Source organism: Phyllostomus hastatus, unplaced genomic scaffold, assembly GCF_019186645.2.
Source record: "Phyllostomus hastatus isolate PE091 unplaced genomic scaffold, TTU_PhHast_1.1 phas_contig_635, whole genome shotgun sequence".
Classification (NCBI taxonomy): domain Eukaryota; kingdom Metazoa; phylum Chordata; class Mammalia; order Chiroptera; family Phyllostomidae; genus Phyllostomus; species Phyllostomus hastatus.
The window spans coordinates 52,077-124,165 of record NW_025333926.1 but is presented as its reverse complement, the minus strand read 5'-3'; the positions used below and the strand labels follow the sequence as shown (position 1 = coordinate 124,165).

Below are 72,089 nucleotides of genomic sequence, written 5' to 3'. Positions count from 1 at the left end.
TGAGAACAGTGCTCTGTCTCCATGGTAAATGTGCCTCATTTTTTTTCTGCAGCTATCCTTGACCTTCAAGGATGTGTCGGTAGATGTCTCTCAGGAGCAGTGGGAATGTCTGGACCCAGGTCAGCGGAAAATGCACTTGGGTGTGATGTTGGAGAACTACAGCAACCTGGTCTCCTTGGGTGAGGCTGAATGACTTCACAGTTACCACTACACCTACAGAACTTTGTTTTCCTTATTTAATATCTTTCGGGGACCCTACTTTGTTTGGTAGACTTTCAGATTCATGCTCATAATGGACAAATTAGAGGTTATGTAGTGCAGAAAATAAATATTTTGAGAACTATAGCAATTAGGAACTCATTGTCCAAAAATTTGCCTGTTTTTTGAATTAAGGTGCTGGCAGCAAACAAGATTTTGGGGAAATTATCTTCTAGAATATTTTACTTTTCCTTCAGTGTTGTTACATGAGTACAAAGTGAATTGAAAATGGGGAATCTATAAAAATAATATTTATTTTGTGCACAAGTCTTGTGTTTTCTGAGCCACTGGTGGTCACATTTTTGGAGCAAATGAAGGAGCACTGGATATTCACAGAAATAACTCAATATACCCCCCCCCCCAGGTAGGTGGGATTGGAGATGCAGATGTCCCAGGTGAGAAACCCAAAGGTCACAGAGAAAACCAGACCTTCAAGTGTGGTTTGGGAAGCTGTGCTTCAATGGAAAGGATTTTGAAAAGCCCAGATTTAACTCTTCTGCTGTCATAGAGAGCTACCCAATCTCTCACAGTGTCCCATGATCCTACATGCTTTCAAAAGTGTGTTTTTACTCCACTGACCTCTGTTATTCTTTTAGCAGTTTTGGCCAAAGCCCTCCCTCTCTAAAAATCAATAGATACAATTGGTAAAAAAAAAGTGTGGAGTGTATACAATTAAGTTATTTTTGGACTCTAGAGTCACCTAGTTCTGGCTCTTCTTGCTTTGCTTTGGGGACCTGGAAAATCTGCATGTTGCTGAGAAATTGTATGTTAAGCCTTTTTCCTTTTCTTATATTTTCTTGTTCTGGCAAGAATAGAGTTCATGAAGGAAGTGGTTGAAATCCTGGAATTTGACACAGAAATCTCAGGAACCCTGAGTACAGCTCTCATGTTTTCTGACATAATTTTAACCCTCCACAAGCTGCAAGGAAGACCCTACAAAGCTTAGAGTCAGTGATTGTAGCACAGAGTTCCTCCCCAACCAGAGACAATCTACTTTTCTGTTTGACTTCAAAATGTCCCTGTGCTTGTGCAAGTGCACCATAGTTTCTTGATCCATTGATTTACTGATGGGAACTTAGGTAGCTTCCAGCATTGGGCTATTGTAAATTGTGCTGCTATAAACATTGGGGAGCATAGTTTATTTTTGAATTTGTGTGTCAAGGTTCATAGAGTGGAAGAGACTCCTTACCTTTGGGGCAGCTTTATGGTAATTAAATAAGCCAGGCAGTGAAATACAAGTACCGTATAATCTCACCTATAAGAGGAAACTAATAAAAACAAGAAAGCAAAGTATGACCAGAAATATCAACATAAAGAACAAACTGACAGTAATCAGAGGGGAAGTGGCAGGGGATAATGGTGGGAAAGAGGGCACGGGTTTTCAGGAACATGTATAAAGGACACATGGGAAAAATGAAGGTGAGTAAGATCAAAGGGGTACCGGGGGATGGGTTTCTTGAGGAGACTGATGGGGGAAAATGGAGACAACTGTACTCGAACAACAATAAAATAATCTGGAAAGAAAATGTCCTTTTGCTTTCCCACATTCACTCGGTGAGGGGCATAGACCATGCAGAGTCCAGATACAGTTTGTTTGAGAGATTTAGGAGAGTCTGCACCATGAGGGAAGAGGGGTCATTTGTATGGAAAACCAATGGATATGGCTTGGGTGAATTCTTTAGTGGAGTGGATCAAGGCCTCAGGGAATCACTAGGACAGGGATATAGCATTAACCAGGTAGGTTTGGACTCAGATACAGCACCTTCTGGCTCTATTGTGGGGAGGTCTCAGCAGGGAAGAATGTCCTCAGATGACTTCCACGTGGGACAATATTGCCCCTGAAGCCTTATCTCTGAATCCAGACAGTAGAGTGTCTCCCTGAATGCCCCTAGCCACTTTCATTCTTCTGTCCCAAGGCTGAAGGTCAGAGCTTGTGAGTCCCTGTAAGTCTGTGTCAGGCCCTTTAAGAGAAAGACTTGGACTTCGGTGTCTCTCAGTCTCAGTCAGCCATTATTGCTACTGGTTTCCAGGGTGATTCCTTTTATATGATATATCCTCCAAATGTGTTGGTTGACTTTTAGCATTTATTTGCATATTAGGAAAGTAAACTATATGTTTATTATGAGTACATAAGACACTGTGTGAGTCAATTCAAATATAGCATCCTAAGGCAATTACCATTAAATTTAAGTGCACACTTGACTCTTTTTTTCCTTACACTGTTCATGATGGGCATATCTTGTTTCTTTCTGTTCCTTTTTAATGTTCAATGGATACTTGTTGTTTTCAGTTACATACAGTTTTCATTTTATATCTATCCATGGCTGAATTTATATTCTCTGCATGTCAGATATTAACTTTTCTCAACTGGCTCTAGCAAGTGAACTGGTCACGAGTTGAGAGCTTGCTTGGGAACCAAATTTTTTCTGGCTTGATTCCCAGTTGGGGCACATGCCTGGGTTGTGAGCTAGGTCCCCAGCAGTGGGCCATGTGAGGTAAACACACATTGATTTTCTCACCCTCCTCTCCCCTCCATGTAAAAATAAATAAATAAAATCTCACAAAACTGCTTTTGTAAATTGAATGTAATATTTGAAAATATTTCATTCATGCTTTCCTCTTCCTCTGTGGCAACCTGTGCCCGTGTTATGCTCTGCCATGCTGTGCTCTGAAGGGATGCCTGAAGTATTGCCCAGAAAGCAGTCCCAGCCTGCAGGGGAGGGAAGTGCATGGGTTCACAACTTAGGTCACGGAGCCTGCACCTGCCCCACCAAGGGGTACACATGGGTGACCAGCTATCACCTGTACAGTGCCAATGAGTATACAGTGCTTTCTATGGATATAGCAATTGTTAAAACTGACATTCAGATCACTCAGTATGCTGGGTGCTTTGGAAGTGTAGCTTCATGTTCTGGTTTGTCTCCAAAACACATTGTAGATGTGGCACCTGTGGTCATAGATGAAGATTATGGAGCAAGTATTGGTGTTGTATTGTTCAATTTTGGCAAAGGAAAATTTGAAGTTCAAACAATGACCTCATTGCACAGTGCATTTGTGAAGGGGTTTATTATCTAGAAATAGAGGAAGTTCAAGGATTGAACAATGCCAAACAGAGTTCCAAAGGCTTTGGTTCCACTGGAAAGAACTGAATGTATGCAAGAACAGAAAATGACAAAACATACATTTTTCTTAAAAATAAGAAACCTTTGGTTAGTGTTTTGGTGCTTAATCAAGCCTTTGCTTCCAGAAATACTTAGCTCTGGTCTTCTGCCAAAGATGAAGACATAGGTAGACACAATGTGCCTCCTCACACAACCAAAAGAAGGACAAACATTTAAAAACAAAACAACCAGAGCTGACAGGAAATCAAACTGTATGGAAGTCCAACAACCAAGGAGTCAAAGAAGAAACATTCATCCAGACTGGCTGGAGGGGCGGAGTCTGGCAGCCAGTGGGGAGAGAACTTGCAGCAAGGTGGTGACTATTGGATTGGGGCATGCGAGGCAGTGGCTGGTGGATCCAGCGAGGCAGCAGATTGTGGAATGGGGTGCACAAGGCTGCAGCTAGCCGACAAGGCAGCAGATGGCAGACCAGGCAGTCTCACATTCTTGAAGAGATAAACCAGGTGAAACAAAGGGGTAGCAGGACATACCTGACAACCCAGGGTCTCAGATCAAGGAAAAAAAGCCTCAAACCACTGATTGAAAACACCTATGGGGGTTGAAGCAGCAGGTGGAGAAATGCTCAGCCTCACATGAAAGTTCAATGGAGAGACCCACAGGGTCCTAGAACTTATATAAAACCACCCACACAGGAATCAGCACCAGAAGGACCCACTTTGCTTGTGGAAAGCGGGGAAGTAATTGAAATCTGGCAGAGATTGGAGCAAGTGTCACTGTTTCCTCTTGGAACATTTCCCCACATATAGCATCACAACCCAGCTATGTGGGTTACCCAGACCAGAGTAACACCTAAGGCTCTGCCTTGAACAATGTAACAGGTGCATTGAGACCAAAAAAAAAAAAAAAAAAGGCCCAACCAAAATAACAGATCAAATCCCCAGAAAAGACACAACTAAATGACAAAGAGATAGCCAACCTATCAGATGCACAGTTCAAAACACTGCTAATCAGGATGATCACAAATTAGATGAAAAAATGAAGGCTACACTAAGTGAAATAAAGGAAAATGTACAGGGAACCAACAGTGACAGGAAGGAAACTTGGACTCAAATCAACAGCGTGGTCGAGAAGAAAGAAACTTCCAATTACAAAAGAATGAAGAAAGAATTCAAAAAATGAGAATAGGCTTAGGAACATGCAGGGCATCTCTAAACATTCCAACATCTTAATTATAGGGATATCAGAAGGACAAGAGGAAAAGCAACAAGTGGTAAGGGTATTTGAACAAATAATGGAGAACATAACCAATCTGGCAAAGGAAATAGACTTCCAGGAATTCCAAGAAGCTCAGACAGTCCCAAAGAAGTTGGACCCAAGGGGGAACACAGCAAGGCACATCATAATTACATTAGCCAAGATTAAAATGAAGAAGAGAATCCAAGAAGCAACAAGAGATGAACAGGCGGTTACCTACAGAGGGGTTCTGATATGACTGTCACCTGATTTCTCAAAAGAGAATTTCCAGGCAAAAAGGTGCTGGAAAGAAGTACTACACATCACAAAAGGCAAGGACCTATATCCAAGATTGCTCTATCCAACAAAGCTTTCACTTAGCATGGAAAGACAGATGAAGTGATTTTCAGATAAGGTCAAGTAAAAAGGAGTTCATCATCACCAAACGTGATTATATGAACTGTTAAAGGGATTTATCTAAGAAAACAAATATGAAAAATATTAGCAGCAAAATGACAACAAACTCACAATTAATAACAACCACACTTAAAACAAAGGCAAAAGTAAACTAAGCTAATGACTAGAACAGGAAAAGAAACACAGAAATGGAGATCACATTGAGTGTTATCAACAGTGGAGTGGGAGGGGGAGAGGGGGAAAACGGTACAGAGAATAAGTAGCATAGATGCTAGACAGAAAATCGACAGCGGGTGGGTAAGAATAGTCTGGGAAAAGTAAAAGCGAAAGAACTTATAGATATGACCCATGGACATGAACTGAAAGGGGGGAAATGTGGGTTGGAAGGGATATGCATGGTGGAGGAATGTGAAGGGGGGGAATGGGACAACTGTGATAGCATAATCAATAAAATGTATTTAAAAATACTTAGTTCTCTTATTGACCTAAAAAAGGGGACATTTTGGGGTCATTCTTCATTTGATTATCGTATAAATATGAATGGTACCCTAACACAGATTATTTTTTCAGTCAACTGTCCATAAGTAACTGATTCCCCCCACAACACTATTATTTAAGTTATGAAGTGCTCCCCCTTGAACAGCTCATTTTTCAGTTTGCTTTATAAATGGTAACCAAAGCCAGCAGAAAACTATACCTGAACACGAAAAATAGAATGAAAGAAAGAGAGAAAGAACTTTGAAAAAAAAGAGAAAAATAAATGATAAGCAAAGCCTTTTATACAAAAGATTTCAATATTTTCACAGAGTATTACATAAACTAAACTCAAAGATAATAAGTTAAAGTCAAAAAAAAAGAAACAGATTTATAGTGTCTCTTTCTGATATTATTTATTTTAAATTTTTATAACAAACCATGTAAATACAGAATCTACTTTCTTAACTATCTCTAATGGTACAGTTAAGTCATATTAAGTACACTTGCTTTAATTGTGAATCTGAAATTCTGGAAACTTCCATCTGGCAGAAATGTGCACAATATCCATTAAACAACCACTTTCTCATTTTCTGTAAAACCAAGGCCCAGGTAACTACATTTTCTTTTCTCTGAGCTGGACTTCATTAGAACTCACCTAAGTGGAATGCTGTAGCCTGTGTCTTTGTGACTCATGTGCTTCACTCAGAACATGTTCTAGTTTGACTTTGTGGTATCAGGTGAGAAAGTAGTTTCCTCTTTCCCAGCAGAGCACTATTCCATTGTATATATGTACTACATTTTAATAACTATTTAACAGTTTTTATTTGTTCATTTTTATTTTTTTAAATATTTTATTTATTTATTTTTAGAGAGGGAAGGGAGGGAGATAGAGAGAGAGAGAAACATCAATGTGCGGTTGCTGGGGGTTATGGCCTGCACCCAGGAATGTACCCTGGCTGGGAATTGAACCTGGGACACTTTGGTTCCCAGCCCGCGCTCAATCCACTGAGCTACACCAGCCAGGCTTTATTTGTTCATTTTTAGAGAGGGTGAAGGGAGGAAGAAAAAGAGGGAAATACCAATTTGTGATTGTCCCTCACCTGCCCCCTACTGGGAACCTGGCCCGCAACCTAGGCACAAGCCTTTACATGGCATTGAACCAGCAACTGTTTTGTTCATAGGCCAGCACTCCATCCACTGAGCCACAGAAGCTGGTTCTCTATATACAACATTTTTAATATATTTATCCATAGATCTGGGGGTTGTTTCCACCTATTAGGCTTTTGTAAACAATGCTACAATTGACACAGTTATGCAAATGTCTCTTGCAAACCTTAAACTAAATATTTTTGGGGGAGGTATAACCCCTGATGTCAGGTGTCTATAATACACCTGAACCAACTGAGCACTGGGTCAGACAGATTAAATTTTCTTAATTCTATGAGGTTAGGTTTTTCATTCCTTGATATATTAGTTCTTTACTATGAAATAAGATATCATTTTATATAATTCAGTTTACTTATCTATTCACCTGTTGACAGATCTCTTCATTGTTTAGAATTTGTGGAATTGATGGATGAAGCTTCTAAAAACAGTTCCTTGTAGGCTTTTGTGTAGATAAAATCTTTAGCTCCTCGGTTCAATACTATGGAGCCCACTTTGTGGATTATATAATAACTGTATGTTTAGTTGTGTGAGGACTTCCAAACTCTTCCCAAGTGGCTGTAGCATGTTGCATTTTCATCAACAAGGAGTGAGAGTTCTGTTTGCTGCACACCCACAGCAGCATTGCTCTTCTCAGCGTTCTGGATTCTGACCTCTCCAGCAGGGGTTTTGTGTTGCTTGAATGTGCACTTCCTTTAATTTTCCTCCTTTTAATGCCCATTTCCAAAAAGACATAAATGTGGAGGGACTTCTGGACACCAACTTTTTATCCATCTGTTTAAAAATATTTACCTATTTCTAGAGAGGGCTAAGGGAGGAAGACAGAAAAACATCAATACATAAGAGGCACACTGATCAGTTGCCTCTCACACACCACCAAATGGGGATTTGGTGCACAACCCACGCCTGTGCCTTATCAAGAATCAAACTGCTGAACTTTTGGTTCAAAGGCAGGTGCTCAGTCCACTGAGCCACACAAGGCAGGGCTCACAAATATTTTTTTCTCAGCTCAGGGTTTCTCTTTTCAATTTATGATAATGATTGCTTTTCTGTTTGTTTACTTTTCCTCACTGTTTCATTTTAGACATGGTGTTTAAATGTTAATACTATGAATTGTGAGACAAAGGTGGTTAACAATTCACCTTGACAAGTATACAGTGGCCCTAGCAGGTGTGCCCCAGTACATTCAGCAACAGCCTCCAAGCCAAAGGGTTGCCAGTTGGATTCCCAATCTAGGGCACATGCCTGGGTTGTGATCCAGGCCCCCAGGAGGGGGTGTGCAAGAGGCAACCACACATTCATGTTCTCTCCCTCTCTTTCTCTCTCCCTTCCCCTCTCTCAGCATAAATAAATTCAATCTTAATTAAAAGTGTACAGTGTATATCATTAAGTCGTTTTAATCGTTCAATAACATGAAAGTTATTCTTGCAGTCTTTTTTTTTTTCATTTTTTCAGTAAGCACATCATGAGTCATGGCTAGAAGGAGACATGTTGATATATAATTTTTTTCACATTAAACAAGGTCCTTTCAGAAGGTTTCCAGGCATACAGTATGAAAACTAAAGACATTAACTGAAGGAGATACAAGAAAATCTATACATAGGACAATGACACCTCACTGGGTTCCAAAGTAGGAACCTTGGGACCTCACACACTCTTCCCAGGTGCTATTAGCTGCCCTGTCATATTTTCCTGAATGTCATCAAAAGTTTGAAATCTCATCCCTTTCAAAGATGATTTTAGTTTTGGGAAAACTAGGAGTTTGAAGGCACCAAACGTGTGCTATAGGGAAGCTGAGTGACCTGGTTGATTTAACGTTTCACCAAAACACTCTGCCTGAGACATGATGAACGACTAATGCACTCTCATGCTGAAGCTACCATTCACCAGTTGTCCATAGTGACAGCCTTCTGAGCCATTGGAGTAGATTCCATGGAGACATGTTCAAACATATTGGAATATTTTGTGCATATTTATTACTGTACTCTCCAAGTCATTTTTAATGTGAAGCTGCAAAGTACACATGATGATTCACCGGGGTCTAGTGCCCCCACTGGTAGTACAGTGAAGTCATCTTTCTCACATGCACATTCCAGTCCAGTCTCCTTGGCTGCCAGGATACATCAATGAGGTGCACACCTTTCTTGTTATGTTATATTAACAATAGTTGGACTTTTCCTGGAACACCTTTATTGTCACTAGAATAAAACCCTTTTTCATTCTGTTCTTCACCTTCACTATTGTAAATAAGGCTACAGTGGATATAAAGGTGTATATACCAATTGAAATGAGTGTATTCATATTCTTTGGATTACTCCCACAGATTGAATTGCTGTGTCCTGTGGTACTCATTTCTAAATATTTGAGGAATGTCCATGTTGTTTTCTTCAGGGGCTGCACCAATTTATTTATAATCTCACCAACACTGCACAAGCGTTCTCCTTTCTCCTCATCATTGCCAGTAGTCATTGTTGATTTATTGATCATTGAAATGGTGATAGGTGTGTTGTGGTATTTCATTATAGCATCAATTTGCATGTATCTGATAATAAATAGTACTAACCAACTTTTCATATGTCTGTTGGCCATCTTTATGTCCTCTTTATAGAAATATTTCTTCAGGTCCTCTGCCCATTTTTCTTTGTATTGTATGTTATATTTTTTTCATTTTTAACTTTATTTTATTTTATTTTATTTTTTACTTTATTTATTTATTTTTAGAGATAGAAAGGAGGGAGAAAGAGAGAGATAGAGAAACATCAATGTACAGTTGCTGGGGGACGTGGCCTGCAACCCAGGCATGTGCCTTGACTGGGAATCGAACCTGTGATGCTTTGGTTCGCAGTCTGCACTCAAACCACTGAGCTATGCCAGCCAGGGCTAATTTATTTATTTTTAGAAATGAGAATGAAGAGAGAAAGAGAAAGAGAAACCTCAGTGAGTGGTTGTTTCTCGTACACCTCCAACTGAGAATCTGACCCACACCCCAGGCATGTACCCTGACTGACAGTCGAACTGGTGATCTTTTGGTGCAGAGGACAGCTTTCAATCCTTTTAACACACAAGCCAGTGTTCCCCATTTTTCCATCAAATTGTTTTTTGGGTTTTGTGTAAGTTCCTTGTATACTTTGAATATTTAACATTATTTCTGGATATCTTCCCCTATCCAATAGATTGGTTTGTTTGTTTTCTTGATGATTTATTTTGCTATGCAGAAATTTATTTCATAAATTTCTTGAATTGTAGTCTTGTTTTTTTTTCCTGTTTGCTCTGCCTACCATATTATATCTAAAATATTTTTGTAAGAGTCATGACAGAGTTTATCATCTGTTTTCTTCTAGTGCGTTCATGGTTTCAGGTCTTATATTTTAGCTTTTAATCCATTTTGAGTTAATTTTGGTACATGTCATAAGGAAGTGGTCTTCTTTTAATGTTTTGTGTGTATTGGTTCAGTTTCTCTCAGACCATTTATGAAAGAATCTGTCTAATCTTGTGTATTCCTGATTTTTTCTTATAGATTAATGAAATATATTTGTCCATTTTAAAAATTGGGTTACCTCTTTTTATCATGATGCTTTATAAAAGTCCTTCATATAACCTAGATATTAACTACTTCTCAGATATATTTTGCAGAAATTCCCTTCCTTCTACAGGATGTGATTTTAACCTACAGATTGTTAGCTTTAATGTGCAGGAGCTTTTATATTTGGTGTAATGCTGTTTAATTATTTCTGCTTCTTTAGATTTACTTTGAGTGTTATAACAAAAAAACCCAAATGTCATGTAGTCTCTCTCCTTAGTGAGTGATGACCAGATAACATTAGCACTGGCCTGAGTAGCTCAGTTTGTTGATTGTCATTGCTCAAAGCCAAGGTCCCAGGTTTACTTCTGGGAAAAGGAGCGTGTCTGGGTTGTGGCCCTGGTGCCTGTTTGGGGACATAAAGAGGCAACCACTGATTTTTTCCATATTTTGATGTACTTTTAAATTTGAGTGTTGTGTTTTTACCTTCTCATTTTCTGTTAGGCTATTTTTACATTTACTTTCTTTCCGTTTTTATTTTTGTCAGTCACAGAGATGGTGATATTAAGTAGTTGTCATATTTTCCTAAGATTCTATTTTCAGGTTGTTATTTTCAATTCTTAATCAAGTAATTAATATGGTTCAATATAGGTATTGCCAGTTTGTGTAGATATATTTTAGTTTTCTGATTTGATGCTAGTTTTTTGTTTCCTGTCTTGATATATTGGTTGAGGTTGAGAGTTCTAAACCATTAGACTTTATGATCTTACATTATCTAGGTTAAGAACAAATAAATAACACTCACCCGTAGTTCAAACTCTAACTTCTGTAAACACTGGGGCTCTGTGTTTGTTTTTCTGTCTGTGTGAGTTTCAAGTTTAATATACAGTCTATTTATTTTTCAAATCTCAGGGTATCTTTTTATGCTTGATATTGGTCTTCATTCCATTGGTTTCTCTGGTGTTTCAACTATTACCCTACTTTGCAGTGTGCACTTTAATGTATTCATCATGTGCTGTTATGGTGTGAGCACTGTGCATCCTGCAAAATAGGAACAAATATTATGAAGATGCTTGAAGACAGTGAGATCATTGACCACACTGGACCCTGTATGTGTCTAGAAACCAAAAGGGAATGGGGAGTTTTCTTATCCTATGTCCATTGTGTGCCATGAGATGTGAGCACAGTGCTTGCCAAGTGTAAGGAACTGCTGTTCCTCTTTTATGTGCCTTCTCCTCATTGTACCATACTTGGTCTTGCTGGAAATATTTAATTTTTTGAATTACTCACAGGCGTAATTTACTGAAAACTCCCTTGTAACTTCAATGTATATCGACCTGCATTTCACATCTGTGAACCTTCACTTTGTGTCTTCCAGCTGTGTCACCTGGAGAAAACCAGGACTTCTTGCAAAGGTCAGGAATAGAAGACTTATTCTTTGAACCAACACTGGTAAGATATGAGAGGTGTGTCTTTGATACTGATAAGGAAGTGTGTGACAAGAAAGAAAGGATTTTTAAATGGAGAGAACTAACATTCAAAAATGATTCACGAAAAATCATTGTTATTTAAAGATGAAAAACATTACAAATTTCAAAAAACTTACACTTCAAATCATTTTCCTTTGCAGATCAATGGATTTCCAAATAGTAGACTGAAAACAATATTTTAACTGTGTGGATTCTTCTAAAGCATAGGTGGCAAACACAAGTCCTGCAGGCTGAACCTGGCCTCTGCCTTCTTTAATCCAGCCCTGAACCTTGTTCCTACAAGGCAGCAGCACCAACCTCCTTGCCCCTAGTTAAGGAATAGTTATATTTACACAATTTTAAAAATACATACATCCCCGTAACGCAAATGTGGGTATGATATGGCCCTAGGTTTAAATGAGTGTGACACCTCTATTCTAAGGACAATCTCAAAAATCAAGGAAACTTCATATTTGGGATGTGGTTAATCATTTGAATTGTTTAAAGTGCAGTTTGGGAATAAATTTTCAGTGAATGATTTGTACAATGTAGTCATTTAGAATGCATGTATAAAGCTTGAATGTGACCAATTTACAATCACTTTTCTCAGTAAATATACTCTTTTAGAAATAATGTGTTATTTTATTCCACTGTAAAATATGTTTATAAACTTGGAAGTGATTTTTAATACAACAAATGTGGTTTAATAGGTATCATAGAAAGATTATTTTGGAATAAGTGCATGTGGTTAATGAAGTTATGGGTGTCACTAAAGGCCTTTCTGTGTTCAATGATTCCCAGAGTACCTGTGATGAGGACAGAAGTAATGAGTGCAATAAATTTTGGAAGAATTTTACCCACACATCATATCCTAATGTCCATCTAAAGTGCCAACTTCCAGATAACCACTGTAAAGGGGGAAAAGTCGTTGATCAAATGTCAAATCACAATACTCATCGGGTATTTTCTACTAAGGAGAAGACAAAAAGAGAAGTAAAAATATCAAATGTTTAAATCAATCTTCAAATAGCACTGAAAAAAACAATATTCCTGTCATAGACAAAGATTACAAATATTTACCATGCCCAAAATTCTTCAACCAAATACCTAATCTAAATACAGTTAACAAAATGTGCACCAGAAAACAGCATGCATGTGGGGATTCAGGTAAAACAGGTCATTGTTTTTCAGGTGTAAATCTACATAAAAATATTTATCCTGGACAAAAGGCTGATATGTCTAAAGAATGCAGCAAAGAATTTTGGATTATCTCAACCCTTGCTCATCATCACAGAATTTACACTGGACAGAAGCCTGATAAATATGGAGGATGTGCTAAAGTTTTTAGCCAGTCCTCAAATTTTAATGAATATCAGCAAATTTGTATAGGAGAGAAATTTTTCAAATGCAGTGAAGGTGGCAGTGTCTTTACCAAGTTGCATAATATTGCTCATCATGACAGATTTCATACTGGTGAAAAGCCTTATATGTGTCAAGAATGTGGGAAAGCCTTTAGGTGGTCCTCACAACTTAAACAACATCAGCCAATTCATACTGGAGAGAAGCCATACAAATGTACACAATGTGGCAAAACATTTACACAGTCTTCAAACCTTTCTTCCCACCAGAGAGTTCATACTGGAAAGAGGCCTTATGACTGTACCCAATGTGGCAAATCCTTTAACCATACCTCAACTCTTACTCAAAATCAGAAAAGTCATAGTGAAGAAAAGCCTTATGAATGTACTCAATGTGGCAAAACCTTTAGCCGGACTGCACACCTGACTCGACATAAAAAACAAAATCATACTAGAGAGAAGCCTTATGAATGTACTGAATGTGGCAAAGACTTTAGCTAGACTTCATCCCTTACTCAACATCAGAAAATTCATAATGTGGGGAAGCCTTGTGAATGTACAGAATGTAGCAAAACCTTTAAATGGACCCCAAATCTTATTCAGCATGAGAAAATTCATACAGGAGAGAAGCCTAATAAATGTACTCAATGTGGCAAAGCCTTTAGGCTCCAGTCAGCACTTACTCGACATCAGAAAATTCATTCTAGATAGAAGCCTTATATATGTGAAATGTGTGGTAAAGCCTTTAACCTGCTCTGTAACCTTTCTCAGCATCAGAAAATTCATGTAGGAAAACAACCTTGTAAGTATTGAGCATGTGATAAAGCATTTTTACAGTCCTCACACATTACTCACCATCAAATAATTCACACCAAAGGAATGCCTTAAACATGCACCTTATGTGGTAAAGTCTTTAACCAGTCACCAATGCTCATTTATCACAAAACATATTTATACTGTAGCACAGCCTTTTAAATGTGCATGATGGGATAAAGTCTTTAGCCACTTCTAACCCTTACTGAACTACAGAGAATTCATGCTGGACACAAGGCTTATACATGTGGACTAGGTGGCAAAACATTTTGACATCAGGTCATTCATACGGGAGAAAACACAGATAAATGTACTGTATATAACAAGTGCTTTAGGCATCAGAGCTGCCTTACCCAATATGAGAGACATCCATCTGCAGAAAAACTATAGAAATGTAGAGACTGTGGAAAGATTTTAACCTATATCCAAAACGTACCCAACATTTTAAAGCACTGTTTTCAACATTCCTTTCTTATATGGCATATGAGAATTCACACTATAAAAAGATTTGAAAGGGAAATTGTAGGAAATCATATAGGTAGACCCACTGTGTCATTATACATCAGGGAAATGCACAGTGGGGTTCATTTCTATGTTCATAAAGAATGCATGACTTTTGTGAAATTACACCATTCCCATAATCCCAAAGAATTTATATGTGAAAGTGGCCTCAAAGGTGTAAAAATTCAGGAATTTATGTGTTTGAAAAAGAGGCTCCAAATATCATAACTCACAGTAGAGAGTTAAAGATAGGTTTCAGGTATTGCTCTACATGAGAATATTACTATAGAAAATCATCCAAAGTTTAAAAACACCAATCATTACTTTTCAGTGTCCTTCAAAATGTCAAGGAGATACATGACTAGATCTGTATAATTACTCAGAATATAAACTATTGTAAATTTACGGCATTTGAAATATTTTTAGAAAGAAATATTAAATTGATTCCAGTCTCTTATCTGTTGATGCTACTATGTTTTTATTCCTGGTGTGTGTGTGAAATCAGTGGGTTGATTGTTGTTTCCTTCACAACCTGTGAACTCTTGTATATTAGGTGAGCTTCACTCATGATTACATTTGTATATAAGACTGAGGACACTGTAATGCACAATGTATTTAAAAAATCTAAATGAAATTGCTGGTTTTAGGTTACTCAGAATTTTATTTTATGTTACCATGGAAGTGATGCTATTTTCCATTGTAGTAATACATAGAAATATTATAAATTTTAACTACTTTTCTAAACCTCCCTCTGAAGAAAATGTCAATTTATTAAAATCCTGATATATCTACATAGTAGTCATAGGCAAATGCATTGATGTGGTTAAAATGAAAAAGCCATCAGTGCTATTTGAGGGAATTTGGACAGTTCATTCCTCAGTGCATAACATTGTTGCACATCCATGTTTTCTCAACATTTACCCTCCAGATAGAAAACCAAAGAAAAGTGCACTATGAGACCATAATGTACAAGAACAGTAACACTCCCCAAATGTTTCCAATGTGTGTGTTGAGAAATGGTAACACAATTGTACTGTGATTTTTAGATGATGTGTGAATGTATATTTTCATTAATAAAGGTGAATGTACTAGAACATGATTATGTCTTTAACATTACTCAAGTTTACAGATAATAATAGATTATTGGGTAATGTAGTGCAAATGTGGCATTAGGAGTTTCTATGGTGTCCTTAGACATTAAAAAAAAATTCCTATCATTGATATATTCTATTTTACCTAATGGACCATTCTAATAATTACAATGAGTAATATGTGTTTTTTTTAAGACTTCAGCAAAGCTGTTTTATAATATTGCTGTGGTAGCATTTTTTTTTCTGTAACTAGGAGCCTTGAACTGCCACAACCTTCCCCTGCAATTTCACATTCCAGTAGACAGCATCTCACAGAGTCACAGTTAAATGTCCCTTCTTGACCTGACTTACTGGCAGCTGCACTGAGCAACACTCTTCCTTCCACCTCAGGCCTTTCACCAGGCATAACCATTAGATAAGATCTCTGCACACTTTAACAAGATCTTGTTTTCTTTTTCTTTTTTATTTTTTTGGTTCATGTTGAACAATCTAAACTTAGCTCAAGAACCCCTAAGTCCTCTTCACATGAACCCTAATGAAATCACATGCCCTGGGGTCTCCTGCAGTCTGCCAGAATTTGGCCTCATCCTCACATGTAGCTACTATAGACCTGGTGTGTATGTCCCCCAGGGTCTGTGGGAAATAAAATTGTCTGTTTCAATTTGTTCTGTGGTCTTTTACATAACTGCTACTCACTATCCAGACCTAGGGTGCACTGCTTAACAAATGCTAATTTTATTTTTTCAATTTATTTATTTATTTATTTACTTATTTATAGAGAAGAGAAAAGGGAGAGAGTAAGAGAGGGAGAGAATCATCAATGTATGTTTGTTTCACACATGTTTCCACTGGGAACCTGGCCCACAAACCAGGCATGTACCCCTGACTGGGAGATGAATGGGCCACCCTTTGAATTTCAGACCATGCTCCACCCACAGAGCTACACTTGTAGGGCAAATGCTAATTTTTAAAAGTGTAGGCAACTATTCTTGAACAACCCTAAAATATTTTTTAAAGTGCAAACATGTTTAATTTCACAGTTCTGATTAATATTTTAATTACTTCCCTAAAGTTTATTTTTTATAGATTCATGATACAAGCGACATATCTTCACTGTTTTGTAGTTACCATTTCACAGGTGACAGGAATCAAAGACGTTCGATCTGGATTTAATTTTATAATCTAGGTGTGTAGTAGTGACATCTACTTGCTTACTGAATATTCATGATCTCCTTCCTTTACTGAAAAAAGAAAGTGTTCACTTTTTATTTATTTTTTACTTTTTATTTTATTGCATTTCAACTACAGTTGTCTACATTTATCCCCCACCTCCCTCCACTGATTCCACCCTCCTTCGCTTTTGCCCATGTGTCTTTTATATAGTTGTTCCTGAAAACCCTTCTACCTTTCCTTCTCATTATCTCCTCTCAAGTCCCCTCTGGATACTGTCAGATGTTCTTAATTTCAGTGTCTCTCAGTTCTGTTCTTTCCATTAGGACAAGATTTTTCATCTTGATTTTGTCCACCTCCCTGTGTTCCTTGCTCTATATAGGTTAGGGTTGCTATGTTGCTTGGTCTCTTTAGGGTGACCTTATGTAGTGAGTGTCCTATAGGATCCACTAGCACAGGCTTTCTTTTTACCGGAGCTGGGGGCTCCTGCTGTGTCCTCCTTTCCATTGTGGGCAGTATACACTGCCATTGAAATTAAGCCTTGGTTTCTTTTGTACTTGAATGGGATGGGTTTACACCTGAGCCAGTCTAATGTGAGGACTAGCCACAACAACGCACCTCCAACACTAAGTGCTGTGGCACATCACCTGTCCAGGGGAAGGTCCCTCAAAGCTGGACTTACTTCAGTGTGACTCTGTTTACTGGTGAGGCTGCTTCTTCAGTTTGTTACTTGTGAAGGTTGATGGTGGTGCTTTGGCATGAAATGAAGCTGTCTGCAAGGTGGCCTAGCTTTGGGACATCCACCTGTGCTTCCACGTCTGCCCTTCTAGGTGACATGTTATGAGATACAAAAGGATCTTCACATGGCTGCTACTTTAGATTGTCTTAGAGGTACCCAGGAGAAGTCGAGTTGATGAAAATGGCCTGCTTTCAAATGTCCTAAGGACAAAGACCACATGCAGGTGTTACAGAATATGCAGAAATCAGATGGCCTGTTTTATAGATATTAGAAAAGTCTGAAACAGAATCAGCACAGGCCAGATATATGCAAAAGCTACTGGAAACAGCATGGGGGTGCCTCCAGTTCTGGTGGGGCAAGATATCAGGAAATTCCCAGAACAAAGCTAACAGCTGTAGTGAGGTGGTAAGATACTCAGGTATGGTGTCGGTCCTACTGAGACTTGTGGTGGTGGTGGGTGTTCTTGCAGAAAAACAACAATTACCCTTGACCGCACATCTGTCTGGGAGAAAGTTGCCCCTCCAGTTCTCATTGTGATGCAAGATCATTAATTTCCTGTCTGCATGTCCAACTGCTGCCATGATGCTGAAACTCAGAGTGACTGAGTCCTTGTAATTCCATTCTAATGCCCTTTAAGGGGAACATGGGGACTCCAGGTACCTGCTGTGTCCCTCCAGCAAACCCTCACTGGTTTCCACAGCCAGAGGTTATGGGGACTTGTCTTCTCCCCAGTGCCAATGGGGACAGGGGATTCTGATGTCATGCTGGGAACCATCAGTCTTTAGTGGGAACTTCTGGAGCCAAATTATCTTTCCCAGTTTTTAACCACCATACAAACTTTTCAACGTGGGACCTATAATTTTCATATCTTTGCCCCTTCTACCCATTTCTATGTGCCTTTGTGTATGCATACTTTTAGGAGTTCTGTTGAGCCAGATCAGGTGGTTTCAGAATGATGGTTTCTGTACTTTAGTTGTGATTCTGATGTGTTCAGGGATCATTTGAGTATAGGGTTTTACCTTTTTCTGTAATCTTGATCCCAACCCCCCTAGGCTTTTTTTTTATATTTAGATTACATGTATATGATATCTGATCATGATTATTCATTTTTTCCTACCTCTGCTTTATTTCACTTAGCAGAATATTCTCATAGTTCATGCATGTTGGGTACAAAAGGGCAACATTTTTTAGTCTGGAATCACTGAATAATAAATATTCCATTACTAATTCATTTCATATATGAAAATACTATTTTCTATTCATTTGCTACAGCTTTAGCATACTTCTCATGGATTGACTTTTATGTAGAATGCTCCCAATGAACATTGGTATGCAGCTTTCTCTTATAGGTAGTAATTCTATTTTTTGGATATATTTCCTGACTGGGATGTCTTCGATGAAATGGTTTTTTTTTCTTTCTCTAGTTATCTTTGTTTGGGCCTTTTACACTGATTCTCTAGTGCATTCACCAAATTGCACATTCCCCTCCAATGGTGTGCTAGAATTCCCATTCCCTATCATCTCACTAACACTCATCTCTACTGTTTTTTGAGGACACTAGTTCGTAAAGATTGTAAGGTAGTATCTTCATGTGATTCAAATCTGAATTTTGTGCAAGAAAAGAGCTGGAAATTTGGACCATGGTAGGAAAAGCAATTTTTAAAACATTTTATTTATTTTTTAGATAGAGAAGGGGGGGAGAGAGAGAGAGAGAGAGAGAGAGAAAGAGAGAGATATCAATGTGCCATTCCTGGGGGTCATGACCTGCAACCCAGCCATGTACCCTGACTGGGAATCGAACCTGTGACACTTCGGTTCACAGCCCACGCTCAGTCCACTGAGCTACACCAGCCAGGGCCACCCCAAACTTTTTTTGTATTAATTTTCACTTGCAAGTCATCATAGTTGTAGAAATGGAAAATATCTTAGTGCTTATTTGTGTGTTGAAACTGATGAGCCAATACACTAAAGTGTTGAGACTCTGTAACATTAAAAAAGCTTTTTGTGGAGAACAGGGTGGGCATCCAGAGAGGGTGAATCATATGGCTTTCAGAGAATAAAGAATGATGAGAGTTTTGAGGTCTTAGGTGATGTCTAGGCTGAATCTGGAGTGCAGTGCCCTATCACAGGTTCAAAACTCGCATGGTATCAAACAAGGCAAACCCTCAAGATGCATTTCCAGTTTTCCAGACTGACAGAAGAAGGAGAAGATGGAGCAAGACTTAAATATATCAATTGTTACATTTTCAAATAGATTCAGATTTTCCATAAGACTCTGAATGTTTACCTAAACTGCTGATTTCTTGGTTGGGAAATACCCTGATTTTCATTCTTCACATACTTTGTTACAACTCTTTTTTGGGGGATCCCCATATTGGTTTCATTTATGGGCATAGTTTTGAAAATGCTGTAAACTACTATTTGTATACATCTCATAGGATAATTTTATGTAAGCTAATGCTTTTATGTTTATTAGGCAAGAATCATTAAGGAACAATTTGCCTCAATGTGAACATTTATGAAGTGTATAAAAGTGTTGATTTCAAAGTTACATAGGACCTGGCTAGTGTAGTTCAGCAAATTGAGTTCTGGCCTGGGAATCAAAGAGCCGACAGTTCTAATCCCAATCAGGGCACGTGTGTGGGTTGCGTGCCACACCCCCAGAACAGGATGCACCAGGCACATCGACACATTGATGTTTCTATCCCTATCTTTCTCCCTCAGTTGCCATCTAGTAATAAATAAATAAAATCTTGTCAAAAATTATCTTAAAGCAGATTTAGATAGGAAGTATTATGTGTCATGGTTCATGTAGAACTGTATTAATTATTTTTAATTTAATACATTTTTCAGATCTTTTCATCTTTTGAAATGAAAATATACATACAAGAAAGACACAAAGTATCTGTTCCATAAATGTTAACAAGGCCTCTGGTTCACTGAAAGAACCAGAATATCACAGGTTGTCAAAATAAGTCCATTTCTGTGTGAGCTGACTGTGGCCAGGTACTTTAGAATCAAATGTAGGTGTGTGGAGATCAGGTAGCTTACAGTAAGGTAAAGGTAAACAGAATGAATAAGAAAAGAGATCCCAAGATTGTGGGTGGGTTTTTCAACAAGGAGACAATCTCCATTGTCCCGTGCCTGCACTGTGGGGCCATTTCTACCTGACTGGTCTTCATATTCGGAGCCAGCACATTTAGGAGAGAAACTGAGGTCTGCAGTGGAGTTACCATGTCAACTAACACCTGATGTCCTCCATCTATAATTTGTTCCCATCACAAAATAATAAATACAACTATTTTATACGTGATTTTAATTTCCCATTACATTTAACACCATATTTCAACAGTTGCGATTTCAAAAACGAAGGAATGATTTGCAGGCAGGACTTCAAGAATGGAATTGGGAGTCACTCCTGAGTCCTAAACTGAACATTACAAAATAATTTGAGTGTGCACTTGAAGTTAAAACTGAATTTAAAACTGGTGCACTTTAAATGGAAGGAATGGCCCTAAGGACATTTAAAGTAAGAATCCAATTAACTTAAATGACACCTGTGAAATCCCTTAATATCACACAATCTATGATGGCTGGGAAACTACACTTGTTCTTCCTGGGAGGACTGAGAAGCACAAGGACCCTGGGAAGCAGGTAAAAAGTCAGATATGCATTGCTAAAAATGGTGGGTGTAGGTAATAAACTCACTGTAACCTGATTAACTTATAATAATCATTGAAACTGTAAAAATGTACAAGAAGAAAGAGGCTGGGAAAAGCTGCTTATTTCAGTAGGAAAGCATGCTTTCTAGTAGAGGTGAGCAGGTACAATAAGGGAAAAGGAAACAGAAGGGCTAGGTATTTATTCTCAGAACAACTGGACTCAAGAAAATAATTGTTCTTTCCTCTGGCCCAGAGAAATAAGTCCCTGAACTACATTCTGCCCAGGAAAGCTGCACGTTTGTTATGGTCTAGAGTCCTATGGGTACCAACTTTTTCCTTTGAGTTGTAAAATTATTGAGATATGATTATTGTGTTTCGCCATAACATGTTATGTGAGGAGGACCCTACCAAGGGTTTTGAATCAGAGGAGTCTCATTGCAGATTTATATTCTTTTGAATATAAATGGATTCATTTCTGTTCATCAGGGGACTCTAATCGTGCATAGGAAGGTCTTTTACAAATATTTTCCGTATCTCTGGAATTCATGTAAAATATATCAAGAATTGCTTGGGGGCTTAAATATTTCTCTTGCTATAGTAGTATGTGCACATTTAAAAGATATGTGTTGTTCTGTTGGAGAGGCAGAGTGTTCTTATGAAGAAACAACTCAGTTTCCCTGCTCTTCTGGAGAGAATCATTTCTAGTGTGTTTTTCATCCTCTTTGACCGCTATAGTCAGACTAATATGACCACACTCACCATCTCACTAAAATTGAACACTCCTGGTCACTAATTGGTGGATTTTCCACTACAGCCAGCAGTTCTCTGGAACTCCAGTAGGTTCAGTAACATATTGAATTGAGAGTCATACCGTACTAAACTGCAGTAAATATAAACATAAGAGAATGGTTACCAATATAACGTTTCAAAAATCATCTGAAATTTATGGGAGTGTCATAATCTTAATACTTGACAGAAACCTCACAAATATTCTAATTATGTTGAAGCCATATAAAATAGTTCCAAGTCAAAGGGAGTGGTCATGTGAAGACCATAACCAAGGAGAAATATGCAGAAAAGAGTCCTGGTCCCTACTCAGTGACATCTTCAGGGCTCCTCCACTCACGTCTCTGGTATTATCAGGCTTTTATTTAGGTGCTGCCCACAGCCAGACTTTGCTCCACTCAGACTCCCATCCCTAGGCACTTTGATAAAGTTCACTGCGCCATTCATGAGACTCAGGAAGTTGTTACAGATCCCAGAACTTCTTTCAAATCTTCCTCTGTCTGGTGTTTCTCGTTTGATACTGATCCTCTGAGTTCACATTCCTGTGCAGATGCAGGCCGAGGGTCGCTACTGTGGTTGAACTACTAGCTGCCCAGCCTCTGGCAATGGTGAGTGCAGAATATAAGTGAGAGGTCCCCAAACCCTGACCGGTCTTCTGCTGGTGGGCTCAGGGCCCATTTTCACAGAATCACTGAGGCCCTCGTGCCTGAGTTTTCTCCATCATTCTTTTGAGAATTTTCTGCTAAGAGACATTGCCTTGGAAGCCAGCCCATCCCTCAGTATTTAATATCACAAGTAAAGTACAGCAAACAAACTGTGTGCCTCACTGTTCGTGGGCCATGGAGTCAGAATTTCTCCCAGGGTGCAGGTGTGCCAAAGCTGACTTTGATATCCTCAGACTTTAATAACACACACTTCACACAGAGACCTTTGTTCAGAGAAGTAGTGAAAACAATTGCAGGGGCAGCAAGCAAGATTATGGAAGCAAAGTGGGGCTTGGATTGCACAGGGCACCGCTTGCTTTTTACACCTAAACTGCTCCCCTTCTGGTTGTTATATAGATCACCTGCAGAGATCTTAGAAGTGACATCAGCTGTGCTCCCTGACAGATTTACTAAACTCTGGGCGGGTCATCCTTGTTGAATGAGGGTGGCCCAGGTGATGCTCAGGTGAAGCCATTGATTAGCAGGAGGGCTCTGGAATGCATCTGTGAGAGGGGAGAGCAGGCTTTGTTCAAGGAAGATAATGAAATGTTCTGTTGGGTGGGGCATTCAGGATAGCAGCCCATGTTCTTGCTGTAGCAGTTTGTGGATTTCTGTGGGAGCAGCCAGCACATGAAGAGAGAAAAGTAACCTCAGTGTGGTCTCCCTGTGGCATCTTATTGTCCTGCCTCCTTGTGACAAAGGAGAGAAGAGGGTGGACCTTTCAGCATTTCCAAGTCCTTCTGCCAGTGATTGTGGTGAGACTAAGTAAAAGGGCTGTGCCTTTGAAAACACATTCTCAAAATGCAAATTTGACCCCTCAGCATATGGTCTCCTGAGAAAAGAACCCAGAGTATAAGGAGGATCAGCACCAGGAGGGCATGGCAGCTTCTCAGGTAAAAGATGTGCCCTGAGTCAGAGTTTGTACCCCTGATTCCTCCTATTGTGATTAGAGTCAGAACCAGCAACCATTATTTTATTTTGTTTGATGTTCTTGGGTAGTGAAGTTAGTTTAAACTACTTGTTTCTGTTTCATTTTATGATTCTCAAGGGCAATAGTGTATGTACAATAGTTTCCTGTTTGTCCCAGGGCCATCTGTGCATTCTCTTTATCTAGACTACCCCAGATGAAGAACTCCTGCCTTTAACCAATAATCTTCAAACACTGAACTACTCTCCTCTGTGACAGGTCAACCTTGAACAGCAGTTGTGTGCAATATCTTTGTTGGGATGGGATCAGAGCCTCCGGTATTGGTGAAGCAGGGATATATATGGTTAAGTTCATATGGCTGAAGCATTACCTCTGTGCATCAGAGTTAAGAAAATGTAGATTTTCCAAGGACAATCACTCTGAATGTTTTGAAAAAGAACAGTCAGTAGAAGAGGCATTGTCACTCACTTGATAAGAAAGACTTTCTGTTTAAATATACAATTAGTGTACTGAATATGAGAGGTACCTGAGGATTGACATTGAAAAACTGGATGTTTACTCATGATTATGATCATATAAGTACTTTGTTATTTATGTATTTCACCACTGATGTTTCACCAATGACATATCCTTCTGCATGCCTCAGTCAGTGAATATTCATTGTTAAAATCCACCTGATAGATAATAGACTGAGGTGCTCTTTTATTGTAGAGTTAATAGTTTTCCTTTATCATTAATGAAACTGTAGCAGGAAATTACTGAGAGATATGAAAAAATATCCCACTTCAAACAGACACTTTCATTGTCTTTTTAACTTCTGTTTGCTTTGGAAATCAAGGCCCTACAATTATTTCATGGAGATTAGTGTTTGTTTCTTTTTTGACATGGAGGATGTAACCAGTGAGGCTGTGTTACTGCACACTTTTCTCATATAGCACACTCATGTCGCTGACACACTCTACATTATCACTTTTCATATTTTCAGGTGATTTTAAAAGAATCATATAATAAATGTGTAAATAATTGTAGTTCAATTCTTACGATCTAGGTCTCCACAAATGATACAGAAACATTTTCAAAGAAATAAAACACTAATAAACAATAGCTCTAACTTCTTTTCTGTTATTATGTTTGTATTTCGTTTTTTTTTACTTTTTTTTAAATTTTAATTGTTGTTCCAGTACAGTTTTCAGTCTTAAACATTCCTCCAGAATAGTAGGAAGAAACAATAATTGAAAACATGAGGAGAGGCTGAGTGACCTCTGGGACAACTTTAAACCTTCCAACATTCTAATCATAGGGGTACCAGAAGGGGTAGAGGAAGCTATGAAATGAAAAACTGATTTGAAAAATAATGAAGGGAAACCTACCATGTCTGGTGAAGGTAATAGGCGAAACAAGTAAAGGAAGCTCTTAGAGTCCCAAAGAAGTTGCACCCAAGGAGGAACACGTCAAGACAGATCACAATTCCATTACACACAAAAAAAGACAAGGAGATAATCTTAAACCCAGCAACACAAAAGGAGTGTGACCTACAAAGGGATTGCTATGACATTAGCAGCTGATTGTCAAAAGAAACCCTGCAGGCAACAAGGGGCTGGAAACAAGTATCCAAAGTCATGTAAGGAAGGCACCTACATCCAAGATTAATTTAACCAGAAAAGCTATCATTTAAAATGGAAGGACAAATCAAGTGCTTCCCAGATAAGTTCAAGTTAAAGGAGTTCATCATCACCAAGCCCTTCTATGAAATGCTCAAGGTACTTAATCTAAGAAAAAGAACATGGTCAAAAATATGAATAGTGAAGTGACAATAAATTCACACTATTAACAACTGAACCTATAAAGCAAAACCAGAAGCAACACACACTAAGCACACAATGAGAAGAGGAACAAATTCACTGAAATGGAGATCCTATGGAGGGTGAAGAGCAGGGTGAGGTCCAGGGAGAATGGGGGAGAAGGTACAGGGAAGAAGAAGAAGCATAAATGGTGGGTACAAAATAGAAGAATTTAAAATAGTATAAGAAATGGAGAAGTAATAGAACTTATTAGTATGACCCATGGTCATGAACTTATTCAGGCAATTGTAGAGCAGGGGCTTCACAGGATGGAGGGGAAAAGGGGAGTGAAATGGAACAATTGTAACAGAATAATCAATCAAACATACTTAAACAGGTGAGCTTCTGCAAAATGAGGACACACAGGCCTCACTCACAACTCTTAAATCAAAATCTGCATTTTAACAAAACTACATCATTTTTTGCCTGAATGAAACCTAAAGAAGTTTCTTACACTTTCAACTCACCATGCCCTTTGTAGCTGAGAAGTATACACAGCTGATTCTGAATGATACAAATACAATACTCAATAATCCATATGTCTGTGTGTGTCCCTTCATTTTAAAGTTTATTTTCCTGAATGGCAATGTCTTTGCAGTGGATTTGTAGACATGTATTATCCTCACTTGTTGATGTTACAAAACACATTAGAGAGTGTTAGAGAGTCAAAGTGGCCATCCTGAATGATGCAGGATATCTCCTAGGTCAAAAGCACTTCTATAACTTTTCATGTTAGATGACACTGAGAACTGTGCTGTGTCTCCTTCATAAATTTGTCTCTTCTTTTCCCCCAGGAATCTTTGTCCTTCAAAGACGTATCAGTAGATTTCTCTCAGGAGGAGTGGGAATGCCTAGACCCAGCTGAGCTGAAATTGTACTCAGATGTGATGTTGGAGAATTACAGCAACCTGGTCTCCCTGGGTGAGTCTGACTTCCTTCACATTGCCTGCTCCACCCACAGGATTTTTTTGCATATAACATCTTTTGGGGACTTGACATTGTATGGTAGACTTTCAGGTTCATAATCACAAGGGAGAACTTGGAGGTTATATCCTGTAGAAAATAAAGGCTTCAAGAACTATGGTCCTTAGAAACCAGTTGAAGAAATGTATGTATTATTAGAACAATTAAGGTGTTTCAGGAAATAGGACTTTGCAAAATAATCTTCTAGAATATTTTACTTTTCCTGCAGTGTTCTTACCTAACCACAAAATGGATTAGAACTTGGGAATCTTTAAAAAATAATAATATTTATTTTGTACACAGGTCTGGTTGTTTCGAAGCCAGTCCTGATCACATTTTTGGAACAAATGCAGGAGAGCTGGGATGTTTCCAGAGAAAAGTCCATATCCGCCCCCCCAGGTATGTGAGAGTGCAGATGCAGATGTCACAAGTGAGTAACACAAAGGTCTCAGAGGACATCAGACCTTCCAGTGTGGTTTTGGAAGCTGTGCTTCAGTGGAAAGAATTTTGAAAACCCAGGCTTATTTCTGTTGCTGTCATATAGGGCCAGCTGGTCTCCAACAGTATTCTATGCTCCTACATGCTTTCAGAATTATGTTTTGACTCCAATGACCTCTGTTATACTACTAGTAGTTTCCACCGAAGCCCTCCCTCTCTAAAAATAAATAGATGCAATCTTTAAAAAGAGTGCAGTGTATCCAATGAAGCTATTTTTGGATTGTGATGGTAACCATGGTCAGACTCCTCTTGCATTCTTTTGGGGACCTGAGATAATCTGTGCATGTTGCTTAGAAATTGTACACTAAGCCTTCTTCTCTTTTTTTTAAGACTTGTTTTTGTGCCAAGAACAGGGTTCATGAAGGAAGTGGTTGAGATCCTGCAGTTTGTCACAGAAATCCCAGGAAGCCTGGGAACATGTGTCATGTTTTCAGACTTATATTTTTTAACCCTCTTGGGGATTCAAACAAGTCCCTACAAAGTTTATTCTAGTGATTTTCTTGTATGATAATGCACCTCCCCAACCTGAGAAAATCTACTTTTCCGTTTCACTAAAAAATGTCCTTGTGCTTGTGCACCTGTACTGTAGTTTGCAGATCCATTCATTTCCTGTTGGGCACTTAAGTTTCTTCCAGCATGTGGCAATTGTAAATTCTGCTGCCAGGAACAATGGTGTGCATAGGTTCTTTAGAATAGGTGTGTCAGGTTTCTTAGGGTAAAAGGATCTCCTAACATTTGGGACAGCCTGAATGGATCTGCAGAACACTATGGTAATGAAATAAGCCAGGCAGTGAAAGACAAGTACCATATGATCTCACCTATAAGAAAAAAAATTAAAAATGAACAAGCAAGCCAACTGTAACCAGAAACATGGACATAAAGAACAAACTGACAGTAACCAGAGGGGAGATGGAAGGGATAATGGGGGTAGAGGGCAATGATTTTCAGGAAGATGTATGAAGGGCACATGAAAAAAAACTAAAGGGTGGGGATCAATGTGGAGAAGTAGGGATGGCAATGTTTGGCGAGTGATGGGGAAAATGGAGACAACTCTACTTGAACATCACTAAAATATGGAAAGAAAATGTCATTTTGCTTTTCCACAGCCCCTGAGTGAGTGGTACAGAGCATGGAGAGGGCAGATTCAGCCTCCTTGAGAGACTTAGGAGAGTCTGCACCATGAGGCAAGAGGGCCCATTTGTATGGAAAACCTACTGCATATGGTTTGGGTGAATTCTCAAGTGGATTGGGCAAGGCCTCAGGGAATCACAAGGACTGAGGGAATCACTATAACATTAGCCAGGTTGGAGTGGACTCAGATATAGCACCTTCTAGCTCTGTTGTGGGGAGGGCTCGAGAGGGAAGAATGGCCTCAGATGGCTTCTTTGTGGGAGAATGTCCTTACCTCCAGCATAAGCCCTGAATCCAGACAGTTGAGACTCTCCCTTAATGTTCATAGAACCTTTCAATCTGCTCTCCCAAGGCTGAAGGTCAGAGCTTGTGTGTTCATGTAAGTCTGTGTCAGGCCCTTTAAGAGAAAGACCTGGACTCCCGCATCTCTCAGTCTCAGTCAGTCATTATCATTACTGCCTTTTCAGGGTGATTCCTTATATATGACAAACTCTCCAAACTTTAACTTTTTAGGGATTTTTACATATTAGGAAAGTAAATGATAATGGAAGTAAATGAAAGTAACTGAAGATGTTGTAGGACTCGATTGAAATACGAATGAGACATATGGCAATTGACATTACATTGAAGTGCCCATTTGTCTGTTTTTTTTTCCTTACACTGTTCATGAAGTATCTTGATTTTTTCTGTGGTTGTTTAATGGTCAACCTCTGTTTGGTCTTTTGAGTTACAGAAATAGTCTTCCTTTTATATCTGTCCATGGCTGGATTCCGTGTTGGGGCACAAGCATGGGTTGTGAGCTAGGTCCCCAGTACAGGGTGCATGTGAGGCCACCTCACAGTGGGGATTCTCAACCTCCTCTCCCCTCTGTCTAAAAATAAATAAATAAAATCTTTCTAAAAAGCTGTTACAAGTTGAATGTAATTTTTGAACTGATTTGATTCATGCCTTCTTGTTTCATAGTGGCAACCCGTGCCCACATTCTGCTCTGGCATGCCATGGCCTGAAGAGGTACACACCATCTCCTCCAGCAAGCAGTAGTGTCTTGCAGAGGATGGCGGTTCAGGGATACCTTTCCTTCTGCTCTGGGAGCACGGCCACCCCTGGGACCAGCAGGTGGCTGTGATCTGTATAGTACCAATGCTCACACACTGCCACCTATGGTGAAAGCCCTTTTGAAAACCGACATTCAGGTCACTCTTGCTGCTGGGTGCTAGGGTAGAGTAGCTCCATGTTCTGGTTTGGCTGAAAAACACTTCCTAGATGTAGCAGCTAGTGTCATAGATGAAGATTATGGAGGAAATACTGGTGTTGTACTGTTCAATTTTGGCAAAGGAGACTTTGAAGTTAAAAGGGTGAACGCATTGCACAGTGCATTTGTGAAAAGGATTATTATCCAGAAATAGAGGAAGTTCAAGATTTGGAAGACATGGAATGGGGTCCTGGAGGTTTTGGGTGCACTGGAAAGTATTGAAATACATGCTGATAACAGAAAGTGACAAAACATACTTTTTTCTTAAAAATCAGAAGCTTTTTTTTTAGTGCCTTGGTGCTTAATCAAGCTTTAGCTTCCTAAATACTTAGTCGTCTTATAACCAAGGCAAGGGTACATTTTGTGTATTTCTGCATTTGATTGTTGTATAAATCTGCATGGTATCTTAATACACATTACTTTTTTAGTCAAATGTGTATCAGTTACTGACTCCCCAGAATATTCTATTATTTAATTTAGTAAATGCTTACCCTTCAACAGCTTAATTTTCAGTTAGCTTTACAAATGATAAGCAAAGCATTTTATACACTGGATTTTATTTTTTCACAGATTCTTACATAAACTGGACTAAAAGTTAATAAAAAGTCAAAGTTAAAAAGCAAAAGATTTATAGTTGTCTCTTTTAGATATTTTTTTATTTTAAATTTTGATAAGAAATTATGTAAATAAAGATCTACCTTCTAAACTTTCTCTAGTTGTACAGTTAAGTCACACGAAGATTATCTGGTTAATTGTGCATCTGAATTCTGGAAACTTTCATCTCACAGAAATGTGGCAATATCCTTTAAACAATCACTTCCTCATTTTTCTGTAAAACCAAGGCTCAGGTAACTACCTATTGTTTTCTCTGAGTTGCACTCCATTATAACTCACCTAAGTGATAGACTGTGTCATGTGTCTTTGTGACTCAAGTGCTTCACTTAGCACATGTTCCAGTCTGACTTTGTGGTACCAGGTGAGAACATATTTTCTATTTCCAGGCAGAGCAGTATTCCATTGTGTATATGTACTGCATTTGTATAACTTGTTGAAATATTTTGTTGATTTCTAGAGAGAGGGAAAGAGAAAAAGAAAAAGAGGGAAACACTGGTGTGTATTTGCTTCTTGTGCAACACCTCTTGGGGACCTGGCCCGAAACCCTGGCATGAGCCCTGACTTGACATTGAAGCAGGAACTCTTTTGTTCACAGGCCAGCACTCCATCCACTGAGCCACAACAGCTGGCACTGAATATACTACAATTTTTAATGTATTTATCCATTGACCTGGTGGTTGTTTCCACCTACCAGGCTTTTGTATTTAATGCTACCATTGACACATATATGCAAATGTCTCTTTCGAATCCTCAATTGAATATTTTGGGGTGACATATACCTTGTGACATTTGTGTATGTATGCTCTAACATGCACATGATGCTCTAACAAACTGAGCAGTGGGTGAGATGGAATAAATTCTCTTAATTCTATTAATTTACATTTCTTTCATGCCTTGATATATCATTTTTAGTGCTAAATAATATTTCATTGTATATATTTCAGTTTCTTTTTCTATTCACCTGTTCACATATATCTTCATTGATTTGAATTTTTGGAATTTATGAATGATACTTCTAAAAATAGTGCCATGTAGGCTTTAGTGTAGATAACATTTTTAGCTCTTTGGTTAAATACTATAGAGCACATTTTTTGGATTATGTAATAAGTGTTTGCTTAGTTGTGTGAGGATGTCTAAACCCTTCCCAAGTGACTGTAGCATTTTGTATTTTTACCAGTAAGGAATGAGAGCTCCATTTGCTCCACATGCACAGCAGCATTTGCTTTTCTCAGTGTTCTGGATTCTGACCTTTCCAGCAGGTGTTTTGCTGTTGCTTGAATGTGCACTTTCTTCAATTTTCCTTCTTTTAATATCCATTTCCTAAAAGACACAAGATGTTGAGAGTCTTTTAGACACCGTCTTTTTATCTATATATTTTTTTAAAAATATTTTATTTATCTATTTCTAGAGAGAGGTAAGGGAGAAAGGGAGAGAAACATCAATGCCTAAAAAACACATTGATCAGTTGCCTCTCACACACCACCAAATGGGGATCTGGAGCAAAACCCAGGCCTGTGCCCTTACCAAGAATCAGACTGCTGACATTTTGGTTCAAAGGCAGGGGCTCAGTCCACTGAACCACACTACACAGGGCTTCCAAATATTTTTTCTCAGCTTATGAGTTGTCCTTTTCCCTCATGATGATGCTTGCTTTTTTTTTCTTAATGCTTCATTTGAGACATCAGTTTAAATGTTAATACTATGAAATTAAGAAACAAAGTTGGTTTACAATTTGCCTTAAAATGTATGTGGTCTCCTGAGCTTCCGTGCCTCAGTGTATTGACCCCCAGCCTGCAAACAAAAGGGTCGCCAGTTGCATTTCCAGTCTGGGGCAATTGCCTGGGTTGCAAACCAGGCCCTCAGTAGGGGGTGGGCAAGAGGCAACCACACATGGATGTTTCTCTCCCTCTCTTTCTCTCTCCCTTCCCCTCTATAAAAATAAATAGAATCTTTACAAAAAATGTATGCAGTGCATACAATTAAATTTTTGTAATTGTTCAGTAACATGGAACTTATATTTGCAGTCCGTTTTTTTTTCATAATTTCCATAAACACATCATGACTCATCGCTTGAAGGTGACATGTTGAGAGATAATTTTTTTGGTGTAACAAAGTCTGTTCAGCACGTATGCAGAAGTGCAATATGAAAACTGAACCTGGCCCACACTGTAGGCATGTGCTCTTACTGGGAATCCAACTAGCGATCCTTTGGTTCAGAGGCGCCAGCAATCGATCCATTGAGCACACAAGCCAGTGCTCCCTGTTTTTCCATCAGATTGTTTTGTTTTTTTGTTTTGAGTCGTGTAAGTTCCTTGTATCCTTTGAATATTTAGCATTATTTGTGGGTATCTTCCACTATTCACTAGATTGTTTTGTTTTCTTGATGATTTCCATTGTTCTGCAAAAACTTATTTTATTGTAGTCTTGTTTAGTTTTTTTTTCTCCTGTCTGCTCTACCTACCATGTTATATCTAAAAGAATATTTTTTAAGAGTCATGACAGAGTTTGTCAGCTGTCCTTTCTTCTAGTGTTTTCATGGTTTCAGGTCTTAAATTTAGGTTTTAATCCACTTGAAGTTTATTTTGGTACATGTCATAACAAAGTGGTCTACTTATAATGTTTTGTGTGTATTGGTTCAGTTTCTCTCAGACCATTTATGATAGAATCTGTCTGATCTCATTGTATATTCCTGATTTTTTTAATAAATTAGTTAATGACATATATTTGTTCATTTTAAAAATTGGGTTACTTGTTTTATCATGATGTTTTGTAAAAGTCCTTCATATAACCTGGGTATTAACTACTTATCAGGTACACTTTGCAGAAATTTTCTTCCTTCTACAGGATGTGATTTTATCCTACTGGTTGTTTGCTTTAATGTGCAGGAGTTTTTATATTTGGTGTAATGCTATTTGTTTACTTTTGCTGGTTTACATTTCCTTTGGGTGTTATAATAAAAAAAAATGCCCTACAAATCTCTTTTTTTAGTGAATTAAGAGCTATTAGCTTTTGCCCTTGCCTTAGTGGCTCAGTTTGTGGAGCAACATCCCTTAAAGCTAGGGTCTCTGGTTTACTTCTGGGAAAAGGAATATGCCTGGGTTGTGGGCCTGTTACCTGGCTGGGGACATAAACAGGCAACTGCTTGATGTTTCTATATTTTAATGTATTTTTCAATTTGAATATTCTGTTTTTCAGCTTCCCATTCTATGTTTGGCTTACTTTTACATTTTCTCTGTTTTGATTTTTATTTTGGTCATTTACAGGTTTGCTACTATTAAGTAGTTGTCATATTTTTCTATGTTTCTATATTCAGGTGGGTATTTTCACTTCTTTATCCAGTAGGTATTACATTTCAATACACCTAGTGCCAATTTTGTAGATATATTTTAATTTTCTGATTTGAATTGGTTTTCTGTTTCCTGTCTTGATATATTTGTTGAATTTCAGAACTGTAAACAACTAGGCTTTATGAACTTCCTTTCTCCAGGTTAAGAGAAAAAAAAATAACATTCACCCCTAATTTAAACTCTAATTTTGATAAACACAAGTGGTGTGTGTTTGTTTTTGAGTGTGTGTGAGGAGCAAGTTTAATATAGTGTCAGTTTATTTCTCAAAGCCCAGGGTATATTTTTATGCTTGATATTGATCTTCAGTCCATGGGTTTCTGTGGTATTTCAAGTATCACCATTCCTTTTCAGTGTGCACTTTAATGTATTCACCATGTGCTGTTATGGTGTGAGCACTGTGTGTCCTGCCAAACAGAAACACATATTTTGAAGATGCTTGAAAACTGTGAGATCATTGAACACACTGGACCCTCTATGTGTCTAGAAAAGAACTGGGAATGTGGAGTTTTCTTATCCTATTTCCACTGTGTGCCAGGGAATGTGAGCTCAGTGGTTCCTGAGTATAAGCAACTGTTGTTCCTTTTCTATGTGAATTTTTCTCATTGTACCATACTTGGTCTTGCTGCAAACATTTCAAAGTTTTTTTTTGAAGTACTCAACACTGTGATTTATTTAAAAATTCCTTGTAAGTTCAATGTACATTGACCTGTGTTTCACACCTGTGAAACTTTATTTTGTGTCTTTCAGCTGTGTCATCTGCAGACAACCAGGACTTCTTGCAAAGGTCAGGAAGAGAAGATTTATTCTTTGAAGCAACACTGGTAAGATATGAGAGGTGTGCCTTTGATACTGATAAAGGAGTGTGTGACAAGATAGAAAAGATGTTTAAATGGAGAGACCTAAGTTTGAAAAATTATTCATGAAAAATCCTTGTTATCTAAAGATGTGAGAAATATTACAAATTTGGGAAAACTTCCAATTTAAATCAGTTACATTTGCAGATCAATGTGTTTCCAAATAAGAAGACTTAAAATAATGTTTTAAGTGTATGTATTCTTGTAAAGAGCAAGTGGCAAACACAGGACCTCCAGGCCAAATGTGGCCCTCCACCTTCTGTTATCCAGCCCAGCACTGTGTTTATACCCGGTGGCAGTATCGATCTCCTTCCCCTAGTGAAGGAATGGTTACATTTACCCAATCCTAAAATCACATGTGGCCCACTGAAGGCAACCTGGAGGCTGATGTGACCCCTGGGAAAATGAGTTTGACACCCCTGTCCTAAAGTCAGTGTGCAAAATCTAGGAAATCTAATAATTTGTGGTGTGTGTAATCATTTGAATTGTTTAAAATGTAGAGTGAGAATAAATTTTCAGTCAATAATTTTTATAATGTGGTCATTTAAAATGCATGCATAAAGCTTAAATGGGATCAATTTGATAATGCCTGTACTAAGGAAATATGCTTCTTTTAGAAATAACATTTTTCATTTAATTGTACAATATTTTAATGAACTTGTGAGTGATTTTTAATACAACAAACATGGCTTAATAGGGATTGCAGAATGCTTATTTGGGAATAAGTGCACAGGTTTAATGAAGTTACAGATGTCACAAAAGGCCTTTCTGTGTTCAATGTTCACTAGAGTACATGGGACTCAGACAGAAGTAGTCAATGCAATGCAAATTGGAAGAATTCTATCCACGAGTCAAATCCTAAAGTACATCAGAAGACTCAGCTTCCAGATAGCCATTATGAAGGTGGTAAAGTCTTTGACCAAAATGTCAAATCACAATACTCATCAGGATTTTCCTATTGTGAAGCTGAAAACCAAGCAAAGTAAATATATCACATGTTTAAAGGAATCTTCAAGTAGCACTGAAGAAACAAATATTGCTGTTGGGGAGAAAGTTTACAAATATTTACCATGCATGAAAGTCTTCAATCAAATACCTAATCTAAATACACTTAACAAAATAGGTACCAGAGAAGAACACAAGTGTAAAGACTGTGGTAAAACAGGTCATTGTTTTTCAGGTGTAAATCTACATAAAAGTATTTATCCTGGACAAAAGGCTGATATGTGTAAAGAATGTGGCAATGCATTTAGGATTACCTCAACCCTTACTCATCATCACAGATTTCACACTGGACATGGGCCTGGTAAATATAGAGAATGTGGTAAAGCTTTTAGCCAGTCTTCAGATTTCAATGAATATCAGAAAATTTATACAGGAAAGAAAAATTTCCAATGTAGTGAAGGAGACAGTGCCTTTACAGAGTCCTGTAATCTTGCACAAGATCACAGAATTCATACTGGAGAAAAGCATTATGAGTGTAGAGAATGTGGAAAAGCCTTTAGGTGGTCCTCAACCTTTACTTGTCATCAGAGAGTTCATACTGCAGGGAAAGCTTATAAATGTATACAATATGACAAAGCATTTACACAGTCTTCAAGCCTTACTTGCCACGAAAGAATTCATACTGGAAAGAAGCCTTATAAATGTACACATTGTGAAAAAGAATTTACACACTCTTCAAGCCTTATTTCACATCAGAAAATTCATACTGGAGAGAAGCCTTATGAATGTACAGAATGTGGTAAAGCATTTAGGCACCTGACAACACTTACTAATCATCAGAAAATCCATACTGGAGAGAAGCCTTATGAATGTACAGGATGTGGTAAAGCCTTTAGGCACCTGACAACACTTACTAATCATCAGAAAATTCATACTGGAGAGAAGCGTTATGAATGTACACAATGTGGGAAAGCCTTTAGACACCAGGGAACACTTACTCAACATCAGAAAATTCATACTGGAGAGAAGCCCTATGAATGTACACAATGTGGGAAAGCCTTTAGGCACCTGAAAACACTTACTAATCATCAGAAAATTCATACTGGAGAGAAGCCTTATGAATGTACACAATGTGGGAAAGCCTTTAGACACCAGGGAACACTTACTCAACATCAGAAAATTCATACTGGAGAGAAGCCCTATGAATGTACACAATGTGGCAAAGCCTTTAGACACCTGAAAACACTTACTAATCATCAGAAAATTCATACTGGAGAGAAGCCCTATGAATGTACACAATGTGGGAAAACCTTTAGGCAATGGATAACACTTACTAATCATCAAAAAACTCACACTGCAGAGAAGGCTTATGAATGTATACAGTGTGGCAAATCATGTACTTGCTCCTTAACCCTTATTTTACATCGGAGTGGTCATTCCCATGAAAAGGTTTATGTATGTAAAATATGTGGTAAAGCCTTTCGCCAGTCCTGTAAGCTTTCTCGGCATCAGAAACTTCATATGGGAGAGAAGCCTTGTAAGTGTTGAATATGTAATAAACCACTTTATAGTCCTCAAACCTTACTCAACATCAAATAATTCATACAGAGGTAATTCCTTACTTATATACCTAATGTGACAAAAAACTTTAAACAGTCCTCAATGCTCATTCATCATAAAATATATTTATACTGTAGTGAAGCCTTTTAAATGTACATAATGGCATAAAGCTTTTAGCCACTTCCAACCCTTACTTATCTTCAGAGAATTCATACTGGACACAAGGCTTATAAATGTGGACTCTGTGGCAACACTTTATGACATCAGGTCACTCATAGTGGAAAGAAACCATATAAAAGCAGTGTATATAACAAGTCTTTTTGTGACCAGAGCTGCATTACCCAGATTGGGAGATATCCATCTGGAGAAAAACTGTACAAATGTAGAAATTATGGGAAGATTTTAGCCTATAATGGAAGCATACTCAACAAATTAAAGGTTTTTTCAACATTCTCTTCATAAGTACATATGAGATTTCACACCATATAAAAAAATATAAAAAAACATTGAAAGGGAAATTGTAGAAAATCATATACGTGGACCTACAGCCTCATCATGTATTGAAATGCATAGTGGGGTGGGATTCTACATTCATAAAATTTGAAAGGCTTTTGTGAATTTATACAGTCCCCATAATCTCAAAGAACTTATAGCTGGAAGTGGCTTGAAAGGTGTAAAAATTCAGGAAAGTATGTAAATGAAAAATGACTTTCAAAATAACATAATTTGGAGTAGAGATTTAATTATAGCTTCCAGGTATTACTCTAAATCAGAATACTTATTATAGAGAATCACAGAAAGTTTAAAAATATCAATCAGTACTTTTCAGTGTGCCTCAAAATGTCAAGAGGACCGATGTCCAGTTAGGTATAATTACTCAGAATATAAATTATTGTATATTGACAGCATTTGAAATATTTTGACAAGGATATATGAAATTGATTCCAAGTCTCCCTAGCAGTTGATGCTACTGTTTTTATTCCCTGGTGTGTGTGTGAAAGTCAGTGGGTTGATGTGTTGGTTCCTTTAACAACCCTGTGAACTTGTGTATATTAGCTGAGCATCACTCACAATTACATTCTGTAGAAGATTGAGCACAATATAATGTGCAATGTATCAAAAATCTAAATAAAGTTGCTGTTTTAAGGTTACTCAGGATGTTTTTGTATGTTACAATGTAAGTCATGCTATTTTGTGTGATGGTAAGCACAGAAATGTTAAAAAATTTTAAATACTTTTCTACACCCTCCCTTTTAAGAAAATGTCAATTTATTAAAATCCTGATGTATCTTCATGATAGTAGTCATAGTTAAATATTAGTTGATATTGTTGGAATAAAAAGTCATCCATGATATGTGAGGTAATATGAACAGTTCATCTGTCAGTGCAGAACATTGTTGTATGTCCACATTTGCTGAACACTTAGCCTCCAGGTAGAAAACCAAAGAAAACTGTTGCATGAGATGATAATTTACAAGAACAATAACACTCCCCAAATGTGTCCAGTGTGTGTGTTTAGAAAAGGTAACACAATTGTACTATGATTTTTTTAATTTAGATCCTGTTTGAACTTATATTTTTATTAATAAAGGTGAATATGCTGGCACATTTTAATGTCTCTAACATTACTCAGGTTTACAGATAACAATGTGTTGTTCCATAATGTAGTGCAGTTACGGCATTAGCAGTTTGTTTTCTTGGTGGCTTTGACATTAAATAATGTGGAAAAATTCCCCCATATTGATAAATTCCATTGTACCTAGTGGAACATTCTTGTAATAAGTGTAGATGATAAGGTTTTTTTGAAGAGTTCAGCTATGCTACATTATAATATTGCTGTTGTGGCATTTATTTTCTGTAACTAGTATCCTTGAACCACCACAACCTTCCCCTGCAATTTCACATACCAGGCAGCATCTCACAGAGTCACAGTTAAATGTCCCTTCTTGACCTCACTTACTGGCAGCTGCTCTGAGCAACAGTCTTCCTTCCACCTCAGGCCTTTCACCAGCCATAACCATTAGATAAGACCCTCTGCACAGACGTTTACCAAGATCTTGTCATTTTGGTTCATTTTGAACAATCTACACTTATTTCAAGAACCCCAAAGTCCTCTGCACATGAACCCTAATGAAATCACATGTCCTGGGGTCTCCTACAGTCTCCCAGCATCTGGCCTCATCCTCACATGTAGCTGCTGCAGGCCTGCTGTGTACATGCCCCCGAATCTGTGGGGAAAAAAGATGTGGTTCAATTCATCTTGCTGTCCTGTATAGAACTGCTGCTCACTATCCAGAACTAGGGTGCACTGCTTAAAAAAAAAGCTAATTTTTTAAAAAAAATATTGTATTTATTTATTATAAAGAGAAGGGAATGGAGGCAGTAAGAGAGGGAAACATCAATATGTGGTTGCCTTCCACATGGTCCCTCAGGGGACCTGGCCCACAACCCAGGCATGTGCCCTGACTGGGAGTTGAACTGGCCACCCTTTGGTTCTGAGCCCATGATCCACCCACTGAGGTACACAAGCAAGGCAAATCCTAATTTTTAAAAGTGGAGACAACTGTTCTTCAGCAACACCAAAATATTTTTTTAAACTGCAAACAACTGTAATTTCAGAGTTTGAATTAATATTTTTTAATTATGTCAATAAAGTTTATTTTTATTGATTCAATTTAACAAGCAATATATCTTGATTATTCTATACTGTTATTATTTGACAGGTGACAGTATTCAAAGACATTGGATCTGGACTTGATTTTAGAATCTAGGTGTGTAATAGTGACATTTAACTGCTTACTGAATATTTATGATCTTTCTTTACTGAAAAATGAAAGTGTTTATTTATTTATTTATTTATTTATTACTTTTGATTTTATTGTTGTTCAACTACAGTTGTCTACATTTACCCCCCACCTCCTTCCACTGATTCCACCCTCCTTCGCTTTTATCCATGTGTCCTTTATACTTGTTCCTGAAAAACCCTTCTACCTTTCCTTCTCATTATCCCCTCCCAAGTCCCCTCTGGTTACTGTCAGATAGCTCTTAATTTCAATGTTTCTCAGTTCTGTTCTTTCAGTTAGGGCAATATTTTTCATCTTGATTTTGGCCATCTCCCTGTGTTTGTTTCTGTATATAGGGTAGAGGTACTATGTTTCTTGGCCTTTAAGATGGACTTACATAGTTAGTGTCCTATAGAATCCACTGGCACAGGCTCCCTGTTCACCCGAGCTGGGGCTCCTGTTGTGCCCTCCTTACCAGTGTGGGCAGTGTACACCCTGCTTTTGTAATTTAGCCTTGAGTTCTTTTGTACTTGAATGGGATGGGTTTACACCTGGGACAGTCTACTATGGGGAGAAGCCACAACAATAGAGTCCAACCCCGAGTGCTGGGGCACATCACCTGTTCAGGGGTCGATCCCTCAAAGCTGGACCTACTTCAGTGTGATTCTGGTTACCAGTAAGACTGCTATTCCAGTTTGTTACTTGAGGTTGTTGGTGGTGCTTTGGCATGAAATGAAGCTGTCTGCCCCATGTCCTAGTTTGGGGATATCCACCTGTGCTGCCACTTCTGCCCTGCTAGGTGACTTGCTATGAGATACAAAAAGATCTTCGGATGGCTGCTACTTTAGTTTGTCTTAGAGGTGCCCAGGAGAAGTCAAACTGAGAAACTGGCCTGCTGGGGTTGACATCAGGCCAGGAGTCACATTTCAGGTGTTAAGGAATATGCAGTAGTCAGGTCACCTGTTTGATGGATATTAGAAAAACTCTGACACAGGATCAGCACAGGCCACATGTGTGGAAAATCTTCTAGAAAATTCTTTGGCGGGCCTGTGGTTTTGGTGGGGCAAGATATCAGGGAATCACCAGAGCAGAGCTAACAGCTGTAGTCAGGTGGTAGGACTTGCGGGTATGGTGCTGGTCCTAGTGAGTCTGGTGGTGGTGTGGGGTGTTCTTGCAGAAAGGGAACAATTACCTATGACAGCACATCTGTCAGAGAAAGTTGCCTCTCCAGCTCACACCATGATGCCAAACATTTCATGTGCTCTCTGCATGTCCAACTGCTGCCATGATGCTGAAACTCAGAGTGACTGGTTCCTTGTAATTCCATTCTCATGCCCTTTAAGGGGAACACAGGTGACTCCAGGTACCTGCCATGTCCCTCCAGCAACCCCTCACTGGTTACTACAGCCAGAGGTTCTGGGGACTTGTCTTCCCACCAGTGGTTAAGGGGGGCAGGGGGTTTCAGGTGTCATGCTGGGAACCATCATTCTTTAGGTGAAACTTTTACAGTCAAGTTGTGCCTCCTAGTATTGAACCATTACACAAAATTGGGAATGTGAGATGTACAATTTTTATATTTTTGTCCTTTCTACTCATTTCGATGTTCCTTTTCCTGTGCTTTTTTTTTTGGTGGAACTCCTGTATATCCACATCAGGTGGTTTCTGAACGATGGTTGTTTTGAATCTTAGTTGTAATTCTGATGTGCTCATGGAGCATTTGAGTATAGGGTTTAACTTTTCTGTAATCTTGATCACAACCCCTAGGCTTTCTTATTTTAGATTACATGTATATGATACCTGACAGCGATTATTCATTTTTTCCTACCTCTGCTTTATTTCTCTTAGGAGAATGTTCTCTTAGTTCATGTGTGTGGGTACAGAGGGCAATACTTTTTAGTCTGGAATCACTGAATAATAAATATCCCATTATTATTCCTTTTATATGAAATATTAATTTCTATTTATGTGTTGTTAAACATTTTGATTCTTCTCATGAATTGGCTTTTGTAAAGAATGCTCCAATGAACATTGGTATGCAGGTTTCTCTTATAGGTAGTGATTCTAATTTTTGGATGTATTTGCTTACTGGGATGTCTTGATCAAATGGTTTTCCTTTGTAAACTACTATGTGAGAGCTTTGCACTGATTCCCTAGTGGATTCACCAGTTTACATTTCCCACCAATGGTGTACTAGGATTCCCGTTTCCATCATCTCACCAACACTTGTCTCTGCTGTTTTTTGGACACTAGTTCTTAGAATTCAAAGGGTGGTATCTTAATGTGGTTTGGATTTGAATTTATATGGAAGAGAAGAGCTGGGAAATTGAGACCATGGTAGGGAAAAGCATTTTGTTTTTAAAATATTTTCATAACTTTTTATGTTCTCAATGCTACATTGTGTTTTACAGTTTTAGACATTCCTTTCATTTAATTATTTTTAGGGGCTCTTGTTCTGGATATTTTGCCAGAGAAGTATATGGCCTATTGTTTAGCATTTATTCATGTTCTGAATCAAAAATTGTCCTGATATTCATGTTCACATATCAGAAATATATGTATTGTTTTCTTCCTCAATGTTAAAGATTAGCAGTGTGGTTACTGTCAATTAGTATTCATGTGGGGCGTTATGGTGGAAAAAACACCCATTTGTTTTCAAAACTAAGGTAACTGAAAAATCATGAGTGAATTTTTTAATACATTTTATTTACTTTATTTTTTACAGAGGGAAAGGGAGGGAGAAAGAGTGAGAGAGAGAGAGACATCAATGTGCAGTTGCTTGGGGTCCATGGCCTGCAACCCAGGTATATGACCCTGTACTGGGAATCAAACCTGCAGATGCTTTGGTTCGCAGCCCATGCTCAATCCACTGAGCTATGCCAGCCTAGGGACATGAGTGAATTTATTATAGGGTTTTTGTAACTAGCTACTCTAAAATTAAATTGAAGTGCATGTGACCACTATTTCATTACTAAAGATTTCTTTTTCTTTAGTATTTCTGGAAATTGGAAGTCTATCATTTGGAAATTTCTTAACTGTGTTCAGCATACCTTTACATTTGTGTGAATTTTAGTTTTCAACATAAACTATTTATTTGGAAACTTAAATGTTAGGAAACCTAGAGATATTTACATCTGATCAATAGTCTGTTTTCCACATGTTTTCAAGGCATGAAAGCCAATAGGAGCCAGTAATACAAAAGAAATCTACCAAACTGTGGAAATTTTGTGAAAATGTGAAAAGCCACAGAGAAAGTACAAGTCACACTGTGTGAAAAGTCAGCTAATGTTGTGTATCTCAGGAACAAGGATGCATTCTAATTGTGCATTATCTTTAGTGTTTATTCCAGTAGTCTTATATTTTAGAAAAAACTATGTTACCATTTTTGTACTTTAACCAAAGCATCAATATCCAGTGCTCTCTGGGAAGCAATCAGTATGAATAAAGCTCTTACTTCATTAAATAGGGATCATTCTTATCCATTGCTACTGGAAAACACAGAAACTCAATATAAAATTTCTAATGGTGAACATAAGCATCAGAGAAGGCAGGGGATTATATAAAAATCGAAGTTCATACTCATTAGATTCAGGGTGCGCAGCTCTAGAAAGACCACTTCAGGTTTATAGAAAGTATGCTCTACTAAGGGACCACTAGAGGCAGCACTGGGCTTTTCTTGGAAAGAGAAGGATAAGTTCCTATTGAGAGATTGTATGGTAGATACAACACAGAAGAAATGGTGATTTTATTAAGTAAATGCAAATAGCTTGTACTTGAAAGATTGTCCATAAACATGCCTCATTCTTAGAAATTGTCAATGTAAAAGTTGTCAGGGAGAATGATAAAAAACAAACAAACAAATGCTGGAATAGTATTTGTAACTGTATGATTCACACTGCATTTGTGCCCTAATTCTTCCACTTCTTATTGGAAATGTATCTTATGTTTCCTGTTTTAATGATGAAATTTAACCATCACTTATAACCCTGCATAGATAATGTTTATTTTACCAACACAGTTTTTATTTCATACTTATTCATTTGTATGATTGATTGATTTTTGTAGGTAGAGGAAGTGACAGAGAAAAGGAAACATTTTTTGCTGTTCCACTTATTATTTTCTAAATACTAGATTGTTGTTCTATTACACTTGTCCAGTATTTCCCTCATTGATTTACTCCAACAGCCCCCTCCACAATCCCCACATTCAATCCCCACCCTATTTCCTTGGATCTCTCATACATGGTCCTTAATTAGTTGCTTCCCCTTCTTTTCACCCTTATCCCCCTCCCCCTCTCCTTGGGTTCCTCTCAATCTTTCCCTTGTTCCCATGTCTCTGACATGGTTCCATTTTGATTGTTAGTTTTTTGTTGTTGTTGTTGTTCATTACATTTCTCTTCTAGGTTAGATCATATGATATTTGTGTTTCAGTGGTTGGCTTATTTCAGTTAGCATGTTACAGATAATAAAATTCACATTTTGAACTTGAAGCACTTATGAAAATTATTCTGGTGAACAGAACACAATGGAAACATATACCTTGTTTAGATAAACTAGAAATTTCATACATTTGGCACCCAAACCTTTTAGCATTAATTTGAACTTGCAGTGGTGGAAGTGGAAGAAATGCAAAGATATCTAGTGTTTGGTCTGTGTATTGAAATTGATTATCCCATACCCTAAAGTGTCAACAGACTCCCTGTAACATAAAAAAAAACATTTTAGGGAGATTAGGAGAGACATCCAGAGATAGTTCATGAAATGGCTTCAGAGAATAAAGAGTGATGAGCGTTTTGAGGTCTTAGGGTGTGTCCAGGTTGGGCCTGGGCTGCAGTGCCCTGCTGAAGGTATGATGCTTCACCTGGTATCACACTAGGAAACCCTCAGGCTGCATTTCTAGTTTTTTCCTTACCGAGAAAAGAGGGAGAATATGGAGCAAGACTTTAAAAGATATGAATAGTCATGTGTTTACAAATGCACTCAGACTTTTTCAAAAGATTCTGAATGTTTAGTCCTCAAACAGCTGATTTCTTGATTAGGAAAGACCCTTTGATTTTCATCTGTCAGATACTTTATTAGATCTCTGTTTTACTCATCAATCTCTGTTTTTGTTGAGGGATGACCCATATAGGGTACTATTGCAGGACATAGTTGTTGAAAATGGTTGTAAATCTACTATTTGTATACATTTGCATAAGATAGTTTTATAGCAAGTTTAAGGGAAATTGATGCTTTGTCATGTTTTCTGTATTAGATAAGAATCATTAAAGCAACAATTTTACTGCAATGAGAAAATTTCTGAAAGAATCTAAGAATGTATTTCAAACTTATTTAGGCCCTGATTGGTGTAGTTCATCAGATTGAGTGCTGGCCTGGGATTTCAAGGTTTGTCATTTCGAATCCTAATCATCATGGTGCATGTGATAATTGAGGGCCAGGCCCCCAGTACAAGATGCACCAGATGCATAGACACTTTGATATTTCTATGCCTCTCTTTATCCCTCACTTGCCATCTGATAATAAATAAATAAAATCTTTTCAAAAATTATCTTAAAGCAAATTTGGATAGGAAGAAATATGTGCCATGGTTCATGTAGAACTATATTAAATTTTTTAATTTAATCATATTTTTCATAGCCTTTCTGTCTTTTGAAATGAAAAATATACATACAACAAAAGACACAAATTAACTGCTTCTATAAATGTGAAGAAAATAGAGTTGCTTTAGGTCTTTGGTTCACTGAAGGAGCCAGAATGTCACAGGATGTCAATAGAAGTCAATTTGTGTGTGAGTTGACTGTGGTCAGGTATTTGGAAATCATATGTAAGTGTGTGGAGTTCAAGCAGCATACAGTAAGGTAAAAGTAAATAGAGTTAATAAGAAAAGTGATCCCAAGATTGTGTGTGGGTTTTTAAACACAGAGACAATCTCCATTGTCCTATATCTGGACTGTGGGGCCATTTCTACCTGACTGGTCTTCATATTCAGAGCCAGCACATTCAGCAGAGAAAGTGAGATCTGCAGAGGAGTTATGATGTCAACTGATACCTGATGTCCTTTATATTTTGTTCCCATCACAAAATAATAAACGTGATTCTTTTATTGGTGATTTTAATTTCCCACTGCATTTAACACCATATTTCAATAGACCTCATTTCAAAAATGAAGGAGTAATTTGCAGGCTGGAATTCAAGAATAGAATTGTGAGTCATCCCTGAGTCCTTAACTAAATGTCACAAAATAATTTGAGTGTGCACTTGCAATTAAAACTGAAAACCCTGGTGCTCTTTAAAGTAAGGGCATGGACCTAAGGTGCTTTGAAGTAAGAGTCCAGGTAACTTAAAGGAGCCTGGTGAAATTCCTTAATATCACACAATGTACTAGGGCTGGGAAATTACACTTTTTCTTCTAGGGAGGACTGAGAAGCACAAGGACACTAGAATGCATGTAAAAAGTCAGACATGTATTGCTAAAAGTGGTAGGTATAGGAAATAAGAATGGAAGTGCTCTTCTCCCATACACAGTTCTGCCTTCATACATATACTCTTGTGTTGTTTACACTTGTAGAAAGTTGTATCATATAACTCACTGTCACCTGATTAACTTATAATAATCGTTGAAACTGTAAAACTACATAAGAAAGAAGCTGAGGAAAGCTGTTTATTTCAGTAGGAAGGCAAATATTCTACTAGAGGTAAGCAGGTACAATATGGTAAAAGAAAACAGAAGGGCTAGATATTTATTCTTAGGACAACTGGAATCAAGAAAAGAAACATTCCTTCTTCTGGCCCTGAGAAATAAGTCCCTGAACAACATTCTGTCCAGGAAAACTGCACATTTGTTATGGAGCAAAGTCCTATGGGAACCAACTTTTTCTACTTAGTGGTAAACATATTGAGGTGTTATTGTTGTGTTTCCCCAGAACATGTTATGTGAGGAGGACTCTTTCAAGGGCTTTGAATCAGAGGAGTCTAATTGTAGGTTTATAATCATTAGAATATAAACGAATTTATTTCTGTTCATCAGAGGACTCTAATCATGCATAGGAAGGTATTATAAAAAACCTTTCCATATCTCCAGAATTCATGTAAAATTCATCAATAATTGCTTGGGGGCTAAAAATATTTCTCTTGCTATAGTAGTATGTGCACATTTAAAAGATGTGTATTGTTCTGTTGGAGAGGCAGAGTGTTCTTATGAAGAAACAACTCAGTTTTCCTCCTCTTCTGGAGAGAAGCATTTCTAGTGTGTTTTCCATCCTCTATGACCCCTTTAGTCAGACTAATATGACCACACTCACCATCCCACCAAAATTGGACACTCCTGGTCACCAAATTGATGGATTTTCCAGTACAACCAGCAGTTCTCTGGAACTTCAGTGGGTTCAGTAACTTATTAAGAGTCATACTGTACTAAACTACAGTAAATATAAACATAAGAGAAAGGTTACAAATATAATGTGTCAAAAATCATCTGAAATTTATGGGAGTGTCATAATCTTAGTACTTGACAGAAACCTCACAAATATTCTAAGTATGTTGAAGCCATATAAAATAGTTCCAAGTCAAAGGGAGTGGTCAAGTGAAGACCATAACCAAGGAGAAATATGCAGAAAAGAGTCCTGGTCCCTACTCAGCGACACTTTCAGGGCTCCTCCACTCACCTCTCTGGTATTATCAGGCTCCTATTCAGGTGCTGCCCACAGCCAGACTTGCTCCACCTAGACTTCCACCCCTGGGTGCTTTGATAAAATTCACCGCACCATTCATGAGATGCAGGAAGTTGTTACAGATCCCAGAACTTCTTGCAAATCTTCCTCTGTCTGGTGTTTCTCATACTGATACTCTGAGTTCACATTCCTGTGCAGATGCAGCCTGAGGTTCACTACTGTGGTTGAACTATTAGCTGCCCAGCCTCTGGCAATGGTGAGTGCAGAATATAAGTGAAGGGTCCCCAAACCCTGACCAGTCTTCTGCTGGTGGGCTGAGGGCCCGTTTTCACAGAATCACTGAGGCCCTCTTGTCCGAGGTTTCTCCACCGTTCTTTTGTGAATTTTCTGCTGAGAGACATTGCCTGAGTAGCCAGCCCATCCCTCAGTATTTAAAGTCACAAGTCAGGTACAGCAAACAGATTGTGTACCTCACTGTTCACGGGCCATGCAGCCGGGATTGCTTCCCAGGGTGCAGGTGTGCTGAAGCTGACTTTGATATCCTCTAAGTTTATTAACATGAACTTCACACAGAGACCTTTGTTCAGAGAAGTAGTGAAAACAATTGCAGGGGCAGCAAGCAAGATTATGGAAGCAAAGGGGGGCTTGGATCACAAAAGGTTCCGCTTGCTTTTTACAGCTAAACTGTTCCCCTTCTGGTTGTTATTAGATCACCTGTGGAGACCTTAGAAGTGACATCAGCTGTGCTCCCTGACAGATTTACTAAACGTCTCTGGGTGGGTCATTCTTGCTGAATGAGGGTGGCCCAGGTGATGCTCAGGTGAAGCCATTGATTGTTGGGGTTTGCCCTGCCTGGTCTTAGGGAACTGTAACAGCCCATGGCTAAGGCTGAGTAAGATGTCTCTGAACCAGGAGACACTAAGGAGACAAAATGTATTTCCCTGGCTTGAACACTGCTTGTTCTAATGCCTGGCTTCCTTTGTATGATCTGTAGTCAATGACGGGTAACAATTCTCTAAGAAAAAGTATGAACCTAAGACAGATGCAGTCACATGGGAATGCCCTAAGGGAAGGGACTCAGGGGGCTGTGGAAATGAAGGGGTGATTGACATCAACCCCTACCCCTTGTCTTTGTCAAATCCTGAGTCCTTGAGAAGTCCAAGTGTCCTGTCTGCCTTTGTCTCCTCTGCTGGACTCAGGCCTGCAGAAATAACAAGGGAGGTGCAGTCCAGACCAGAGTTGGAGGAACCCCGGGGTAATCAAGCCTGAAACATACAATATGCAAAATACTGTGAGACCTGCTTGCTGGAGGATGCTCTTTAATTAGAATATGAAGGCACAGGCAGGAAATGAAACTAAGCTTTTAGGTCCTGTAGTCTATTTAAATGATAATACCCCAAAATCTCAGCCCACAATCCTGGGGGGTGGGGGGAATCTGCCAGCCCTTTTGAAAGCTAACTACTTGTTCCATATTCCCTGCCAGACTGTAAGGCAAAAACTGTATCTGTATTCTTAATAAAAGCCTGCTTGGGTGGGAAAATGGGGTGCTCTCCCCTAGAGATAGAGGCCGTTTCATCCCTACTCCTCCACAGGACTTGTCATCCATGTGTATGCTTTCTCATGTTTTGAGCATCTGCAGGAGTGATGGATACTGTGGACCTGTATCCACCACAATTGATTAGCAGGAGGGCTCTGGGATATATCTGTGACAGGGGAGAGCAGGCCTTGTTCAGGGAAGATAATGGAATGCTCTGTTGGGGGTGGGGTTCGGGAGAGCTGCCCATGCTCTTGCTCTAGTGTTACAGGGTGCAGCCAAGAGGGGGGACCCCAAATGGGCATTTGAAATGGGGTCCAGAACTTAAGGTGTCCAGGAGATTACCCCCGCCCAGGGTGTGGGTTTGGAGAAGGAGCAAATGGAGCAAGGCCATTGAGAGGTGTTTTGCATAGCAACAGCCTTGCAGCTACCCTCTGGCATGGTCATTTAACGTATCTATAGCCTTTGGCTGGTCGCTTAGATATGTTAAATAGCTGTGATCATCTCTGAGCCTGGGGGAATGGAAGTAACTTCCCCACCAACATGTGACTTGGGGCAGCTCCCCCAAGCTACAGCGCCTGCGTGGGAGCTTGGAGAAGATTGGCTCCAGGACATGGGGCCACACCTGCCCAGACTCATGATGGCAGCCCAGTAAAGCTGGAAGGATACGAGTTCTGGCATGTGAAGCCGAGTGTGGGAGGAGTCGGAAATGAGGCTGCAGAGGAAGATTGGCCGCGGGGATTTAAAACCCAGACTTGGCGGCCATTAGAAAAGAGAACCACGCAGCTTTGTCAGAGTGGGGGCTCTCCCCTTCCCTCAGCCCTGAGGAGGAGAACCATGCGGCCTTGATGGAGTGGAGACTCCTGCATCCCAGAGAGAACCGTGCTGCTTTAGGAGGGAGAACCATGTGGCTTTGGACAGAGTGAGGACTCTCCCTTCCCGCAGCCCTGAGAGAGAACCACGCAGCTTTGTCAGAGTGGGGACTCTCCCCTTCCCTCAGCCCTGAGGAGGAGAACCACGCGGCATTGACAGAGTGGAGACTCCCGCAGCCCTAAAAGGGAGAACCACGAAGCCTGGGCAGAGCGGGGACCCCCGCAGCTTTAGAAGGGGAACCACCACCTGGTTTTAGCAGAGATCCTGGTGAGTCAGCCGAGGGTGCCGGGAACCCAGGGAGGTCTCCCAGTCGAGAAGGAGGACTAAGAACCAGAGGACTGTCTGAGCCATGGACTTCGTTTTCCTTCCCTGAAATACGGTACTCTGGACTGGGCAAAGGGGGGAAGGAAGGAAGGACTGTGTCTGTTTGTGGGTGTTTTGGGGGACTTTGGGGTTTTTTGATAAAGACATTAGGTCACTACATGAAGTTTGTATAGCATTAAATAAACATTTCCTTTCCTTTTCACAAATCTCTGGCATTGAGAGATGTCTTTCCTCGGGCGGCGGACATGACGGACCTGGGGGCCTTTTAAAAAATAGTATATTGTCCCAGGCCCCCCTTTGTTCTGTTCTGTAACACTAGCAGTTTGTGGACCTCTGTGGAAGGAGAGAGCACATGAAGACAGAAAAACAAACTCAGTGTGGTCTCCCTGTAACAGTTTTTGCCCTGCTTCTTTGTGATACAGGAGAGGAGAGGGTGGGCCTTTCGTCATGTCTAGGCCCTTCTGCCAGTGACTGAGGCACATTTAGACAAAAGGGCTGTGCCTTTGAAGACACATTCTCAAAATGCTAACTTGACCCCTCAGCATATGGTGGCTGGGAAAATGAACCCACAGAAGGAGGAGTAGGAGCAGGGCCAGGAGAGTATGGCAGCTTCTCAGGTAAAAGATGTGTCCTGGCTCAGAGTCCATGCTTGCATTTCTTCCTAATATGATTTGATTAAAAATCAGAAACCTTTCCTTCTTTTCTTTGATGTTGTTTGATAGTGAGATTGCATTTTTTGTACTTATTTCATCTTATATTTATGATTGTCAAGGGCAGTATTTTCTGCTCAGTCATTTTCTCCTTTGTCCCAGGTCCTTCTGTACATTCTCTTTATCTAGGCTTCCCCAAGTCAAGAATTCCTGTCTATAATCAATAATTGTCAAACAGTGAACTCATCTCCTCTGTGACAGGTCAACCTTGGACCACAGTCATGTGCAATATATTTTCTGGGTTGATCGCAGATGCTCAGGTATTGCTGGAGCAGGGATATATAAGGTTAAGTTCATATAGCTGAAGCATCACCTCTGTACATCAGAGGTAAGAAAATGCAGATTTTCCAGTGAGAATCACTGTGAATGTTCTGAAAAACAACAGTCAGTAGAATAGACTTTGTCACTCAATTGATAAGAAAGTCTTGCTGTTTAAATATACAATTAGTGTACTGAATATGAGAGGTACCTGTGGATTGACATTGAAAAACTGAATGTTTACTTATGATTATGTTCATATAATGACTTTCTTATTTATGTATTTCACCAGTAGTGTTTCACCATTAAGGACATGTCCTTCTGCATGCCTCAGTCACTGAATATCCATTGTTCCAATCCACCTGATAGTCACTTGGCTGAGGTGCTCTCTTCAGTGTAGAGTTAATAGTTTTTTCCTTTATCATTAACAAGAGTCTAGCAGGGAATTATTGAGGGATGTGAAAAAACTATCCCATTTCATCTGGACACTTTTTTTTGTCTTTTTAACTTCTGTTTGCTTTGGAAAATGAAGGCCCTACATTTATTTCATAGAGATCATTGGCTTTTGACATGGAGAATTTAATCAGTGGGGCTTTGTTCCTGTAAATTTTTGTTATATTGCACACTCATGTCACAGACATACTCTACATTATCACCTTCTGTATTTTCAGGTAACTTTACCAGAATCATGTTGTAAACATATGTTTAATTCAGATAAATTCTAAGATCCAGCTCTGCGCTAATGATACAAAAATATTTTCAAAGAAATAAAGCATTAAAAAACCATAGCTTTAACTCTTTTTCTATTGTTATGTGTGTATTTGTGTTTATTGTGTTTATAAACACACATGGTATCCTTGAATTACAGATTCACCGTATTTACAGAGGAACAAAATACCTTGATTTATGTTGAATCAGAAATTGTATGTTCTATTTATTTCATTTCTACCTAGTTTCCAGTATGTTTGATTGTGTGAGTAAAATGTTAATAAGTGAGTTATGTTGTATTTTTACTCTTTTAAGATGTTTTCATTTTTCTCAGTTACAAACAGAGCAGTGAACATCCATGAAGTCTGTATGTGTATTTGGCTATGTTTCCTTGAAAATCGTAGCTTAAGCTTTGAGTAAAACAAAAAGGTTATCTTTTACTGCATGTTTCAGAAAATACTCTCATATCAAGAATAATCTTGTTCTCAAAGTAACTCTACTAAATTTTCAAATAAAGTTCTAGCTGCTATATTTCTTACATCTTGAGAAATGCAAATTTTATACAATTCATTCAACTGCAAATCATGTGTGACTTATTTTCTGTGCCTTCCTCTTTGTGCCATTGAGAAGTATGGAACATGGCACAGAGACCATGGCTTCATTAGTAAAGAATGATCTTGTCACTGCCAGCCAAAATGAAGGTATAGGTAGACATCCTTGGCTTTCTTGCACAAACAAAAGGATCACAACCAATTTGAAAAGAACAAAACAGCAGAAGTGGCAGATTGACTGGTTTGGAAATTGGACAACCAAGGAATTGAAGAAGAAACATTCATCCAGACTGATAGGAGGGACAGAGATACGCAGAGAGGGTGTAGATTATGTGCAGAAAGGTGTTGGCTGGAATAACAGATGTGTGAGGCAGCAGCTGGCTGACTGGGGTTGTGAAGCCGCAGTTGGTAGACCAGGTGGTATTACTTCATATCCACTTAAGCCAGGAGAACAATGGGGAAAGAAGAAAGACAATGCAATCTAGGGTTCCAGCACAGGAAACTGAAGCCACAAAAGCTCTGGCTATATAAACCTTTGGTGGTTTCAGGAGTGGGAGAAACTCAGAGTCTCACAGAAGACTGTGTTGCATGGCCCCATGCAATTTGAGGAGGTACACAAGCCCACTGACCACAGAATCATCACCAGAAAGGGCAATTTGCTCTAAGGTATTGGGATAATTGAGTAAAAGGGGGGTGGGAGATGAGCAAGCAGGTCTGTTCCCTCTCTGAAGCCTTTCACACAAACAGCACCACAACCCAGCAAAGTGGATTTTCCTGCCCTGGAAAATAACTAAGGCTCTATCCCTTGGAATGTAACAGGTAAAACCAGACAAGGAAACAGGGTCCAGATGAAAGAACAGATTAACATTCCAGCAAAAGTTGCCTGGCTGCTGTCGGTCAGTGGATGAAGTGCCAACCTGTCAACCACAAAGTTGCCAATTCAATTCCCAGTCAGACCATATGCCTGGTTTGCTGACCAGGTCCACAGTATGGAGCATGCTAGAGGCAACCACACGTTGATGTTTCTCTTATTATCTTTCTCCCTCCCAACCCACTCTGTAAAAGTAAATAAACTTTTTTTTTAAATGAACTGAGCTTTGTAGAGGTAGCCATCAAAACAGATTCAGATTTGACAACACTGTAAATCAATAAATTCATAGAAATGGATGAGGAAAGTTAGAAAATAAAAAAAAAAGTTCAGGCTCTGCAAGGTCAACTACAGAATCATATACAGGGACCAACCATGACAAGGAATGAAACAGGGAGTCAAATTAATAACTTGAACTAGAAGGAATATATAAACATTCAACCAGAATAAAATGAAGAAACATGAATTTTAATAAATGAAGATAGGCTGAGTTAGCTCTGGGACAACTTTAAACCTGTCCACATCCTAATTTAGGGGTGCCAGAAGGAGAAGAGTAAGAGCACAAAATGTAAAACTCGTTTGAAGAAAAATGAAGGGAAACTTACTAATCTGGTGGAGGAATAGACATGCAAGTAAAGGAAGCTCACAGAGTGTCAAAGAAGTTGGACCCAAGAAGGAACACACCAAGACACATTAAATTTCATTATGCAACTTAAAAGGTAAGGAGATAATCGTAAAACCAACAACACAAAATCAGTTACCTACAAATGGATTCCCAGAACACTAGCAGATTATTTCTCAAAAGAAACCTTGTAGGCAAGAAGAAACTTGAGACAAGTATTCAAAGTCATGTAAGGCAGGGGTCTACATCCAAGATTAACCTAACCAGCAAAACTATCACTTAGAATGGAAGGGCAAATCAAGTGCTTCCCAGATAAGGACAGGTTAAAGGAATTCATCATCACCAAGACTATGTGAAATGTTCAAGGCACTTAACCTAAGGAAAAGAAGATGATCAAAATATGAACAATGAAATGACAGCAAACTCACAACATTAACAACGGAACTATAGAAGCAAAACCAAGAGAAAAATAAACTAAGCAAAAAACTAGAAGAGGACCAAAATCCCTGAAATGTGAATCATATGGAGGTTGGGGGCAAGGGAAGAATGGGGGAGAAAGATACAGGGAAGAAGAAGCATAAATGCTGGGTACAAAATACACGGGGAATTTAAAACAGTATACTAAATGAGCAGTCATAGAATTATTTGTATGATCCATGGGCATGAACTTAGTGGTGGAAGCATGCAGGGGGCTGCAGGCAGAGGGGGATAAGACACAAAAGGAAGGGACAATTATAAGAGCATAATCAGTCAAACATACTTAAACAAGTGAGCTTCTGAAAAATGTGGAAAACAGACCCCAGCCCCAACTCCTGAATCAGAATCTGCACTTTAACAGGACTACATAGTTTGCTGCCTGAGGAAAACCTGAAGAAGTTACTTGCACTTACAACTCACCATGCCTTTTGTAGCTGAGAAGTACACACAGCTGTTTCTGAATGATACAACACTCAGCAATCCATATGCCTGTGTGTGTCCCTGCATTTTAAAGTTTGTTTTCCTGAAAAGTAATGTCTTTGCATTGGACTTGCGGACATGTATTATCCTTCCTTGTTGATACAAAATACATTAGAGAGTGTTAGAGAGTCAAAGTGGCCATATAGAATGACTTAGTAATGACAAAACCACTTCTAACACTTCCTGTTACATGACAGTGAGAAATCTGCTGTGTCTCCTTGGTAAATGTGCCTCATTTTTTCTTCAGGTATCTTTGACCTTCAAGGACGTGTCAGTAGATTTCTCTCAGGAGGAGTGGGAATGTCGGGACCCAGGTCAGTGGGAATTGTACTTGGATGTGATTCTGGAGAATTACAGCAACCTGGTCTCCCTGGGTGAGGCTGACTGCCTTCACAGTTCCCTCTCCACACACAGAACTTTGCTTTCTTTATTTAATATCTTTTGGGGACTCCACTTTTTCTGGTAGACTTTCAGATTCATGCTCAAAATGGAGAATTTGTAGGTTTTTTTCATGCAGAACATAAAGAGTTTGAGAACTATAGTAATTAGGAAATCATTGTCTGAAAAATTTACCTGCTGTTCAAATAATTAAGGTGCTGTCAGCAAACAGGATTTTGGGAAAATGGTCTTCTAGAATTTTCTAATTTTCCTTCAGTGTTCTTAGGTAAGCACAATGTAGATTGGAAATCTAATGTAGATTGGGGAATCTATAAAAAATAATAATGTTTACTTTGTACAAAGGTCTTGTTGTTTCTAAGCCTGTGGTGGTCACATTTTTGGAGCAAATGAAGGAGCGTGGGATGTCTGCAGAAAGAAATCAATATCTGCCCCTACCCAGGTAGGTGGGATTGGAAACGCAGATGTCCCAGGTGAGAAACCCAAAGGTGACAGAGCAAATCAGAACTTCCAGTGTGGTTTGGGAACCTGTACTTCAATGTAAATGATTTTGAAAAAAGCCCTGACTTATTTTGGTTACTGTCATAGAGGGCCTGCTGATTTTCAACAGTGTCCCTTGCTCTTATATGCTTTCAGAATTCTGTTTTTACTCCCCCGACCTGTGTTATTCTATTAGCAATTTTGGCCAAAGCCCTCCTTCTCTAAAAATAAATAAGTACTATCCATAAAAAAATTATGCAGTGTATACAATTGTTATTTTTGAACTCTAGGGTCAGCAACTTCTGGCTCCTCTTTCATTGCTTTGGGGATTTGGAAAATATTTTCCAACTTTGTATGTTGCTGAGAAATTGTAAGTTAAGCCTCATTTCTCTTTTAAGTTTTGTTTTTCTGCCAAGAATAGGGTTCGTGAAGGAAGTGGTTGAGATCCTGGAATGTGACGTAGAAATCCCAGGAATCCTGGGTACAGGGGTCGTTTTTGTGTAATGCAATTTTTAACGTAGTGGAAGCTTCAAAGAACACCCTACAAAGTTTAGACTCAGTGATGTTCTTGTAGCACAAACTTCCTTCCCAATCAGAGACAATCTAATTTTCTGTTTGACACCAAAATATCCTTGTGCTTGTGCAACTGTACTGTAGTTTCTTGATCCATTCATTTACGTATGGGAACTTAGGTTGCTTCCAGCATTGAACTATTGCAAAATGTGCTGCTATAAACATCAGGGTGCATAGGTTTTTTTGAATTCTTGTGTCAGGGTGCTTAGGGTTGGAGGGGTTCCCAACCTTTGGGACACCATAATGGTAATGACATAAGCCAGGCTGTGAAAGACAAGTAACATATGATCTCATCTTCAAGAGGAAACTAATCAAAATAGGCAATCAAGCAAAGTATAACCAGTTATATTGAAATAAAGATCAAACTGAGAGTAAGCAGAGGGCAGATGGGAGGGGGTCTGGGGGAAAGAGGGGTAGGTTTTCAGGAACATGTATAAAGGAATCATACAAAAAACTAAAGGGGGGTAGGATCAATATGGGGAAGTAGGGATGGCTGCAATAGGGAAGTGATGGGGAAAATGAAGACAACTGTACTTGAACAACAATAAAAAATGTGGAAAGAATATGTCCATTTAGTTTGCCTGTGCCACCGAGTGAGAAGTATACAGTATGCAGAAGGGGATCAAGCCTGTTTGAGAGATTTAGGAGAGTCTGCACCGTGAGGCAAGAGGGTCCATTTGTATTCAAAAGACACTGGATATCGCTTGGGTGAAATCTCTACTGGAGTAGATCACAATCTCAGGGAATCATGAGGACAGGGCTGTAGCATTAGCCAGGTAGGTGAGTACTCAGATACAGTGCCCTCTGGGTCTATTGTGGGCAGGGCTCAGCAGAGAAGAATGGACTCAGATGACTTCTGTGTGGAAGAAAGCTGCCCCTCTGCCTTAGCCCTGAAGCCAGAAAGTTGAGTCCCTCCCTGAATGTCCCTAGCACCTTTCAATCTGCTGTCCCAAGGCTGAAGGTCAGAGCTTGTGAGTACATGTATGTCTGTGTCAGTCCCTTTAAGAGAAAGACCTGGACTTGAGCAACTCTGAGTCTCATTGAACTAATTTTGCTGCTGGTTTTCCAGCGTGATTCCTTTTATATGACAAATTCTCCAAAATTGTTGGTTGACGTTTTAGCATTTATTTGCATATTTGGAAAGTAAATGATAATTTTAAGATCAATACTTAAGCCCTGGCTGGTGTAGCTCAGTGGATTGAGTGTGGGCTGTGAACCAAGGTGTTGCAGGTTCAATTCCCAGCCAGGGTACAAGCCAGGGTTGCAGGCTATGACCCCCAGCAACCGCAAATTGATGTTTCTCTCTCTCTCTTTTTCTCCCTCCCTTCCCTCTCTAAAAATAAATAAACAAAATATTTAAAAAGATCAGTACTTAAGACACTGTGGGACATAACTCAAATATAAATCACCATACGACAATTACCATGAAATTTAAGTGTGCATTTGTCTGTTGTTTTGTTTTGTTTTTTTTTTTCCATACACTGTTCAGTTTGGACTTATCTTGCTTCTTTCTGTGCATTTTTAATGTTCAATGGTTGCTTGTTCCTTCAGTTACAAACATAATTTTCATTTTATATTTGTCCATGGCTGAATTTATGTTCTCTATACGTCAGGTATAAACTTTTCTAAATATACCCCAGCTGGAATTGGTCACTTGCTGGAGTGCTGGCTTGGGAACCAAAGTTTCCTGGTTTGATTCCCAGTTGGGGCACATACCTGAGTTGTGAGCTAGGTACCCAGCAGGGGGCCCATGTGAGGCAAACTCACATTGAGGAGGTTCCCTCCTCTCCACTCTGGTAAAAATAAATAAATAAAATATTTAAAAAAACTGCTTTTATAAATGGAATGGAATGTTTGACAATATTTTATCAGTGCTTTCCTGTCCCTCTGTGGCAACCTGTCCCGGTGTTCTTTTCTGTCATGCTGTGCTCTGAAGGGATGCCCAATATATTGCCCAGCAAGCAATCCCAGACTGCAGAGGAGGGCGGTGTACAGCTTCACTAGTTAGGTCACAGAGCGTGCACCTGCTCCACCACAGTGTCCAGGTGGGTGGCCGGCTATGACCTGTACAGCGCCAATGATTACACAGTGCCTTCTATGGGGAAAGCCCTTGTGAAAACTGACATTCAGATCATTCAGGCTACGGCGTGCTATGGAAGTGTCACTTCATGTTCTGGCTTGTCTCCAAAACACCTTGTAGATGTAGCATCTGGTGTCATAGATTAAGGTTAGGAAGGAAATATTAGTGTTATATTGTTCAATTTTGGCAAAGGAAAGTTTGAAGTTCAAAAGTGTGACTGTGTTGCACAGCACATTTGTGAATGGGTTTATTATCCAGAAATAGAGGGAGTTCAAGGTTTCAGTAATGCCAAACAGGGTTCCAAAGGCTTTGGATCCACTGGAAAGAACTGAAATCTCTGCAAGAACAGAAAATGACAAAACATACTTAAAAAAAAACTAAGAACCTTTTAGTGTTTTTATGTTTTGGTGCTTAATCAAGCTTTAGCTTCCAAAAACACTTAGTTCTGGACTTATGGCCAAGGTGGAGGTGGAGGTAGACACAATGTGCCTCCTTGCACAACCAGAAGAAGGACAATGATAATTTTAAAACAGAACAACCAGAACTGACAGAAAATCAGACAGTATGGAAGTCCAACAACCAAGGAGTCAAAGAAGACCCATTCATCCAGACTGGTAGGATGGGTGGAGTCTGGCAGCCAGCATGGAGAGGACTTGCAGCAAGGTGGTGGCTAGTGGGCTGGGGCACACAAGGCGGTGGCTGGTTGATCCATAAAGGTAGCAGATTGTGAAAAGGAGTGCACAGGATGCAGGTAGCCGACAAAGCAGTGGCTGGCAGACCAAGCAGTCTCACATTCTTGAGAAGATAAACCAGGTGAAACAAAGTGGGACCAGGACAGACCCCACAACCCAGGGTCCAAGCTCAGGAAAATAAAGGCTCAAACCTTTGACTGAAAAGACCTGTGAGGATTGAGGCAGCAGGGGGAGAAACTCTGAGCCTCACAGGAAAGTTTGCTAGAGAGACCCACAGGGACCTAGAACTTATTTAAAACCACCCACAGAGGAATAAGCACCAGAAGGGCCCACTTTGCTTGTGGGAAGCAGGACAAGTGACTGAAATGTGGCAGAGAGTGGAGCAAGTGCCATTGTTTCCTCTATGACCCTTTCCCCACATATAGGGTTACAACCCAGCAACGTGGGTTACCCTGCCCTGAGTAACACCTAAGGCTCTGCCTCACACAATGTAACAGGTGCATCAAGACAAAAAAATGGCCCTACCAAAAAAAAAAAAGGATAAAATTTCCAGAAAAAATACAAAATGACAAAGAGATAGCCAACCTATCAGATGCACAGTTCAAAACACTGCTAATCAGGATGATCACAAATTAGATGAAAAAATGAAGGCTATGCTAAGTAAAATAAAGGAAAATGCACAAGGAACCAACAGTAGCAGGAAGGAAACTTGGACTCAAATCAACAGTGTGGATGAGAAGTAGGAAGGAAACATCCAATCAGAAAAGAATGAAGACAGAAGAATTAAAAAAAAATTAGAAGAGGCTTAAGAACATGCAGGGCATCTCTAAACAGTCCAACATCTTAATTATAGGGATATCAGAAGGACAAGAAGAAGAGAAACAAGTGGTAAAGGCATTTGAACAAATAATGGAGAGTATACCCAATCTGGCAAAGGAAATAGACTTCCAGGAAGTCCAGGAAGCTCAGAGAGTCCCAAAGAATTTGGACCCAAGGAGGAACACACCAAGGCACATCATAATTACATTAGCCAAGATTAAAATGAAGGTGAGAATCCAAGAAACAGCAAGAGATGAAGAGGTAGTTACCTACAAAGGAGTTCTTATAAGACTGTCACCTGATTTCTCAAAAGACACCTTTGAGGCAAGAAGGGGATGGAAAGAAGTATATAAGTAGTGAAAGAGAAGGACCTATATCCAAGATTGCTCTATCCAGCAAAGGTTTCATTTAGCATGGAAAGACAGATAAAGTGATTCTCAGATAAAGTCATGTTAAAGAAGTTCATCATCACCAGACATTATTATATAAACTGTTAAAAGGATTTATCTAAGACAAAGAAGATAAAGAATATTAACAGTAAAATGACAGCAAACTCACACTTATTAACAACCACAGCTAAAACAAAGTCAAAGGTAAACTAAGCAAACAACTAGAACAGGAACAGGACCACAAAAATGGATATAACATGGAAGGTTCTCAACAGGGGAGTGGGAGGCAGACACAGGGAAAAATACAGGGAACAAGTAGCATAGATTGTAGGTAGAAAATATAGTGAGGTTAACAATAGTATGGGAAAAGTAAAAGCCAAAGAACTTATAGGTATGACCAATGGACATGAACTAAAAGGGGAGAATGTGGGTTGGATAGGTGTGCAGAGTGCAGGGAAGTAAATTGGGGAAATGGGACAACTGTAACAGCATAATCAATAAAATATATTTAAAAATACTTAGTTGTCTTATTGACCAAGGACAGGTAAATTTTTGTGTAATTCTGCATTTAAATGTATAAATCTGAAAGGTAACCTAACACAAATTTATTTTCCAGTCAACTGTCCATCAGTAACTGATTCCCCCCACAACAGTTATTTCATTTACTAAGTGTCCCCCTTTTGAGCAGCTTATTTTTTAGATTGCTTCATAAATAGTAAGCAAAGCTTGCAGAAGACTGTACTTGAACAACATTAATATGAATCAATCAATCAATAAATAAATTACCTTGAAAAAAGAGGAAAAAGTAAATGATAAGCAAACCATTTATACAATGGATTTGCATTTTTTCACAGATTATTGCATAAACTGAACTAAAAGATAATGAAACATTAAGAAAAAGAAACAAGTTATAGGTGTCTCCTTTATATATATTTTAAATTTTGATAAGAAACCATGTAAATAAAAATCTACCTTCTTGCCTATCTCTAACGGTACAGTTAAGTCATATTAAGTATACTGCTTTAAATGTGTATCTGAATTCTGGAAACCTCCATCTGGCAGAAGTGTGCCAATATCCATTAAAAAAAAACTTCCTCATTTTACTTAAAACCAACGACCAGGTTACTACCTTTTCTTTTCTCTGAGCTGAACTCCATTAGATCTCACCAAAGTGGAGGACTGTAGCCCGCGTCTTTGTGAATCATGTGCTTCACTCAGAACATGTAGTTTGACTTGGTGGTGTCAGATGAAAACATGGTTTCTATTTACTGGCAGAGCAGTATGCCATTGTGTGTGTGTGTGTGTGTGTGTGTGTGTGTGTGTGTGTGTGTGTTACATTTTTTTATCTTTTTAAAAGTTTTTATCTGCTTATTTTAGAGAGGGGAAAGGTCAGAAGAAAGACAGGGAAACACCAATGTGTGTTTGCCCCTCATCTTCCCCCTAGAGGGAACCTGGCCCACAACCTAGAGATGAGTCTTCACATGGCATTGAACCAGCAACTCTGTTGTTCATAGGCCAGCAGTCCATCCACTGTGTTGGGAACCACCCTGACTGGTATCAGAAGCTGGAACCCCCACCTATGCTAAGGCTAAGGGAATGCCCTTGGAACTGTAAGCCAGCAAGGAGACAAAAGTTTATCTCCCTGGCAGGAATGCTGCTTCTGCTGCTTCATTCATAACTGAACCTCAAAGCTTGGTCAGTTAGCCAAAGACGGGTAAGATTCCCCAAGGAGGGGACAACCTAAGACAGGCATGATCACTTGGGAGACCCCCCAAAAGAAGGACTTTGGAGGCTGCAGCAAAAGGAGGTGATGGACCCTGGCTCCTCGGCTTTGACATAGCCTGAGTTCTCATCTTCTGGGAGAAAATCTCCTTATCTCTTGTTTGCCTTAGTTCCCTTGCTCCACCTAAGCCTGAAACAATGACAGGGTGGTGCAGCTCTGTGCTGAAAAGGGCGGATTCCCCTGTGATCAGGCCTAAGAAAGACCATGTAAATTACTGCGAAACCTTCTTTGTTTAGAATGCTCTCAGTTGAATGAGAAGGGTCCTAGGAGGAAGTCTTACAGTTCTTTTACTACAACTCAAAATAGACCCTCAGATTTCATTGTTTTCTATGGTTCCTTACTTCCCCCTAATGAGTACTGTACTTTACCTGAATTATTATGCAAAATGAGCCCCCAAAAAGCAGGTATGGACAGTAAATCAGTGTGCTCCTCACTAGAAGGGGTGGCCATTTTGTCCCTACTTCTCCACAGAAACTAGTTTGTCTCTGTGCATGTTTTTTCTCACGTGTTTTTCACCAAGCCATCCGCAGAGTTGTGTGATCACTGCTGGCCGGTGACCCATGCGTCACCACTGAGCCACAGCAGCCAGTGTTATATATACTACATTTTTAAATATATTAATCCATAGACCTGTATGTAGTTTCCACCCACCAGGGTTTTGTGAATAATGCTTTAGTTGACACAGGTATGCAAATGTCTCTTGTAAATCTTGAACTGAGTATTTTTGGGGTGATATAACCCCTTACCTTTGTGTGTCTAGATGACTCTAACCAACTGTGCACTGGGTCAAACAGATTAAATTGTCTTAATTCTATGAGGTTAGGTTTTTCATGCCTTGATATATTAGTTCTTTAGTACAAAACAAGATTTCATTTTATATAATTCAGTTTACTTATCTATTCACCTGTTGACAGATCTCTTCTTGTTTAGAATTTGTGGAATTTATGGATGAAGCTTCTAAAAACAGTTCCTTGTAGGCTTTTGCATAGATAAACTTTTTAGCTCCTTGGTTCAATACTATGGAGCATACTCTGTGGGCTACATAACAATTGTATATTCAGTTGTGTGAAGACTTCCAAACTTTTTACAAGTGGCTTTAGCATTTGTGTTTTCACCAACAAGGAGTGAGAGTCCTGTTTGCTCCACACCTACAGCTGCATTGGCTCTTCTCAGTGTTCTGGATTCTGACCATTCCCATAGGGGTTTCATGTTGCTTGAATGTGCATTTTCTTTTTTTTTAAGATTTTATTTATTTATTTTTAGAGACGGAAGGGAGGGAATAAGAGAGAGAGTGAGGTAAACATCAATTTCCATTTGATGGGGGCTGTGGCCTGCAACAAAGGCATGTGCCCTGACTCAGAATCAAACCTGTGACCCTTTGGTTCCCAGCCCATGCTCAATCCACTGAGCTACACCAGCCAGGAGAATGTGCAGTTTTTAAAAATTTTGCCTTTTAATGTCCATTATGAAAAAGACATGAAATGTGGAGGGTCTTCGGGACACCACCTCTTTATTGTTTTATAGTTATTTATTTATTTGTAGAGACGGCTAAGGGAGAAAGGGAAATAAATAGCAATACATAAGAAACACATTGATCAGTTACCTCCCACACACAACCAAATGGGGATCTGGCACAAAACCCAGGACAATGCACTTAACAAGATTCAACCTTCTGCTTCAAAGGCAGGTGCTCAGTCCACTGAGCCACACAAGTCAGGGCTTACAAATATATATATTTTTTTTCAGCTCATGGCTTCTCTTTTTTTGTCATGATGGTCACTGCCTTTCTGTTTGTTTGTTTTATTCCTTACTGTTTACTTTTAGACACGGTGTTTAAATGTTAATACTAAGAATTGAGAGACAAAGTTGGTTAATATATGCCTTGAAAAGCATTCAGTGGACCTAGCTGGCATGCCCCAGTACATAGAGTGGCAGCGTCCCAGCCAAAGGGTCCCCAGTTGGATTCAAATCTAGGGCAAATGCATGGGTTATGAACCAGAACTTCAGTAAGGGTTGCACAAGAGGCGACCACACATTGATCTTTTTCTCTCTCTCCCCCTCTCTAAACATAAATAAATACAATCTCTATAAAAAGTTTACAGTGTATACCATTATGTTTCCTTCATTGTTCAATAACCTGAAAGTTATATTTGCAGTCTTATTTTTTTTCATGTTTTCAAAAACACACCATGAGTCATGGCTACAAGGAGATGTTTGGAGATATATTTATATATTTTCACATTAAACAAGATCTGTTTAGAAGGTATCCAGACATACAGTATGAAAACTAAAGACATTTACTGAGGGAGATACAAGAAACACTATGCATAGGGCAATGACACCTCACTGGATCTCAAACTAGGCACCTTGGGACCTTAAACAGTTTTCCCAGGTACCATCAGCTGTCGTGTCATATTTTCCTGAATGTCATAAACAGTGTGAAATCTCTTTCTTTTCAAAGGTGATTTTAGTTTTGGGAAAACTAGGAGTTGTATGGCACCAAATGTGGGCTATAGGGAAGCTGAGTGACCTGGGTGATTTGATGTTTCACCAAAACACTCTGCGTGAGATATGATGCATGAATAGTGCCTTCTAGTGATGAAGTTAACATTCTCCAGTTGCCCATAGTGGCAGCCTTTTGAGCCATCAGAGTAGATTCCATGGAGAAATGTTGAACCTTATCAGATGCAGATTCATGGCTCTACTCTCCCAGTCGTTTTCAATATGAAGCCCCAAAGTACACATGCTGACTCATCAGTGTCTACTGCCCCCACTGAGTAGTACAGTGAAGTCACCTTTCACACATTCACATTCCAGTCCACTGTCCTTGGCTGCCAGGATACATTGATGAGTAGCTCACCTTTCTTGTTATGTTATATTAACAATTGTTGGACTTTTCCTGGAACACCTCTATTGTCATGAAAATAAAATCATTTTCCATTCTATCCTTCATCTTTACTATTGTAAATAATGCTACAGTTGATATAAAGGTGTATATACCATTTGAAATGTGTGTACTCATATTCTTTGGATAACACCCACAAATGGAATTGCTGTCCTGTGGTACTTGTTTCTAACTATTTGAGGAACATCCAGCTTGTTTTCTCCAGTGGCTGTACCGATTTCTTTATAATCTCACCAACAGTGCATGAGGGTTCTCCTTTGTCCACATGATTGCTGGTAGTCATTCTTTGATGGTTTATTGAGCATTGCCATTGTGAGAGGTGCGTTGTGGTATTTCCTTGTAAACTCTATTTGCATTTCTCTGATGATGAATGGTACTGAACAACTTTTCATATGTCTATTGTCCATCTTTATGTCCTCTTCATGGAAATATCTCGTCAGGTCCTCTGACCATTTTTGCTTGTATTGTATGTTATTTATTTTTTTCATTTTTAATTTAATTCATTTATTTTTAGAAAGGAGAATGAAGAGAGAAAGAGAAAGAGAGAAACCTCGATGAGTGGTTGTCTCTTATACACCTCTAATTGGGAAAGTGGCCCACACCCCAGGCATGTACCCTGACTGACAGTTGAACTGGTGATCATTTGGTTCAGAGGCCAGCATTCAATCCTTGAACACACAAGCCAGTACTCCCCATATTCCCATCAGATTGTTGTGTGTGTGTGTGTGTGTGTTGTGTAAGTCTCCTGTATACTTTGAATATTTAACATTATTTGTGGATAACTTCCCCTATTCAGTAGAATGGTTTGTTTGTTTTCTTGACAATTTCCTTTGCCATGCAGAAACTTATTTCATTGTAGTCCATTTTTTTCTCCTGTTTATTCTCCCTACCATATTATATCTAAACTATTTTTTGTAAGAGTCATGACAGAGTTTGCCATCTGTCCTTTCTTCTAGTGTGTTCATGGTTTCAGGTTGTATATTTTACCTTTTAATCCAATTTGAGTTTATTTTGTACACGTCATTTGAATGTGGTCTACTTATAATGTTTTGTGTGTATCGGTTCAGTTTCTCTCAGACCACTTATGAAAGAATCTGTCTCATCTTGTTGTGTATTCCTGATTTTTTCTTATACATTAATGACATATATTTGTCCATTTTAAAAATTGGGTTACTTGTTTCATCATGTTGTTTTGTAAAATTCCTTCATATACCTGGATATTAACTACTTACCAGGTAAACTTTGCAGAAATTTCCCTCCTTCTGCAGGATGTGATTTCCACATACTGGTTGTTAGCTTTAATGTGCAGGAGTTTTTATATTTGGTGTAATGCCATTAAATTACTTCTTCTTCTTTTTATTCCTTTGGGTGTTATAACAACAACAACAACAACAAAAACAAACAAACAAACAAAACAATGACATATAATCTCTTATTTTACTGAGTTAAGACCTAATAGCATTAGCACTGGCCTGAGTAGCTCAGTTAGTTGAGCAGCATTGCGCAAAGCCAAGGTTGCCAGTTTATTTCTGGGAAAAGGAACATGCCTGGGTCGTGGGCCTGGCACATGGTTGGAGATATAAACAGGCAACCAATGAATATTTCTGTATTTTAACATTTTTTTTTAAATTTGAGTATTGTGTTTTTACCTTATCATTTTCTGTTAGACTTATTTTTACATGTTCTCTCTTTTCATTTTTACATTGGTCATTTGCAGATTTGCTGGTATTAAATAGTTGTTATATTTTTCTAACTTTCTATTTCCAGGTAAATATTTTCAATTATTTATCAAGTAACTAATATATTTTCATGTAGACAGTGTCATTTTTTTTAGATACATTTTAGTTTTCTGATTTGAGGTTAGTGTTCTGTATCCTGTCTTGACATATTTGGTGAAGTTGAGGATTGTAAACAACTAGGTTTTATGATGTTCCTTTCTCCAGGTTAAGAACAAAGAAATAACACTCACCCCTAGTTCAAACTCTAATTTCTCTAAACACAGAGGTAGTGTGTTTTTCTGTCTGTGTGAGTTTCAAGTTTAATATAGGGTCTTTTTCTTTTTTCAAAGCCCAGGGTATCATTTTATACTTAATATTGGTCTTCATTCCACTGGTTTCTCTAGTGTTTCAACTATTACCCTACATTTTAGTGTGCATTTTAATGTGTTCATCATGTGCTATTATGGTGTGAGCACTTTGGGTCCTGCAAATCAGAAACACATATTTTAAAGATGCTTGAAAACAGTGAGATCATTAAACACACTGACTGGACCCACTATATGTCTAGAAACCAACTGTGAATGGGGAGTTTTCTTATCCTATTTCCATTGTGTGCCATGGGATGTGTGTACAGTGCTCACCAAGTGTAGGGAACTGCTGTTCCCCTTTTATGTGCCTTTTCCTCATTGTACCATACTTGGTCTGGCTGCAAGGATTTAAAGTTTTTTTTTTTAAGTACTCAGCAATGTAATTTCCTAAATAATTCCTTGTAAGTTCAATGTACATTGGCCTGTGTTTTACACCTGTGAACCTTTATTTTGTGTCTTTTAGCTGTGTCACCTGGAAAAAAAAAAACAGGACTTCTTGCAAAGGTCAGGAAAAGAAGAGTTATTCTTTGAATCATCACTGGTAAGATATGAGAGTTGTGCCTTTTATATTGTTAAGGAAGTGTTTGGTAAGAAAGAAAGGGTTTTCAAATGGAGAGAACTAACATTGAAAACTTATGCATGAAAAATCATTGCTATCTAAAGATGTGAAAAATATTACATATTTTGGAAACCATCCACTTCAAATCATTTACCTTTGCAGATCAATTTATTTTCAAATAGGAAGACTGCAAACAATATTTTAAGAGTATGTATTCTTCTAAAGCACAGGTGGCAAACACAAGGACTACAGGCTGAAGCTGGGCCTCAGCCTCCTTTAATCCAGCCTGGAACCTTGTTTTTATGAGGCAGCAGTGCCAAGCTCCATGCCCCTAGTTAAGGAATAGTTACATTCACACAATCCTAAAAATACACGCTGCCCACTAAAGGCAAATGTGGGGCTATATGGCCCCATGTTTAAATGAGTTTGACACCCCTGTTCTAAAGACAGTCTCAATAATCTGGGAAATTTCATAGTTTGTGGTGTGGGTAATCATTTGAATTGTTTAAAATACAGTTTGGGAAAAATCAGTGAATGATTTGTGCAATGTAGTCATTTAGAATGCATATATAAAGCTTAAATGTGATCAATTTGACAGTCACTTTCCTAAGAAATATTATAATTTTGGGGGAAAATGTTTTTTTTTATTCCACAGTATAATGTTTTTATTAACTTGGAAGTGATTTTTAATACAACCAATGTGGTTTAGTAGGGATCACAGAATGATTATTAGAAAATTAGTGAATGTGGTTAATGATGTTATGGATGTCACTAAAGGCCTTTTTGTGTTCAATGATTCCCAGAGTATGCGTGATGAGGACAGAAGTAATCAATGCAATAAGCATTGGAAAAAATTTTTACCCACACATCAAATCCTAATCTCCATCTAAAGAGTCAGCTTCCAAACAAGCAGTATAAAGGGGGAAACGTCTTTGACCAAATGTCAAATCACAATATACCTCAGGTATTTCCTATTGTGGAGAAGACAAACAAGAGAAGTAAAAATATCAAGTGTTTAAAGCAATCTTCAAATAGCACTGAAGATATGGATATTGCTGCCATGGAGAAAGCTTGCAAATATTTACCATGCAGGAAATTTTTCAATCAAATACCTAATCTAAATACAGTTAACAAAATATGTACCAGAAAAGAACATAAATGTGGAGATTCTTGTAAAACAGGTCATTGGTTTTCAGATGTATATCTACATAAAAACATTTATCCTGGACAAAAGGCTGATATGTGTAAAGAATGTGGCAAAGCATTTTGGATTACCTCAACCCTTACTAATCATCATGGAATTCACACTGGACAGAAGCCTGATAAATGTAGAGGATGTGCTAATGCTTTTAGCCAGTCCTCAAACTTTAATGAATATCAGCAAATTCGTATAGGAGAGATATTTTTCAAATGTAGTAAAGGTGGTGGTGTCTGTACCAAGTCTGTATAATCTTGCTCATCATGACAGATTTCATACTGGTGAAAAGCCTTATATGTGTAGAGAATGTGGGAAAGCCTTTAGGTGGTTCTCAAAACTTAAACAACATCAGACAGTTCATACTGTGGAGAAGCCATATAAATGTACACAATGTGGCAAAACATTTACACAGTTTTCACACCTTACTTGCCACCAGAGAGTTCATACTGGAGAGAAGCCTTATGAATGTACACAATGTGGCAAAGCCTTTAGGGACTCATCAGCACTTACTAAACATCAGAGAAATTCATACTGGAGAGAAGCCTTATGAATGTACACAATGTGGCAAAGCCTTTAGGGACCCATCAACACTAACTAAACATCAGAGAATTCATACTGGAGAGAAGCCTTATGAATGTACTCAATGTGGCAAAGCCTTTAGGGACTCATCAACATTTACACAATATCAGAGAATTCATACTGGAGAGAAACCTTATGAATGTTCACAATGTGGCAAAGCCTTTAGGCAATGATCAACACTTACTCAACACCAGAGAATTCATACTGAAGAACAACCTTATGAATTTACTCAGTGTGGCAAAGCCTTTAGCCGGACCTCACATCTTACTCAATATCAGAAAATTCATGCTGGAGAGAAGGCTTATGACTGTTCACAGTGTGGCAAAGCCTTTAGCCAGATATCACATCTTACCCAACATTACAAAATTCACACTGGGAAGAAGACTTATGAATGTACACATTGTGGCAAAGCCTTTAGGCAACCATCAACACTTACTCAACATCAGAAAATTCATTCTGGAGTGAAACATTATGAATGTACATAGTGTGGCAAAGCCTTTAGACACCCATCAACACATACTAAACATCAGAGAATTCATACTGGAGAGAAGCCTTACATACATACACAATGCAGCAAAGCCTTTGTCCAGAGTTCAACCTTTAATAAACATCAGAAAATTCATACTGGGTAAAAGCCTAATGAATGTACACAGTGTGGCACAGCCTTATCACACCTGAGAATATGTAGTAAACGTCAGAAAATGCATACTGGAGAGAATTTCTATGAATGCACACATTGTGGGAAAGCCTTTAGTTACCTGAAAATACAACTCATCAGAGAATGTATATGGGAGAGAAGCCTTACAAATGTGCACTGTGTGGCAAAGTATTTGGTGGGAAATCAACCCTTATTCAACATCAGATAATTCATGTCGTTCAGAACCTTATGAATGTACACAATGTGGCAAAGTCTTTATGTGGACCTCAACACCTACTCAACATCAGAAAATTTATACTGGAGAGAAGCCTTTTGAATGTATGTAATGTGGTGAGGCATTAACACAATCCTTAACCCTTACTCTTTGTCAGATAATGCATACTGGGAAAAAACCTTATATGTTAAAAAAAAAACAAACTTTTATGTGTTAAAGCCTTTAACCCATCCTGTAAGTTTCCTTGCCATCAGAAAATTCATATAGAAAGGAAACCTGGGAAGTGTTGTACATATTATAGAGCATTTTTAGAGTCCTCACATGTTACTCAGCTTCCAGTAATTCATGCCTAAGGAATCCCCTATTGAGATATGTGAGGTTGTAAATGGTTTAACCAGTCCTCAATGTTCAGTCATCATAAAATGTATTCATACCATAGTGAAGCCTTTTAAGTGTACATAATGGTGGAAAGCCATTAGCCACTCGCAACCCTTACTAAACTATTGAGAATTCATACTGGACACAAAGCTTATGAATGTGGAGTATGCGGCATCACTCTTTGACATCATGGCATTCTTACTGGAGAGAAACCATACAAAAGTAGTGTACATAACAAGTCTTTTAATCATCAGAGCTGTATTGCCCAACATTAGAGACATCCATCTGGAGAAAAACTGTACAAATGTTCAGACTGTGGCTAGATTTTAACCTATATGCAAAACATATTCAATATTTTAAAGCACTCTCCTTCAACATTCACTTCTTGTGCAGCATATGAGAATTCACATTATAAAAGAAAACATTAAAAGGGAGATTATAGAAAATCATATAGATGGACCTGCAGCCTCATTATATACAAGGGAAATCACAGTTGAGTAGAATTCTACATTTATAAGGAATGAATGAGTTTTATGAAATTACAGCACTCCCATAACCTCAAAGGATTTACCTGAAAGTAGCTTGAAAGGAAAAAATCATGAATGTATGTAATTGGAAGAGACTCTCAAAACATCATAATTCATAGTAGAAAGTAGAAAGTTAATGATAGGTTTCAGGCATTGCTCTATATCACAATACTTACTATAGAGAGTCATGCAAAGTTCAAAAACATCAGTCATAACTTTTCAATGTGTTTCAAAATGTCAAGGGAATGGGTGTCTAGATATGTATAATTTCTCAGGATATACACTGTAGTACATTCTGAACATTTGAAATATTTTGAGAAGGAAATATTAAATTTCTTCCAATCTCCTATCAGTTGGTGCTACTATGTTTTTATTTCTTGTGTGTGTGCAATCAATGTGGTGTAGTTGCTTCATTAACAAACTGTGAACTCTTGTATATTAGGTGAGCTTCATTCAATTATTTTGCATAGTAATTGAGGACACTATAATGCAAAATGTACACAAAATCTAAATGAAGTTTCTGTTTTTAGGTTACTTACAATTTTGTAGCATGTCACAAAATGGAAGTCACACTATTTTGCATTATAGTAAGACATAGAAACATTATAAACTTTAAGTACTTTTCCAAACCTCCCTTTAAAAAAATGTCAATTTATTAAAACCCTGATGTATCTTGATGGTAGTCATACTTGAATATTAGCTTATTTGTTTAGCTATAAAAGCCATCAGTGATATGTGAGAGAATATGGACAGTCCACCCCTCAGTGCATATTATTGTTGTACGTCCACATTTTCTCAACAGTTAGCTTCCAGTTAGAAACCCCAAAAGTGTACTATGGGATCACAATATACAAGAACAGTAACAATCCCCAAATGTTTGCAATGTGTCTTTGGAAAATGGTATCAAAATTATACTGTGATTATTTAGATGATGTGTGATTTTCTATTTTTTTAAATAAAGGTGAATGTACTGGAACATGTTCATGTCTCTGCTGTTACTCAAGTTTATAGATAGCAATCTGTTATTTTGTAACGTAGTGCAAACATGGCATCACAGTTTCTGTCCTTGGTGGCCTTAAGCACTAAATAATGTGAAAAGTTCTCCATTATTAGATATTTTCTTGTACCTAATGAAACATTTAATAATTACAGTGGATGATATATGGTTTTTGAAGAGTTCAGCTAAGCTGGTATATGATATTGCTGCAGTGGCATTTATTTTCTGTAACTAGGAGCCTTGAACTGCCAGTACCTTTTGCTGCAATTTTGCACAGTAGACAACATCTCAGAGAGTCAAAGTTAAAGGTCCCTTGTTTACCTGATTACTGGTAGCTGCTCTGAGCTACATGGTCCTCCTTCTACCTCAGGCTTCTCACCACACATGGCCATTAGATAAGATCTCTGCACAATTTACCAAGATCTTGGGATTTTTTTGTTCATTTGGAAAAATCTAAACTTACCATGAGAACCCCAATGTCCTGTGCACATGAACCCTAATAAA

The 72,089-nt window shown here is 38.6% G+C and overlaps 2 protein-coding genes and 1 pseudogene across 2 annotated transcripts; all 3 read left to right on the top strand.

Annotated features, from left to right (window-relative positions):
- Positions 1-12,895: 12,895 nt before the first annotated feature.
- Positions 12,896-13,519, top strand: LOC123825389 (zinc finger protein 883-like). The gene has a single exon (XM_045848758.1). It carries the CDS (start codon positions 12,896-12,898, stop codon positions 13,517-13,519), a length of 624 nt encoding a protein of 207 aa, XP_045704714.1.
- Positions 13,520-34,810: 21,291 nt separating this feature from the next.
- LOC123825388 (gastrula zinc finger protein XlCGF26.1-like) lies at positions 34,811-36,406 on the top strand. The gene has a single exon (XM_045848757.1). The coding sequence runs from the start codon at positions 34,811-34,813 to the stop codon at positions 36,404-36,406; it is 1,596 nt and encodes a 531-aa protein (XP_045704713.1).
- Positions 36,407-46,484: 10,078 nt separating this feature from the next.
- On the top strand, positions 46,485-69,677 carry LOC123825387 (annotated as a pseudogene).
- The last annotated feature ends 2,412 nt before the right edge of the window (positions 69,678-72,089 follow it).

What these genes read in the sequence shown, in the direction of transcription:
- LOC123825389 (XM_045848758.1), top strand. Translation starts at nt 12,896, where the DNA reads ATGTCTAAAGAATGCAGCAAAGAATTTTGGATTATCTCAACCCTTGCT.
- LOC123825388 (XM_045848757.1), top strand. Translation starts at nt 34,811, where the DNA reads ATGAAGGTGGTAAAGTCTTTGACCAAAATGTCAAATCACAATACTCAT.